The sequence below is a fragment of the Dreissena polymorpha genome, chromosome 9 (assembly GCF_020536995.1).
Source record: "Dreissena polymorpha isolate Duluth1 chromosome 9, UMN_Dpol_1.0, whole genome shotgun sequence".
Taxonomy (NCBI): domain Eukaryota; kingdom Metazoa; phylum Mollusca; class Bivalvia; order Myida; family Dreissenidae; genus Dreissena; species Dreissena polymorpha.
In genome coordinates this window covers 106,425,087-106,497,175 of record NC_068363.1, presented here as the reverse complement: position 1 = coordinate 106,497,175, position 72,089 = coordinate 106,425,087, and the positions used below count along the sequence as shown (strand labels likewise).

The following is a 72,089-nucleotide window of genomic DNA, read 5'->3' as shown; positions in this document are numbered from 1 at the left end:
TTACCAAACCGTGAAAAGATGCCTTTAAGATATATAGGTGAATATATTACTTGCCTTTGCAAAAGTAAATACTCGAGAATGGGAAAGTAAGTCGTGCGCACATGAAAGCAATACGTCTGCACGTGTATTGAACACATACTTCCGATGTACCCTCAACTGTATTCTACCGTACAATTAAGGGTGACTCCACAAATGTTAGTTACACATCACTAACTAACGGAGCAAACATTAACAAGCGTATTTTATTCGAATTTCCTTTTTGTGTACCTTTACTTTTGCATTAACACCAGTTGCGGACAGTGGGGTTACTATGCTCACCTGTTATGAAATTAGCGGTTAATTTCGATGCATTTAATATATTGCGAGTGCCTGCTGAAAGCATACTGGCGTTTAGGTTAACAATAATGGTTCTTGAGTCCATCTTTCCACGAAGACTGCTGAGAAAACCGTATTTACACCGAGGTTAAACTGATAACAGTAGATAATCCTGTGCGAAAGAATAATGTCAAATAAGTATGGTAAATGTACAAAGCTTTCAAAAGTGCAGACGAAACATCGAAACATCAGCCGTTGGTCGCCATTTTGAACACAAGTTAATATGTTCTCACTTACGCCACATCATTTACTTTCGTGTGCTCTACCCCCTGATTCAGCTGTTAAGAAGATTTGGTTTGAACTTTTCGCAGAATTACGCAACTTAACGTAGCGATTCATACATTACTATTGTAAATGTTCGTTCTTGTCAAGTTTCATCAAAATTAGTCACATGAAAAAGAAGTTGCCGTTTAAAGACAGTGACTAAATAACGACGTAAACGTAAGACTAGCATATGCCAATCACAGTTCACCTACATTGAAACATCGGATAAAAGTTTGTGTTAAACAATGTAATTTATACTGTTGTAAACGCTGTTTTTATACTTTGTCATTTACCTGCATAAACGGCGCCCACGTGGAACTCGATGTATGTAAAAGTGACATTGTAAGGGAACCACTGTCTCCACCAGGGATATCCCAACTCATGTTTTGCATCCTGTGTGGAGCTGCACGTGTTATTGTCAGAGTCAACTGCCAAATAGGCGAATTGGAAATGTGGATACGGTAGGTTTGATGAATGTCGTTTCGTTTTTCGGTACTCGTGGGCAATATCGACTGTAAATACAGATATTGCCGCGTAAGTATTTGTTAGTTAATGCTAAGAAAAAAATAATTATGATATTGATTTACAATAATTTATTTAGGAACTACTCTCATTAAACATTTTATACATTATAAGTGTTATTGTATTCATATTTACGTGACATACGTATTTAATAAGGAAAAGCGCATGCATTCATACACGTATGAACGCAATTTAATCACTGTCGTATCAATATATATGTGTTCATTTAAATGGAAATTATATATTTGACTGTCTTATTTTGTTAATTTTTTATGAGTATTTTAATGTCTATACATAAACATTTGATTCCGCATAGATGCAACTGCAATATAGTACACTGTAGTGTGTACTGACGTTGCGTTTTCGTATGTAGGCGTCACAAAACAGATGGTTTGGAATATGTATGGTGGCGCCACAAGACAGATAGTTTGAAATATGTATGGTGGCTCCACACGACATATAGTTTGAAATATGTATGGTGGCGCCACAAGACATATAGTTTGTTATATGTATGGTAGCGCCACAAGACAGATAGTTTGAAATATGTATGGTTGCGCCAAAAGACAGATAGTTTGAAATATGTATGGTGGCGCCACAAGACCGATAATTTGAAATATATATGGTGTCGCCACAAGACAGATAGTTTGAAATATATATGGTGGGGCCACAAGACAGAGAGTTGGAAATATGTATGGTGGCTCCACAAGACAAATAGTTTGAAATAGTATGGTGGGGATCATAAGACAGATAGTTTGAGATATGTATGGTGGCGCCACTAGACAGATAGTTTGAAATAGTATGGTGGGCATCACAAGACAGATAGTTTGAAATATGTATGGTGGCGCCACAAGACCGATAATTTGAAAAATGTCATAATTGCCGTTTTGCGACCTATTTGTCCTATTTGTGGGTTAACTGATCGTTCTTTCGTGTTGGCGTGTTTGAAGGTCAACCGAAAAGACAAATATAACTAAAAAAAGAAATATGCATGCCAGAAAGATAAAAAAAACAACACATGTCGTAATTGCCATGGTGTCATGTATATTTATCGTTCTTTTGTGTAGGCGTCGTGGCGGATGTGAAGATCGCCGATACGACAACACGCCAGCAGCCCGAACGAAACAAATGGCGATTTTTTAAATTAAAATCGTATCGGCGGGCTTTTCGTCGTTCATGGGAGCATAATTAACATTATTTCGTGTGGCCTGTTTGCGGACTTCTTCAACACCGCCAATACGGCAGAACGACATGGCAGAAATCAGCAAACATAAATACGGCAAGTTCACTAGTGGTGATCTCATCTGCGGACGGTTTTCTATTTCCTCGCCGAGTTTAATTTTCTTTTTCGATGGTTTTACGATGAAACATCAAAATCAAGAGCTACCGTGCTGATTATGGAAATGCATTTAATAGTTGCATCGTTTTGCTAAATAAAACACACGATTTTATGGCACGATCAGTTTAACTGTATGGAAATAATATGTGTGCTTATTACTGGCAGAATGCTTCTAGAAGTCATGGGTCTATGCACTGTGAAGCATTGTAAGTAATGCAGCATGATTGTGCTGCTTGTTGGCTGAACCGACCGAAATAGCTATTCTTCTTAATGGCATAGACCTTAACGTTTGCATATGACTTTATCATCGAAGTTGTTAGTTTTGTGTCGTATGAATATACATGCACTTAATAACACACATTTCATGCGGCGAATGTGCGACTAACAAGTGAAAAAACAGCAACAACATTTTAACAATTGTTTTCAATTTGATAATGTAAAAACGTATTTTTAATAACTTAATTTCAAAGTCAGGATGTACGCCGAATATCTTTTATATCCCCCGCCAAAGGCGGAGGGATAATGTTTTGGCGTTGTCAGTCCGTCCGTCTTTCCGTCCGTCCGTCCGGCACTTTTGTGTCCGGAGCCATATTTTGGAAGTGCTTTGGCGGATTTAATTGAAACTTGGTATGGGTATATATATGGATAAGAGGATGATGCACGCCAAGTGGCATTGTACACTATCTGTTAATAACGGAGTTATGGCCTTTTGTATCTTAAAAAAATGCTTTTTAGTGTCAAATATAACACTTTTGTGTCCAGAAGCATATTGGCGGGGGATATCAATTCAACGAATTTGCTTGTTTACAGATATTGCTTCTTTAAATTAAATGTTTTTAAATTTTTAAATATTATTAACTAAAAAACCCGCTTAATAATATTTTGTTTTGCATTTGCCTAGAATCAAGCACGTGACCATTGGAAGTATATATAGATATATATATATATATAACGCGCTACCAATGGGATATTAATAGGTTTATAGAACTAAGGCGTTTTTCCACACACTTATAGTAACACGCGTATTTTCCTATTTTCGATTTTGCTATACAAACGCTGTATAATTGGATCTAATATAATTATTTAGATTTACGAGTGTCCATAAACGAAAAGATGCTTTTTATACAAAGGCTTAATAAATGATTTCAGTAAATTTTTTTTAGATTCAAGAATATCCATAAACAAAAAGATACTTTTAATATGTTTCTTAGAAATGAATGTAATATTGCTAATTTATTAATACAAATATGTGCTTCTTATAGAAACATATAATGATTGTTTTGGAAATTGTAATTTTCTTGGATTGTTTCCTTGTTTAACCGAGACTTATATAGGCTACTTCTCCCAAAAGATTTTTATAATTATGAAATTGTCCCCACATTTTAATATTAATTTGAACTATATCTTCTCATTTGCTCAATACTTATTTTCACAAAATGGACGACTTTGCCATTTTTCCAAACCTAGAAGAAAAGCCCTTGATAGCCAAATATTTCTTAAAAGTTGTAAGAACGTATAACTGATTATCATGCAACAAATAGTTAAAAACCTCCATAAGAAGACAGATTTACCATACTGACATCCTGGTCCGAACATTCCATCTGCGCACCCGTTTTGGCAAGTCCCTTTCTGACCGCATTCCTCGTTGTTCCGGCAATGGCACATTCGTGAGCAGTTGTCCCCGAACCTGTGGATGCCAACATCGTCCACGTGGCATGGCCAACCTGTGAAGAGTGCGACGCAAATATTTCAGAATCAATTATTTGTAATAAAAACAAAAAACTCCGGCTTCATGAGCATGTGAATGCTCTCAGTATCGACACGATGGTTTAGATTTACCGATTGCTTATACTTTTTTTTGAAACGGAAGACATCAAGCGTGTATTTTGTTGTGTTTATGCCCGTAGTGATTATAGAGTAAAGAGTATGTAAGTTCATTTCTAAGCTGGAAAGTTAATTCACAGCCGAAAAGCAAGGACACAAAACCATGAATTTCTATATATGTAAGTACATTTTTATTGACTTATTAATTATGATTGGAAACCTACTAAGCGAAATTTAAATTATTAGTAACATGTTACGTGTTATTTTAATGTCGAATGAAAGTGGATAAAATTAGTATCAACCGGAAAATTGAAATAACATGTTTCAAATGTGTATCCTAAGTTACAAGTATAATTCTTCAATACCTGTAAGATGATATTGTTGATGCGATTTGAAAGTATTTTTATACCTAGAACTAAACAGTAACAGCTAAACTGGGCGTCTAATGTATATTCATTAAAGAAACATGCAGGTTTGGGATGTAAAGTATTAACAGTAACATAAACACCATTAAAAGGGATTGATAATTATAATACATATTCGAAGTGTAACTCTTGTTTGAGACAAACAAAGAAAACTGACCACGAAGAAACACTGTAAACTAGAACACGACACATTACTTGTTTTCGAGACAAAGTTTTTAATTTGTTTTGAGTTTTGTATTTATTGAATGTCATTATAGTTGAACAAAAGATTTGGTGATCACAAGATTATGCTTACTTTTGATGTGTTGCTTAGTTTTTTTATCCTACATGAACTGTAGCAAACTCGTTTAAATACCATTCGGATAAAGAGTGTGTTCACAAATTTGTATTCCATTTTGGTAATCCGTTTCGAACCTTTCCCAAATGTATTTAAACCCACATCCGGGTAAAGGTCAAGATAACACGGCTTCGTATACCGCCGACGTACGTTTTTTTTCGTTTTTTTTTCTTGCAATAAAAATTCTATTATATATCATGAACATTTTTAAGCAAATATAGCTATTGCAATTTGAAAATATTCCAAAATCTGTTAACAATTCCCTTAAAACGTGGATGGGAACGAAATTTTGATTAAATTAACGTAGTTCCACTTGTTTCATGTATGTCATCATTCCAATAAATATGTTTCTAACATTTTTTGCTATTTGTTTGCATACTCAGTCATGTGCTGTTTTTCAAAGTGAATCTATTCTTATTTGATTTTGAGATAAAATACTTTTTCAATGTATTTATAAATGGGGTACGTTACTCTAAATAGTTTAAACCGATAAATAATTGTCTTGTTTTTGCAGAATGCTTTCGAGGTTTTTCAGGGCTGTAAACTTTGTGACGGCAAACATTTACTTTGCGATTTTGGACGGCAAGAGAGGGGGTCAAATTACAGTATTTTGATATTGATCTGCAAATTATTTTGCATATTATTTGAAATTATTTTAATAATTTGAATAAGGATTAAATACTGCAGTGCGTGTTTTCAAGAATATATTGTACATGTAATATTTTGCGTATGTAACGAAATCGGTAAATATAACAATAAAAACAACACACAAAAAAGAATTGTTCCTTTCTGATTAAATGAAAAAGAAGCGATCGTAGCAATATAATCATTAATAAATTAATAGTAACACAACAAGAAAAACAAAGATATGACTTTGACCTTAGCTTCCGAATTAAAAGGTCGTTCAGTCTCGTAGATAGTAATGATGTAATGATAACGTTAATTAAAACATGAGCATAAATAAACGTCTAGCCAATCATCCGGGCATTTACTTGCTCGCAAAATACCAAGCGCTTTTGATACATATTTTTTATTTTCCGATTTATATAGGATGGTTTGCAATATTTCACCACTTCTTTTTTTTATTTATATGTACTTATTCTTAAAAAAAAAAATCTTTTTTATACCCATTTAGATTTTCATTCAGTCATCTTAACATTTACTTGAGCGGAAACTTCCCGGTATCTTGCCAAAGGACTTTCAACGCCGTCGGCGCTCTCGTTTAATAATACATTTTTCAAAAACGTTTCATGAATGTCATTCTACAAAATTGGTCTGTTTTGACCCAAAACGTTTTTTCTTTAATTTGCGAAATTGACCTAGTTCTTAACCCATCGTGACAAGAGTCTTTATCGACGTAGATATAATAAGAGCAACTACTGTGGGTTAGTTTCATGGCGATGTGCAAAATTATATATTTAATTACGAGTGTTCTGAAGTATGTTGTAAAATCTTAACTAGTTACATAGATTGTGACATCCCGTGAACCTTCGGGAAAGGTTTCGTGAATTTATTTACAAAGAACGTATATTACCAATGGCGACAAAAGATGCTAAATTCAATGGTTCAGTATTTTGCACTAAGACATAATGCCTAAAATAAAACATAGATTATCAACCAAAGCCGATCTGATGGTGTACGCAAGTGACATTGATTTTGAACAGACAAATATTAAAAAAACTAACAACAAATATTCAAGATTTGAGAGAAAATAAATGTATTATTTGTGATACGAGATGGGGGACACATCAATTATAGAAATTGTCATCAATTGAGTTTACACAAGTTGTTATTATCCTTCTCATTATTTTAAGCATTTACAACCAATTCGTCTTACTATATTATTGTTTATTTTGTTCAAATTCACTTATTCATAATATATGGGTAAACAATACATCAACAGATCAGTGTATTTTAAAATCAAATAATAAAAAGGTAAAATAATATACGCATTCAATGGAATATTGCATTGCTGTTAGAATCAGAAACAGTAATAGTTTTGGCATGTTATTTTGGGGTTGTCGACATCATGGTAAAATTGTGTAATTGATTAGATTTTTTATCCGCATTATATTGTAAATGTATGTGTTTTGTATATTACAATGTCTAAAATATTTTCAAAATATGTTGAGGATTTAGCATCATATTTAGGGAATATCATACGTACACATGTTGAACCTATGGAAGTATGCCACTATTGCAGTTAGCAAAGAAACCATATGTTAAGCAAAGTTTTCGTTGGTTTTAAATGGACTTGGTCACAGGTTTTCGTTTTTTTTTAAATGTCATTAAATATGTTGACTAACAAATCTATTATCTTTTCAATAGTATTAACTTATTATAACTTATTATAATAACAAGAAATAAGTCTTATATACAAGATTGCCGTCCTCGGGTCCTCTAAAAAGAAAAGCTCATGGACTACCACTGCTTCACTCAGCCGCTCATGTTGGTTAGTGAAACATAATCGCTATAAATAATAAATAATAACTAAAGAATTTATTCTCTTATCAATTCATTGAACACGTACTTTCAATAAATTGAAGTCAATATCTAAATCAAACATTTAACTAAATTTAAATCGCAACAATAAAATACGGTTAGCTTGTACACCGCCACATGACCGGAAAAGGGCGAAAGTCGAGTTGATTTTTCAAATAATCCGTGAACATAAAAATAACGGTTATACTGCCAAGAGATGCATATGTCCCGAGTGGAAGGATTGTCAGTATTGATCAAAACCCTATTTGAATAAGTCGAAGTCCAAAAGTAGGTAAATGTCAGGTCAGAATGAGGCCAGGTGATGTGGATGTGTTGAGGGTGTGCAAGGATAACATCCATGCATGTATCAAAGCTTCGTAGCACGCTGATTAAACGAAATGCGTAAGTTTTGATAAACCAACAATTTGGACCATATAAAAAGTCTAATTTTCAAAGGACTTCATTGTCAAGGTTAAAATGAGGTCACGTGATGTGCGTGAGTTGAGGGTTATAAATATTCATCATATTATCCGTGCACGTATCAAAGCTTTGTAGAAAACATTATTGGTTTAAGACGAATCGCGCAATTTTGGGTTAACCAAGAATTAAAACGTTTTGTATTAGTCTTAGTCCAAACGTATTCAATTGCAATGTCGATATTGGGTCAGGTGATGCGGGTGTGTTGATATGTAGTGTTCAAAGACATCATCTATTCAAGTATAAAAGCTTCGCAGTAAGTATGATTGATATTACAACCTTTGACTGACAGAAAAACGAACGAACGAACGGATATGCCTATTGCTCTATGCCTGCTTGTTCCAACAACGTAGATAATATGTGCTGTAAAACGAAAATCGCACGTGAAATGTAAGCGGTTCTGCGCAAAGATTCGTTTTATATATTAATAAAAAACGAGCAATAACCCTTTAACAAATAAGCAAGCGCAACAGTTCTCCCAAATCCACCAAGTGATGTTATTAACGATATAAAATCAGCAATATTCAAATTCATATGGGACGGTAAGCCTGATAAAATAAAAAGAACTCAGTTAATTCAATCTGTAGACAAGGGACAAAATTGTCACAAAACCAGGTTTTCATTGTGAAAAAAAATCTGATAAAGGGAGACAACTCAAACTGAACTTTTGAAATGAACAAACAAAATTAACCCCCTTTGTAAGTTTGTTTTAAAATAAATCTATTTTTAGTCGTGGCGACCTTGACATTGGAGATATTGACGTGATTCTTTGGTGCGACACACCGTCCCATGATGGTGAACAAATGTGCCAAATGATTTAAAAATCTCATACTGAATGACATAGTTATAGCCCAGAAAAGCTCATTTATGGCTATTTTTTACCTTGGAACTCAAAGTGTGACCTTGACCTTGGAGATATAGACGTAATTTTTTCGCGCGACACACCGTCTAATGATGGTTAACAAATGTGCCAAATGATTTTAAAATCTCACAATGAACGACAAAGTTATGGCCCGGACAAGCTTGTTCCGCTCGCCCGCCAGCCCGCCAGCCAGCCCGCCAGCCCGCCAGCCCGACAGCCAGCCAGCCAGCCAGCCAGCCCGCCCGCATTCGCCAATCTAATAACCAGTTTTTTCCTTCGGAAAACCTGGTTAAAAATGGAGGTATCCAATTAACGAACATTGACTCATTCTTGAATGCAATCAAATGCAGCTGGGTTAAACGATACCTAGATAATACCAATACGAGTAAATGGAAATTATTCTACCAGAAAATCCTAAAAAAATATGGTGACTCCTTACTCTTTGAATGTAACATCAGCAATACTATCTTACATATAATTGCAAACGAAAACATATTTCTGTCTGATGTTCTATCAGCGTGGAGTGATGTCACTCATAACTTAGAGACCCAAACCAGCAGTAAAACAATTTTATGGAACAATAAAGACATAACTTCAAACAATAAAACGTTTTTCTATAAAGACTGGTTTGAACGAAGCATTAAATATGTCGACCTATATGATATATATATGATATATGATATATGACTACAGAATTAAGGATTTCTACTCTTTTGATAATATATGCTACATATACGGAATACCTTCAAATAATTTTTTGAAGTACTACACACTAATCAAAAGCATACCCATACATATTAAATCTGAAACCAATACAAATAATACACCATGTACTCAAACAACATTTGTAGAAAACATACTTGGAAGAAAAAAAAAAAAAAAATAAAATATTTTACACACTACAAATTAAAAACCCTACAGAAAACTCAAAAATCCAAAACAAATGGCAAGTCCTTTTTGGAGAAAATGAACTTAATTGGAAACACATATTTACCATGCCATATAAAGCAACTGTTGAGCACACTTAGAAATTTTCAATATAAATACATCCATAGAATTATAGCTACAAATAAATATCTCTTTAAATGTAAATTATCTAACTCAAATCTGTGTGACTTCTGCAGTGAAAACATTGAAACTATAGAACATCTTTTTTTGGGAGTGCAAACACATCCAGCCTATTTGGAATCAATTAATATCTTTTCTTGAACAACATCAACTAAACGTTAAACTATCTCTCTTAAATGTAAGTTTCGGAATTAACTCATTGAAATCAATAGACTGTAATAATATTGTGAATTTTATGGTTATATTGATGAAATATTTTATCTTAAACATGAAGTACAAAAAACAAGTACCAAATTTTAATTGTTTTGTCCATAGTCTTAAACTTAAAAATTAAGATTGAGAAAGAAATAGCCCTCAGTAATGACACATTACACATCTTTGAACAAAAATGGAATCGGATTAAATTCTCATAATGTTTTGTCCACTTATATACATTTCACTCTAATGTTATATTATCTCTCTAAAATAGTTTTGTTTATTTTTTTTTATTCTTATTTTTTCAATCAGACAAGATCATTGTGAATATACAACAAAACACACAAGTCCAGTATGTTTTCTTTCAACTTTATACAATTCATCATATTTCATAACTATTCCTCTGTTGTTCTTTTCTTTTCTCTCTAAAAAAAATTATATATTAGCATATCTTGTATAACATGTCTGAACTATATTGATTTGTACAATCACTATGTTGTATGATCATATACATGTTTACATTGTATGTATGATATTGAATAAAAAATAAATAAAACACGTGTATTTTTTATAAGATATTTATGTGATGTAAGAAATTTTAATTAACGTTGTCACCACGTTGCATCCATTAATTTCAATAAAAATGTCCAATTGGATGAAAATGGATTTTAAAATGTCTACATAAAATAAAGCTTTATTATATTTATTACCGTAATTACTCTAAGTTTTCGGGCACCCCCTTTTTTTTAGCAAAAATAATTTTTTTTCGTGACTTAATTTTCGGACACACGAGTTTTTGTCCATAATTAATGTCTCTAATTTTTCGGACAGTATTTTTTACAGCGCTATTTTACCAAATTTCGGTCCTGTTTTCGATATCTAATGACACTTCGATCATGGGGTTTTACAACCAGATTAACATCAAACAGGTATTAAACAATGGTTTCGCCCGATAGCATAAGCGTTATGAAAATTACCAGCGGTAGTGCCAATTAACAGTTCAATTGTCTACCGCAATGGTACTACCCCTTCTCAGTAAAATAACTGTGACAAATACTATACGCTTCAAAGTGTGATGCACCCTATTGCAAGTTTTATGAACAATGGAAGGTGTTAGACAACAGCTATCGGAAATGAACAAATAAAGAATTCATAGTCTGCTTTATTGCGTTAGTTACAGGTTCATACTAGCGAGTATCGGTACATCACATGCTCATCTTCGAACTCGTTGGTCAAAGTACATCCTTATTGTAACTTTCTGTCAAATAAATTAAGCATTTAAAATTATTTAAAATACAGTGCAAACATATATACTGTAATTTATACTATACGGCATGGTGTTTTACAAGCGCGTGCTATTACCGGTAGTCGTTGATACAACTGACGCTTTTTTCGGACGCTTCAATTTTCGACTCTAAGTTCGGACACCTGTATTTTGTGAATAATTTTCGTATCGAAGTTTTCGGACACGAAAGAAAATAATTATTTTATAGTGTCCGAAAACATAGAGTAATTACGGTAACCTGACTGAACAAATTGGCAGCCGCCGAACTGTTCCGTTCGTGCCGGAACCCGGGATTGAACCGGGGGCCTTTAGATGACTGTTGCGTAAACAACTTCAGTCTAACACTCTCACAATTGAGCTATTCCGGCTGACATTCATTTATGTACTGCTATTTGGTGAAGTTGTGTACGCCGATCGTTATTATATGTCTATTAATAAACTAATACATTGTACGTTTTCGTACCAATACGCCTTCCAATAAACTTGCTTGCGCGATAGGTCGTCAAATATCGTACTACATTGATTCTCGACTAAATAAGCAAATAAGAAAAACCACAAAATTAATATATATTTTGATTATGTTTAATTTTAATACAAAACATCATTTGTTTTTATACAAAACCAGAAAGAGTTGCGTATTTGCCAAGTCCCTGTGATTTTTCCCCTGTGATCAGTTGTGGATCAGTTATTATAATAATTAAAACAATGAGCTTTACAATATTGGCAATAAATGTTGTAATAATTGTAATAGGAACAAATGCAGTACTTATTTACACTAATTTACACAAAAAATCACCACTATGCAAGATATTCTTAAAACAAAAATATATACATTGATCCGTAAAATAAATTCTCCTCCCATAAGCGAAAAAACAAATGCATTACCTACTAGTCGCCGCCCTCCAGGGCGACGCCAATGACATAAAATGTGCAGTCATTATAGAGTCGAGAACTTTTGGAATCAAATCATTTCTCTACATCGAGTTTAAGACAAAGGGAACAAACATAAGATTCCCAAGTAAAGTATCGAGCTTTTTATAAAGAATATTTTTGTATAATGTTGCACCGTTATAGAGTAAAGGAATAAAAAGAAACATTCCCATCCCTTCAACAATATCTATTTTTTATCAGACGTACGTTGTTATAATTCAATAAACAATGAAAGTTTACAAAGAAATGTTATTAGTATTTAAGTATCTTAGAATTGCAATCACAATTCGTGTGAGTAATGCCCACACAAAATGATGCACAAATAGTTGCATTTTATCCTCATGGGCTCCTCGTGTCTTTATACAACTTATGTGGTATTAAACATGAAAAAACTTTTTTATGTGTGACCTAAACTTTTGTATGCGTGCAATAAGTACACCGCTTTGAATGTCTACTGCTGTAAACGCCTTCTATATTGTAAGGGAAGTTATTCAAAACTGGGACTGATTAAAAGGAAGCCCTGACTTGTCTCCCGTTTATTGGTTGTGGAGGCCGGAAGTTGTCCTGCATTGGATTGCCGTCTGAATCAATGAGACTCCGAAGAGCGTCCAACTGAAAGACAGATTAAAGAGTGTTTTCTCTAGAGAAAAACAGTAAATTAAATGACTCTCTTTAATGTTGGAAAAGCAATGCATATACATGTTTGATGTGACCATTTGTGTATTATAACAATGTGAAGTACAAGTTGCAGATACCATCTGGTATTGATCCTTTCAATTTTAAAACTTAGAGATTATATCAGAAACGAATTTTTGAATGTTTCAGTACATGGGAGTTTATTTAAAGAAAAACCGACTACCCCAGTCAGATCGTATTTTAATATGTATATATGTGTAAATGGACCAAAACAGGAGATGACAGTTTGCGAAATCTATGCAACTTGATACCTTATTTGAAAGCGACTCTTGAACCCGGTTTGTACACTGTGATCAAATCGAAAAATTCTTAAGTTCTTGTAAATTTCAGGGTAATGTTCCATCGGTCTGCTATAACCTTTACAACGGCGTTTTTCGCTATCCGTAATAGCTTTAGATGTGATTTTATTTTTATTTATGTTTATGTTATGTTTTGGAGGACCTGAGGCTGCATTATTTGAGGACACGGGTCGTGCAAGCACTTCTACATACACAAGTATTACCCTACTCCAACTATCTTTGAAACCAACTTTTAAATAATTCTTTCAAATACAGCTATATATCAATACTTGGCTGGGAGAGAATTCTACGGGTTCATGGAAGACAATCCATTGGACACTTTCAAAAAAGGGCGGGGTTGTGAGAGAGCCCTCGTGCGTCCAGTAGGCGCTGATGTCACCTACAATAGCGACGTAACGTCACGTGTGAGAAACAACGTAATTTTATTATGACGGACGTACACCGCACAGATCATACTACCGATATTTATTTATTTTTCCAATTATATCAATGTTTGAACAGCCAGTAATAGGAGCTGAAATATGATGTTAAACACAAAAACGATTATAATAATAATAAAATAGGAACACAATATTTCTGCTACATGACAATGAAGGCAAGGGATGGGAGTAAGAAAAGAAAACGAAGACAAATAAGACAGGATAAAGGCGATGCATATGCAAAAGAACTATTGCGTACAGATGGAAGACGACGAATAGGAAAGAGAATATAGAATAAAATAGTAAAAATTAAGGTATGAAAGAAACAAAAACAGAGAAGAGGTAAAAAACATCATGTGGTGAACACATCCTATGTTTAAAACGCCTGATACTTGCGTCGTCTGCTCACCTGGCAGCAGGTCGGTAGGGTCCAGGGAGCTGGGGATAGTGTTCTCGCTATGAGCTTGGATCAACCCGCCTAAGTTGTCCGACACGACGGAGAAGAAGGGATTCTCTACGCCGGACTGTTATAACGAGGAGAAAGCTTCAATTAACAGCGGCATGCTATAAAAATGTGTTAATTTTCGAAAACCGCATGAAACTTAATTACACAATCAATACAATTCTACGTTTTATCATTTTTGGGGAAATAACTTTATTTATAAATACACAAAACAAACACACAAGTATATCGAATTTTTGTCGGGTGTGTCCCGGTTTATGGAATGCAATATTTTACATCCCTAGCAAAGTTATTGTTCTTACAAATGACACAGCATGAGTAAGGTAACTATTGTAATCAAATATACACTTGCCAACTGAATTCACAAATAAAAACGCGCTTTAAATTCCGGCAACTACACCGGCTTATCGTGCGCTATGTGCTACCTTGATTATAACCCCGAGAACGGCAACTCCGTCACTCTTGTCAACAGCCTCCGCGAAGCTGTCATAGTTAGTGTTCCAGTGGACGAGGTGAAGCTGCAATGGAGAACAGGAGGATTGACGGACATAGTGTGTGATCGCATATTTTACGAGAAACATGCAAACTCCATGAAACTATGATTTCCCGTTTAAGTTAACACTTTAATCAAATATTTGTGCAATTCCAAGCCAGGTCCGAATATAAGCTAAACACAGAATCAATTTCAGCGTAATGTATCAAAACTAAAAACATTTTTTTTAAATAACCGTGACCCTGTCCTTGTCCCAACTGAATATAAATGCATCCAGAAGCTAAATCTGGAAGTAAGTTACAAAAACACAAAATTTTAAAACAATAATCAGCTTTCATCTTAATCAATTAAAAAAAGCAACAACAACAAACCCACCTCAATTCATTAAGCGGAAACCTTAACATTTTTATTCATTCAAGCTGCATACGTTTCAGCTCTTGCTAAGTAGAAACCGCTTTTCTAATTTTAGTAAAAGTGACTTTGACAATAGCGAGACTCGCCCAAAATTAACTCCCTGCATATATATGAATGTAAACCTGGCACATATAAACAAATTTCAAAGTTTATGACTCCATTTTAACTAACCTTATTCAGCGGATATTTCTATTTTATTTTGAGTTATAATGGCATTGACTTTGACTGTAAATGTCCATGCAGATATTTGACTGGAAACCGCATGTTTTCATGTTCTTTTATTTTTTGTAACAGTGACATTTGACCTTAAACAAACTTGTCCTAAATACAATTATGAGATATTTCGTTAGGTTAGGTTGCTCAAAATTAAATTTCATTAAAATTGGTCTACGAAATTACAGTTATTGACCGCAACTCGACTAATTGACGACATTAACCAATCGAAAAAACACCTTGCTAAAATATCACGCAACTGTCAATAAGCATGATTATACAAACAGGGAAAAAGGAAAATCATTTTAATGTAGTATAATCCACGAAAAGCATACAGAGAGTAATTAAACAAAACAATTGCTGGTTTATTTTTCGTATGATAACAGTAGTTTTTTTTTTAAAGTTTCAATCTAAATAATGTTTCAAGAGTCGTGCACGAGATATGTGGGCGAATACATAAATACTGATTTTAATTCTTTTTCTATGTTGTTTATTAACATAGTCATGTTTTTGAGTTATTATGCATATTGTAACATCACAGTAATATGTTTTGTTTTCAAATATGCTTTATCATGTTACATATATTTTTATTTCTTATACGTTTATATCGAAGATTGATCAAAACAACCGGTTTCACATGTGTACCTCGGCTGCGAACTGCTCCCAGTCAATCGTATGCTCCGATCCCCGGGTGTCGTCTGATCCCCAGTGCAGGTGGAACTGCTCCAGCCTGAACTGCTGGTTGCCAAGGGGACCGCCGGTCAAATCTGGGGTAAGAAGGTAGGGCAATTAGAAATATCAATAGGGTACAAATGATATCAAAATTCGCGTTGTGCATATAACACTTCATGCGTGTCATGTAATAATATAACATGTGTATTTAAATACGCATATATGTACACCTATCAAAAACCAAAAAAGAAACGACTCCACTGAAATTTAGTTAAGCATTCGCCATATAAGATGGACACGTTAAACATGGCTACGCACTTACATCCAAGCTGGGTGATTTGACACTGTAAGTTGTGACCGTTGTTCTTCAGCGTGACCTCGTCTTCCGCTTGGTAGGAGACCTCAAGGTTCATGTCCATGAGAGCATCGTCGTACTCCGCCTCAAACGAAACGATATTGATCGGCGATTGTCTGATGCCAGTTCGGGCGATCAGAAAATGCTTGTACCAGGTATAGGGCCCTGAGTTAAAATGTTTATTGGAGATTGAATGATTTAATATGTAGAATTCCACGAACATGTGCTGCAAGATTAAAAGTAACATCTATTTTGCAGGAAGAAATATTCGGTAACGGGACGTTTTATATGACAATTAAATCACATGCAAGTCAGATTGATATCATTTTAAAGAATATTGTGTACACACTCAAACGATATACACATGTAAAGAGGGCATTAACAACTTAAGAAAACATACACTGTGTGTATTACACAGATCATACAGTCACATGCATCGTGTTTTTAAGACATTAATCAGAAAACATACCATTTTCCTCTGTGTATCCCCATTCTGAAATCATAGTAAGATTAAGATTAAGTTTCAATCTCGAGAAACAATAAACCGTTGTGCAATTCCCATCGTTGACTTACGGATACAATAATAATACAATATATTGATGTTTGATCAGTCCAATATAAGTCAGACATCTATATCCGAAAAGCGTTCACCTGCTGTGTACTGAAGTTTAGAGACTTCAATGTCAGAACTGCATCTACATAACACGCTATTCATCAGAGCAGAAAAAAATTAATCCGTGCGCCATAATATCACCGTATACAATATTTCGTAAAATATGGAAGTTCAGAACGACCACCATTATTGTAATACGATACAGACTTTTTTTAAAGAGCTTTTTGAACGAGTACAGTATTCACTTGAGTTTTCATGTTTCATGCGCTAAACATTTTAGGTAATTAAATGTTTGACAAACACATACAAATAGTACCCACTTATAAGGTAATATATTCTCGTCCATTTGAACCATTCTTGAAAACTATTTTAATTGGATTTAGTAATACAGTTAATATAATAAATGTGCATTTCTTCCTAACAACGAAAGAGTTAACCTCTTAAAAAGAATTTAAGTAAACACGATTGACTTACCTTGGTGAAATCTATATATGTGGATAAAAGTAGATAATATTACTTACCTAGAAGCATATATATCACGTGAGAACATTACAGGGCTGTGCTAATCACTCCATAACCAGGTTGATACGATTAAATACGTATATAATATTTATATCACCTCTGTTCTATTGCAAAAAGAACGAACGCTATCAAAGTCCCTATGTTCTGACTACAGAATCAAATACACATACAAATTGAAGAGCCGTTGCAGCGCCACGAAAACTGCTGTGGTTTGTACACGTGCTTTTCGCCTAGGCGATCCGGGTTCAAATCCCGTTCCCGGCGCATGTGAGTTTGGTTTGATGTCGCCATATCGGGAAGGTGAGGTTTCTCCAGGGTACTCCGGTTTTCCCCCAACAGCACAAGATCACACAGAAAATGAATATCTTACAGTAAAACACTAAATTGTAACTTTAATTCAACATCCCACGATACCAGATGTTCTACATTTTAAAACTTAAGTTTATCAAAGTTAAGTTAATAAGTTTGCAATCCCAAGCTTGATCTTCATATAAGATACGTACAAACACAATTTCAGTGCAATACCTTTAAAACTGTTATCGATAGAAAACAACTTAGAATTGTTGAAGACATGTACCAAAAGGTTCAATCTTGTGGTAAGGAATGCTCTTCTTATTCTGATTATTTCAATTACACTATTGATTTACGATAAGGGAGGTGATGTCACCTATTGTGTTTTCATTATTTGTTGAAGATCTAGAGCGGAATTTGTAGTGTAAAATGTATGCAGGCTTTAGTATCGATTATTTAATTTTGAGGTTGTTGTTGATTGCTGATTATGTGGCTATCATAAGTAAAACTCTGAAGAAACTCTGCAGCATTCAGATCTTTTATTTTCATATTGCTGTATATGAGGTCTAGCTGTAAATACATCAAAAACTAAAATAATGGTTTTCCGGAAACATAAGGCGTTGTGAGCAAACGAAAATTAACCTCTTATAGCCATACAATTGAAGAATTCGATGATTTTGAAATAACTAGACCCTTTTTTTAATTACAATGGGAATTAAAAAACACATATCTTAATGGAAAGGCCTTAAAATATTTAATGAACAGAACAGAACAGAAAAGACAGTTTATTAAGACTTATACATAGGTACATCGTCTTTAATGCATATAATTATAAAAAAAAGTAATGTTACGTATCAGTATACTATAGTAAGGAACCAAATCAATATAATCATGTATATATGTTGTCACGTAATCGTTCATAGTTCATGGACGACACATAATTACTAGCAATGTTCATTTCTCTTACATTACCGGGGTATAGCCTATCATTCGATATCTCGTCATGCGCGAATTGCCAAGATGACGAGATTTGCATTTACTACCATTTTCTCGCGTCACGCATGGGACAAGTCGGTCCCTCTCTTTTATGTTGGTTTCTCTGCATAATGTAGGATAAAATATTCAACAACACCATGTATCAGTTTCTAGTCCAATTTAATGTCTGACTTAACTAATATATCGGTTATACAAATACGTTGTGATTGCTACATGATTGTGTCTTTTTCCAACTATCCACCTCTAGGTCTAAACGCTAACTGCCTGTTTCCCTCTAACATCTGCCCCGTGAAACTCAGTTATGAATCCCATTGGTCAGTGTTCTTTGTGTGTTTATTTCTGATTGGCTGAATTACAACCTATGACTGGAAAAGTCACTATTCAAGTATGCACCCGCTAATCAGCATTGTGATACCAATAAATAATGCAAATACAGCCCAAGGCTTGTGTTAACAGCATCGTAACACCTTTGTTGTTAAACATACACCAGATCCAAATATTTAATCTTTTTGATATACTTGTCAATATTTCGTACATAAAGAAAACCCAAATATTTCACCCAATTTCTCATCATTATTTGACACAACTTATCCTCTCAATTTGATTTTTATGTATTTTAGGATACAGAAAAATCTTTAAGAATGTAAATATGGAAGTAAACGAAAACATATTAATACATACGATGTAGAAAATCAAACTCGCAAACATGAAAACATCAGTGACTAAAACATATATATGATGAAAATCTGCAAATTATTAATGAAATTTTTAACGAATGTTTCTGCTGAAATAATAAAACGTCGGAATATTTAAATAGTCAATGTCAATCACAATGAAGTGGAATGTGTCACTGGTTTGGGAAATCCAATACGAATAGTGTCCATTTTTGACATCTTTGCTGGAGGCGATGTGGCGTCTAGGTGAAGAGATGAGACGTCCGGTTGGAGAGTATGTGACATCTGGTTGTAGATGGTAACATGCAGTCGATTGAAGACGGCGGCTTCCGATTGAAGACGATGATTGTCAGTCGGAGAAGCTGTTGGTCCTCGGTTGTCGCACGATTTAGAATACTTCAAACGTTTATTATATAGAGTTCTGAAGAATGACTGCGCTCATGACTGTAGCATCATAATAATTGTTTATGTACACGTAATTAAGGTAACACATATATATATATAAGTTCATAGACGATAAAATGTTCACCTAATATATGTACAACGTACGCGCGTTTTTTTATCATCAAGTCTCATATCATCGTATCTTTAAAAATCATTTTCGACGACGCGTGAAATGTCCATTAACAGTCCACTCGTTGTATGGTACTGATGCTGGTTCAAAATTTAGATCAATGTCGACAATGTTGATCCTAATTGAAGTCGTCTATTACGTCATCTTATCTCGACAGATACATCGTCGTCGAAGATATCTGTATGTCGATGACATATTCTTCTTCTGTGTCGGGGCGTTAAGATCTGATCACGATCTCAAATGCGTTATGAACGCATGTTGCTGCAGGCAAACCACGCCAACGATGTCAGGAGCGCTGCTTTTCTCCTTAACTTATATCGCATTGGCAAATCTTATAGGGTCAATTACATGAAATGATAAACGGGTCTTTTATTTACATATTAATTGAATTTGCTATATACGCACTCAGATTTACTTATCACACCTATGATAAGATATACCCAAATAAAATGAATGTGCTAAAGGAACGTGATTCTCATGACACAAATTTATTATGTTTTATTTAAACTATACGCATTTGTCTATTCAATAAAATGCATTGTGCTTTATTATGTTTTATTAACTTAGAGAACAAAATTTTACAAACAAAATCCCTTGTCTTAATGTAGTTATTCTTATAAAGAAAGGAAAAAACTATATATACGATCCGTATCAAAAATTTAATGAATCATAGCAATATAGTTGTATCTTTTACATTATACTAATAACAGGTATAGTGCGTTGCTTTTAAGGATATTAACAAACTGTATTAAAATGTTATCTACGCTTAAAATGGTGTTTACTTGAGCGCTGTAGGGCATAAGCTAGCGTTGGTTAATGTCGTTGTCAAGTGCGTTGTCATAAACTAGTCTGATACGATACTAAAGCGTCGGTCCATACGATTAGATCGATAAACGATACAGGTATTTTGCGTCGTTTGGAATGATACCTAACACGTCTATAATCAAGTATGCAGACCCCGATATACATTAAATCCGAACTTGTATCGTTATTTACCTTGGGAAATTGGAATTACACTTATCTAATCAATTATTTAAATTTCATTATATACCATATCTGAAATGGGACTCGTTATGTATTGGTTTGAAGTAATACGAACTAAATTGTTGATCAAGGACTAATACAAATCAACACGTTTTCCCGATAATTGAACTACATTGGTGAAATGAAACCATATTTCCATAATCAATTATTCAAACTTCATTATATCTCTTCCGAACTGACTTCTGTTATGTTAATTCCTAAATTACCCGCAACATACAGCTACGTTTCAAGCTATTCGTTATTCGAGCACGGGTAATTGGCATTTCACCCGTATACTTAAATATGACATTTTCATTTCATTCTAAACCCGTAAATCAACGCTAATGACGATACATTATCAAAATCGGACGATACCGTCCTCTATAATCATCTTTTTACATATTTACTACATATACATTCAAAACATATTTCTCTATATACAAAAATCTGGGGTCTTAAAGTCTCGACATCTATCTCGCCTTATTTTGTAGTCTATTCACATGTGTTCAGCCATTCTCTGAAGGCACGTGAAAATTGCTTTCTTCATGGCGTTATTTGAACGTGAAGTCTTTTTTGTCAATTTTCGTTTTTTGTGTTTTAACGCTACTGCGTCAATGTGCATCTGATCATCCGAAGAATCATTTTCAAACCTACGTACAGGTGAGTGTTGTGAATTACTGTTATCGGAATGCATCGTATCTGATTCACTGGAGCTTGACTGTATATCCGTGAATTGTTTGTTTCGTAAATGTTTTTGCAATTCTGCAAGCGGAATGTTTTCCTCGTTATCCGTGTTATCTCTAATCTGTCGGGTCTGTTGCGTAATTACAGGTAACCCATGTACTGACGTATTTGAGTCGCTATCAGAAGATAATGTGTCGTCTGCAAAGGCTAAATTTGCTTTTCTAATCGGGCGCGCGAAAGGTTGATTTATCACTGACCATTGATTGATATTAGCGTGTCTAATCTGGTCTGCATGCTATTTAAGAGTTGAGTTGTCTAATTGGTTCTTTATTACGTATGTTAACGGCGACTTTTGTTCGATTATACGATAATATGGCCTCCATTTACTGTCTAATTTATTCGTACGTTGAAAGTTTTTTGTAGTAAACGGGGTCATTGATTTCGAACTTAATATCTTTCGAATTTTTTTTCGCATAATCAGCTTGTCTTCGTTTCGATTTTTGAATTTGGGCACATACCTTTTTAAATGATTTGTGTTGTTCTTCTAATATTATTTTATGATAATCTTCACCGTGATATTTACGTCTAGGCTTTAACAAGTTGTCTATTGGAAGAATAGGGTCTCTATTAAAAAGTAAGAAGAACGGTGTGTGCTTCGAAGTTTCGGATGTACTAAATCTCATTGCCGCTAAAGACATGTTTAAATGTACGTCCCATTGTTGTACATTTTCTTGAACCCGTTTTGATAGTATATTGTTCATAGTACCATGTGAACGTTCGTTCATGCCATTAGCTGCGGGATGATATATTGTCGTCTTTACGTGGTCAATGTTCATTGATTTTAATGTTTCAGTGAAAGCTGTGCTAGTGAATTCTTTTCCGTTATCAGTTATAATTCTTATAGGACAACTATGACGACAATAAATCTCGTTCATTAACAGGTGTATTACGCTATCAGAAGATTTATCCGGCGAGGGTAATGCCTCTTTGTATCCTGAGTATTGATCTACGAAACATATTATATATCTTCTATTTCCGGAAAGCGTTTTCGGATATGGCCCGCATATATCTATGGAAACAACTGAAAACCGAAACGGCGGTATTGAGGTATCCGACGATATGGGAGCTTTAATTGCTTTTAAGTTTCTACTTTGACATATAATGCACTTTGATACATAATCATTTAATTCTTTGAACATTTTAGGCCAGTAATATTTCTCTTTTAGTGTCTGAAAAAGCCTTTGAGACCCAGGATGCCCGTTTTCATCATGACATTGCTTGACAACTGAAATAGTCAGGTGTTTAGGTACAAAAAGCCTGAGATTAGGTTCCTCATCTACGTTTGATATGTAGTACAGTATTGCATCTACCGTAATATATCTATCATCTTCACTCTTGTTCTGTTTTCCTAATCTTAATCTCGATTTAATCACAGATATATGAGGGTCTTTTTCTTGTTCTATTTGCATATTAAGCACTGATATATTATCGTTCGACGCTGTGTCGTCGACTGGGAGTGGCTGCGGGGTAATAATATTATCAATTATTTGCTTGTGGTCAATGTTTGTGGAGTCGATTACATTAATTTCGCGTGTTTGGTCTTGTTCATTTATTTGCGAATTAATCGTAAAATGTTTATCGTTAATAACTTATTCTATTTCTGTTTGATCGCATTGATTATTCTTTATTTTGGTTTTTGGAGGTCGGCTTAGAAAGTCGGCAATAATATTCTTTTTTCCCGGTATATATTTAATTTTGAAGTTGTAACCCGCTATACTTAAGGCTCATAATTGTATTTTCTTGTTTTGCATCGGACTTTCCAAAAGAAATTCCAACGGCCTATGATCCGTCTTGATAACAAATTCGGCGTTGTGTAAATAATGGTGTAATTTACTTAGACTGTAAAATATGCTGTAACATTCTTTTTCAATGGTACTATATTTGCATTGCGTGGGGCTTAATCTGTGCGATATGAAAAATATCGGCTTTTCGCCGACATAATCCCCGGTCTCGTTATTGTCGCATTTTTGAGTCAAACAGGCTCCGACACATTTATCAGATGCATCAGTATACAGAAAATAACCTTTTTTGGATCAGGGTATGAAAGATAAGGGATTTGCGTAAATGAGTCTTTTAATTGTAGGAAACTATCTTCGCATTGTTTTGACCATTTAAATGGGACACTCTTTCTCGTGAGATTAATGAGAGGCTCGACTACTTCTGAATACGACGGATAGAATCTCCTATAAAATCCTGCAGCACCTAAGATAGATCGTACATCGCGCACGCACTTTGGCCTAGGGAATTGTCGGATCGCTTCCACTTTTAACGGATCCGGCCTTATACCGTTTTGATCTATGATGAAGCCAATGTATCTAGTCTCTTTTTGTAAGAATTGACATTTTGATAGTTTAAGCTTAAGGTTATGTTTACTGAGACTCTGTAGTACTGTATTTACGTGCGCTAAATGAGATTGCATATAGCACCGGCAGAGGAGGCACCGAAGGGCATAACATTAAATTGAAATAGACCCCTAAATCCCGAAGCAAAAGCCGTTTTTTCTCTGTCCTCTTCTTTTATAGGTATTTGCCAATATCCCGATATCAAATCTAAACTGGTGAAATATTTACTTTTACCTAATAACGCTAACATATCATCTATTAATGGTAACGGATAGGCAATTGGTTTTGTAATTTTGTTTAATTGTCTAAAATCAACGCAAAACCTTTTCTCATCTTTATTATCTTTATTTGAATCATGGTTATTTTTCTTTTTATCTACTAAAACAATAGGGAAGCTCCACGGACTTCTTGATGGACTTATTATGTTTGCGGCTAGCATTTCGTCGATGGCTTTATCTATGAATACCTTATTGTTTAATGGTGTTCGATACGGTTTCAATTTAATGGGCGAATGTTCCCCTGTATCTATGGTAAATTCTATCGCTGAAGTTTGTGTTAATTCTAAATTATTTCTTGCGAAGAGAGTTCTGTGTTTTAAGAGTACCGGGAGAATATTTTCTTTTTTATCTTCATCTACACGTAAATCTGATAAGATTTCATCTTTAGATAAGCCTGATTTCGGCTGATTATTTTTGATAACTTCTTGTACTGAGCATATTTCATTATCATTTACCGATTTTATTCGCCCTATGGCAAAGTGTCGTCTAAGCCTTATTGTTTTGTGCGTATTGTTTAAAATTAAAATGGGAAATTGTCTATCACGCGTTGTCTTGACTACTGAATTAACAATTGTTAAACCAGGTTCATTATCAAAGAAAGAATTGCTTATTCCATTGAATTCATAATTTGTATTTGAACGAATGCAGTTTCTTTTAGCTTGAGCAAAGAGTCTATATGCAGTTTGTGGTTTTAACACAGTATGTCTAGTTAATCTCGCTATCGTTGAAAGGTGTACATCTTCTTCTAGAGTTACATAACAGTTATCAATCCTCAAACATCCTAAATCAAAGTATAAACGGACACCATTATCTTGTAAAAAGTCTCTTCCTAAAATAACATTTCTATTTATGTTACTTACTACAAAAAACATGTGCTCTTTATATATGCTCCCTATTTTGAATCTCAATTTTACACTTCCGTGGACATGTAATGAATTTCCATTTACCGACTTAAGATTTACTTTTTTAATTATCAGTGCTGGTTTTTGTTTTAACATATCATAAGTACGTTTACTCACGATGCTAACTTCAGCACCGGAGTCTATCAGACTCCTAAATTGAAACCCACCTGTTGAAATAACACAAGAATTTGGACTACCACACAAAGCGATATTATATGTCTCAACTTTTTCATTCTTACCATAGACCCCTTTTTGGTAAGAATTTCCTAGTTTTTTCGATTAATGTACGTTTTTTTTGAGTACATTCTCTACTTAAGTGTCCTAATTTACCACAATTCCAACAATCAATTTTATCTTTCCAATTTTTGTCATATTCGTTCTTGCGCCTGTTATCGTTTTGATCTATCGTATGACCGTTCCGCCCTACCGTATATGCACTTATCTCGCGTTGCCTACGGCGACAGATTTCAATAGAATGACCGTGTTTCTTGCAATATGTGCAAACAATAGATGACCTAATATAATCGATATCTGTCTGAATCTTATCGGTCGTAATGTTATCAAGTCTATTTACCTGTGATCGCAACTCAAATCTAGCTCTGACACTTTGCTCTTGAATTGCGCTTTTTAAAGCATGTGATAGGGTTGCATGATTTTCGCGCATTAATTTAAGTCTCAAATAATCGTGCGATAATCCGTCGATAAAAATTTCTACTAACTGTTTTTCTTTATAGTCTAAATTTCCTTCAATATTTTCGTATGAATCAGTCGCAAGAGATAAAAGTCGCTCAGCGTATATTTGAACATTCTCGTCGGTCTTTTGTTTAGTCGTCTTTAATAATGAGAAAGCGTATTGTGGGTCTTGAATTTCCGCAAATCTTAATTTAAGCTGTTCCTTTAAATCTGTCCATGTCCCTGTCGGATCATCAGTCGAAAAACGATGTATGTAATCACTAACAAGCCCTTTACTAGATTGGTAAGCAACAAATTTTAATTTATTCTCATCTAAATTGGTAAGCGTTTTATATTTTTCTACATTTGTAATCCAATTTTTTAATTCGTTTGAATTTCCATCAAATGATTGTACAACCTGTGAAATAGTCTGAGTGCTTATGGCCGTTTTAACATCTTTAATTTGTTCATTCAAATTTTGAAATAATTCAGGGAATATTTGATTTGCCATTTTGATACAAGCGTTAGGAAATAAAACAGTCACTCACCGGAAGTTGCAGAATATGTGCGGTCTGATGTCGTTGTTCCCGGCTCACGGTCGTTGCTACTGGTTACAGAAGTTACCGAAACGGAGTTTCTTCGCGTTGTTTTTCATGGCTTCGTAATCGTAAGTGGAAGTATTTCTTTGTTCGAATCCTGGTCACGGCACCATTTAACGTCCTGTGTCACGTAATCGTTCATAGTTCATGGACGACACATAATTACTAGCAATGTTCATTACTCTTAAATTACCGGTGTTTAGCCTATCATTCGATATCACGTCATGCGCGAATTGCCAAGATGACGAGATTTGCATTTAATACCATTTTCTCGCGTCACGCATGGGACAAGACGGTCCCTCTCTTTTATGTTGGTTTCTCTGCATAATGTAGGATAAAATATTCTACAACACCATGTATCAGTTTCTAGTCCAATTTAATGTCTGACTTAACTAATATATCGGTTATACAAATACGTTGTGATTGCTACATGATTGTGTCTTTTTCCAACTATCCACCTCTAGGTCTAAACGCTAACTGCCTGTTTCCCTCTAACATCTGCCCCGTGAAACTCAGTTATGAATCCCATTGGTCAGTGTTCTTTGTGTGTTTATTTCTGATTGGCTGAATTACAACCTATGACTGTAAAAGTCACTATTCAAGTATGCACCCGCTAATCAGCATTGTGATACCAATAAATAATGCAAATACAGCCCAAGGCTTGTGTTAACAGCATCGTAACCCCTTTGTTGTTAAACATACACCAGATCCAAATATTTAATCTTTTTGATATACTTGTCAATATTTCGTACATAAAGAAAACCCAAATATTTCACCCAATTTCTCATCATTATTTGACAATGTTAATAAGTTAAATGAAACTTCAGAACTAAATTCAATGAAATTAATTTAATGCCACGACTTTGATCTTCCGCCAAAAAAAATTTGTCAACTATTCGATACATTTATGGAACACCTATACTTAACTATTCGTGCGAAGTTTGGGGTTATACCAAATCAAAAGATCTAGAAATCTTACACATTTGTAAAATATTTATAAGAATAAGAAGCAAAGCGTGTTGTGCTGCAGTTAATGGTGAACTGGGCTGATATCCATTTTATATCCACATATACATTTGAATAATTATATATTGCTTAACAATTAAATAAAAAAATGTACAACGGACTTATATTTGCTCCCATTCGGAATCTATGAAATGGATGCAACATATGTATGATATCTCTTACTATATCATACATGTAACGCATGGTATACGCACGATACTCATTTTTTAAGTTTAGTGTATTTCCATTTATATATTCGACATGATAGCCACCCTGATACCTACATATTTTTTAATGCGAGTTTTTTTCCAAACTACTGTCATGTATTACGTTAGATTGTATGTACAGTGCGTATTACTGTATGATCACTTTCTCTTCAAATGACCTTTTGATATGTGTATTATCACATTGTTAATATTGCCGATGTTCTATGTGCAGGTCAAGTACGTATTACTGTATGATCACTTCCTCTTCATATAACCTTTTGATGTGTTTTATAACATGGTTAAGACTGAAGATGTTCTAAGTACACGTCTTAATAAATTTCTGTTCTGTTATGTTCATAAAGAACCCAACTTTTGTCGTGTTGATACTATTTATTATATCTTGAACACACAATAACAAGCCACAAATGGCATCCAACATATTTAAATTTTAGGTTTTCGCCTTAAAGAACTTAACATTATTTTTAATAAAACGAGTTCTGAGAATCGTGCAAGATTGTGTTTATCAGACACAAGGGTGAAAGAAGGATTGAGTCGGTGAACATACATCTTTTTCGAAGTGGCTTATTTAAGAACAGCTCAGATAATCACTGTTAATGTTTACGTCTGTCCAACTTAAAAATAAACTTTCTATTTCATCCGTTATTATAACCGATAGTATTTTATCAATTATGAAAAGGTAAGCCTGGTCGATCCAATATCGTGCTTATAGCTGTGGACGTGGTTCACAGAGGAAGCAAAAACCCTCGCTACTATTGCTATGGAACTATGAATATTCATTTCCGCAATTGTCTCCATTTGTCTGCGTTTTTTACCCGTCGATGCTGATGTGCCACGCACCGCCAGAACGGCAATTACGAAAACAGCGCACAGCATGGTTACTAAAAACAAATGACATTTCTTATACGAGTAATCTCTTTATTTAAAAACTTAACGTAAACAAGAGGAATAATAAATAATTGTAAATATTAAAATATGTTTATTGATTTCATTATAATTCGAATGTATAATTACGCTAAACAACACTGATTTTAAATCAAGCTCAAAGAACAAAATCACTATTCGAAACTGGATCACCGTCAGAATTTGACCTTCAGTGGATGTATATACTGTAACTGCATGGATTTAGACCAGTAGATCATATGTTTTTACGTGTACTGTGCTGGTCGAAAGCATGCGAATAAATAATGTATGACATTTAAATTTTCATAAATCAAAATAAATGTCTTATTATTTATATTAATAAACCTATATTGAGTCTTGCCAAATAGTAGTTAAATTCGGTTTGCATTAATTGGTTTAATCGTTTTAGGGCCGTCTATTATCACTTATTAATGCATTGGAACTTAAAATAATAGTGTATAACATATTATGTTTAATGTATACTATATAATTTTTACACACATACAAACGCGCGCGTGCACGCAAGCACATATACACATTGATCCAATCAATAGCCTTATTGATACGTCTAACAGACAATCATTGAAATGAAATAATAAAATGGATAAAAATGGATTTTAAACGCATTAAACTATTTAAATCATTTGACTCGAATCAATTGTGTAAATCGAGTTCATAAAAATAATTCCAATGTATAAATACGATAAACCAAACTGATTTTAAATCAAGCTCGAACTAAATCACTATCGCCAACTGGATCACCGTCAGAATTCGACCTTCAGTGGATGTATATACATGTACTGTAACTGCATGGATGCAGACAAGTAGATCATATGTTTTAACGTGTTTTGTGCTGGACGAAAGCATGCGGTTAAATAATTTATGACATTTACAGTTTTTGAAATCGGACCAAAATAAATACATTTTATTTATATTAATTAACCTAAACGGAATCTTGCCCATAAGAACTTGAACTCGGTTTGCATGAATCAGTTCGATAACGAGTGTGTATTCTCACGGAACCAACACCATGACCACTCTGGATCAGCAGACGGTTTATTGATTAAATCTGCTTACGGAGGATTCCGGAGATAGTCGCTGTATCACGATTGCACCATGACGCTTAACGATATTTTAATGTAAACATGTCGACTTCAATAGAATTTCGTTATGTGAACAGAAACAAGATCACACGCATGTGATTTACAAAAAGGAAAAGAATGCATTTTAACGAAAAATGATAGAAACTGACAGTTTAAAAACAAACAAACAATGGAATGTGGAAATATTTTAAATCTTAAAACAAAATTAATGACAATGCAATATCAAGCGATTCAATAAGAGGGTTATTTTTAAGTTTTTAATTATACAACTTCTTATGAAATCATTAATATAAATTATAGTTTAGTTCACTCTTGCTTCGTGAGTTTATTCCAGTGTAGGGAGTTATATATTTTATATAAAAAAAGATTATTTGTTGCCATCAATTTTGTTTATATTATATTACTTATATGTACGTTGTAATCGTCGTACCGATAAACTTACATTTGAATTACCAAAAAATAATTTAATGTTGTCTTTTGTATAACCTGGAAATACAATATTTACAATATTTTTTAAATTGAATTTTTGTATCATATTCATTTGTAAAATAAGATTGCGCGGATCGTTTTGTGAGGTATTTTATCATGGGGTCTCATTAATTTAAATTATTGTTATTTTGATATAAGGATTAACTCGTATCTTTAATAGTATCTACGGTTAATTACATACTTTCTTAACGGTTGAGTGTATATCCCAAAATTGAATCTCGATTACATTTGTATATAAACTTTTTTTTTTATTTCCCTTTTCTCTCCTACATTTATTTAAAGTTAGTACCGAAACTTTAACACATCAAATTAAGAAATTGACTGAATAACTTCCCAATAAAAATGTAACAGGTTTCTTTAAATAAAGATACGATGTTAATACTTGAGAACTGTAAATTGTAAAAGCTTGAAACAAGGGAAGAAAAACAAAGATTCGAGTATTCCGAAACCGGCCGAATATTCGGTTTTAAATTCCGGTTTGATTATTATATTTGTTTATATCAATATAATTGAGATTATACATAAAATGGAAGATAGAACAACTTCATAATAAATTTGTGCTGACGAATAAATTGCGTTAGTCAATAATTTGATGAAGCTTTCTTAATTGTTTAGATAATTTCAAAGACCTATAGAATACACAGATTGGACGCTGTCGTCTTCGCTATAGCGATATGCGATAATATCTAACGGCGGACGCGAGTCACGTGACATTGATTTTGGAGATGCCGGTGTACCAGTAGATTCTTCTCTGTTCCAGCTACTGTCGGCCATTTTGTTTTAAAGCAATCAATTATGGGCAAAGTCGGTCGCCGCAGACAGACATATTGAATATTTTTTTGTGTAAATAAAAATAAGTTTTTATTTTCTTTGTTGATAATGCTTCAGGTTTTGGTAGTTATTAATCTTATGTATTATAATTTATCGGAATTTGAAAGAGAACAATTGATTTGTTCATTTTCGATAATTTTTGAAAAATTGAAAGGCCCAAACGATTTTTTTTTAAACTTCTTCATTTCTCATCACAGATTGATTAAGTAAAATGGTTATGCTAGGTGAGATGTTAATCTAGGTCTGATTTATAAAAAGTAGACGAAAATAAGGCATTTTAAAGGATTTTGCCTTTGTACAATTTTATACTGTTATTTCATTCATTCATTTTCACACCTGTCGCCAAGGTGGTTTGTTTCTTTTGGAAAAACTTTTCTATTTCTCATCTCAAATCGTTGAAGTATGATTTATATGCTAGGAGAGATGTTAATCAAAGTATAAATTACAAAAACGTAGAAGAAAATGTTCAATTTAAAGGATTTGGCCTTATACAATGTTGGTACAATTTTAAGCTCTTTTCCTCTGTTGTACAAGATTGCTGTCAAACGTGTTTTTGTTCTTTTTGATAAACTTTTTCATTTTTCATCCCAAATAGATAAAGTCAGATTTTTATGCTTAATGATATGTTTATCTTGGTTTGAATTAAACAAACTGGAGGAAAATGTTCATTTTAAAGGATTTTGGCTTTGTACAAAGTTGGTACAATTTTTAGCTCTTATTCCCTATTGTACACACCTGTCGTCATACGTGCTTTGGTTCATTGTGAAAACCTGTGTCATTTTTCATACAAACATAACATCTTCTTCAGTTCGCTAATTGATCCGACAATTAACACGCGCGTGAAATGATTTTTTTTCTTTTCGCGAAATCCTAGCCCATGACACTTAGAGCTTTTATTAATTACCAATAGAAAAAAAAACTTGGTTACAAACACAACTTTAATAACATATGACTCATGAATAAGATCTAAATGAAAAATAAAGAATTAAAAAAATGAAAAAATCCACAGAATCGATATTTAAAATAGAATAACTGAAACCGTTTTTGGACCGAACGATCATAGCATTTATTATACTGTAATGTTGTTTTTATAAGAGACCTAGATCTATGTGTCCACATATATCTATCCGTTTTGAAATAATATTATTTTATAAGGTTTTAAATGTTTGAATTAAAAATGTATACAAGAACATTTTATCAGCAAAAGCCTTTCAAATAAATTATTCATCGGCATTCTCTCTGCGATTTGGAAATTCTTATAGCGCTATTACTTCAACGATCGCGGCATTATAAATTCTTTTTTTAGGTAAATAAAATCAAGATTTTGTAAAAGCACAAGTAATCATGTTTCTATGAAACTTTATTTTATAAAAATCGGATCATTATTGACCAAGTTACAGCCGCCTTTCTATAGCGCCGTAACATTTTCGCATAACTTTGCTCGATAATCGTAGCCGTTGCTATCTCATCGCAATCGTGATACATCGGCTATCTACGGACTCTTCCGATTGATTTATGGAATAAATCGTCTGCTGATCCTAAGTGTTCTTAGCAGTTTCTCGACCACGTGACCCCGCCGCGAGATAGCCCGATAAGGCGCAAAGTTTCCAATATGTGTATTCTATAGGTGTATTCTATAGGTCTTTGGTATCGTAATATAAAACGGTAATTAATACAGTGCATTAAAGACAATGTCGGACATCATCATGAAACCTTCATCTGTAAACAATTGTTACTTTCGAAAAGTTTTAGCAAATGCTGAGCCATTGAATGCTTTGGACGAGTAAATAACGAAAACAATCGCCTTTTACAAACTGTAAGCGGTCGCAATTTAATGCCAGTATATGTATTTTATCATGTCCGTTTATAAAACTGATTAACACCGTTTTTCTATAGCCACGTGATAATTGTTGCTGTTTAAGACCCTTCGTACGCATCTACCGGTTTCACCAATCACTACACATGCCCGCAATGTATTACTGGTGATTTGATAAGAGCGCGAAATTGTTTCTGTCGTCTGTCAAGGTCCACGCATTTGCAACATACCAGGTGCCGAAAATAAATAAAGACGAGCAACTCAGCACATGTAGAATTTTATAATGAAACATTTAAATCGGAATTAATGTACACTTTGAGAAATATTGAACCATTCAAACTATAGAAAAATACGTCGATTTAAGACTTATACATTGCAGTAGGTGGTACATTCGTTAAAAAATTGGTGACGGAAGGTTGGGTGGGGAAGAGGAGTTAACGTTATTGTCAATACATGAATATGAATAACAAGAATTGAAATAAATTAAATGAAGTATTTAATTGTAGGCTAAAAATATAAAATACTTTTTTAATGTGGTTTATCTTGAGAATTTAATACAAGACTCGCTGTTATCATTACTTGTTTTATTATAATTATGCTGTGGTTCATTCTTTGATAGACTCACGCAAGTAAGCAGGTACACTAATGCATAGAACAAATTAGCTTATTATTTTGGTCGTCAACGTGAGCGAAACAAGCTAAAAACACGCCCTAATTATATACCGTATAATAATCATTTGAAACATTTAGGTTAAACTCACCTGATTGTGTCATCAATTGTCTTTATCAGTTGTTTGACGTAATCATTGATTTGTGACTCGCCGTCTGCGTAGCTAAACGCGTCATCAAAGAAAATGTGAGCTGAAAACGCGTGAATAGATTATAAACTGTAACATTCACCAGCATTCCCTTAAACATAATGACTTGATTGTTCCCGAACAGTAGGTATGTTCGGCATCTGTGTTTGTGTTTCAAGCAATTACTCGATGTCTTAAGAGAAACATACAACCTAGTCGACATTTTTTATGTAGTATATCTAATAAAATGTTAACAAACTAAGACTCGTCCCGAAAACGTATTAATAAATAATGAGAAAACCCTACCCTCAAATTCGTAATAATCTGGATCCCGGATACCGAAAAGCCAATAAACAGTCTTCCGCGCGCCTTGGTCAGTATCCAGGCTTCCAAAAACAACAACCACAATAACGTATTAAATTGTCATACCCTTTAATTAAATCAAAATGCTATGCATGGTAAAAAGGTTTGATCATATTGCTTTATCAATATCTTACATAACTGTTAAAGACACATTCTACATCGTCGTTTCTTCAAAAAACAGCGTATTATGTCCGATCAATTAAATAATGATTGTCTGGATTGTGTTTTCAATTAAAACTTCCAGTACTGAACTACATGGTGTCAAAACGGAACATGATATAAGATGACGAAGTGCTTTATTGAATTGTCTGTAATAATGGCATTATGTAACTGTGGCCTACCTAGTATATTGCAATATTGGAATGCATGGGCAAGTATTTTTTTCAAATAATACATTTTTATGATTTTGCAATTTGTTAATAGAAAATACCAGTAGTTTTAAAAAAACGGGGATGGGAGGGGAAGGCTATACAGGACCCGCGCTCAAAATGAAACTGGCCCCAAAAGCTCAATTTTTGCTTCAATATTTACCGTCCAAAAAAAATTCGATCAGGTACCAATGGGTCAGATCGGTGACATACTTTTGAATAACCGATCACGACACATATCCACCTAATCCCATTGGTCAATCATAAAAAATAACAATAAACATGAAACGTATAACCGATAGATAGACTTCAGGAACTGGGTCATCTCGTTCTTGGTCTCGTGCCACATGGTGGCGCATAGGTAAATAAATGGTGTGTCGTCTTCTCTTAGAGGGCTCTGAGAGTCTTTCCATAGCAACTCGTTCTCCGTAGTTTCCAATACAGACATCTCGAACTGGTTTATCTATGAAATGGATTAAACAACACTTGTAAATGACGCAATTGTTTACCTAATATATATTTAAATTAAAAAAAAACGTCAAAAGATAGTCTTCTATATGTATATCATGATTATTCACTACCCCGGAAGTGTTGAGCCAATTGATTGTTTTCATTACGTTTTTTTCCATTGAGCATGACGTATATTTTTTTATAAATGTCGACATATCTGAAATTAAAACAATAATAGGTTAACCCCACTCTACCGCGACGCTATAAAAGCTAGCTCAAATAGCAAGGCAGTATAGGTTCTCCCTATACCGAATCTTGCTTTACACACCCATTCAAATTTTAAAATTCCTCCACGAGTTTCTTACTGCCATGGCATGTGTGGAACGTCGGAAAAACAAAATCATACGTTGGATTTATGTGAAGTTTTACGTTTGGCGCCAATGTAACCCCGTCATAAAAATCTCCGATTAGAATTGGGATTGAACCCAAGACCTTTCGATTCAAAATCAGGCAGGTACTCCACCGCTAGCTCATAAAGCAAGGTAGTATAAGTTCTCTTTGTACCCAACTCGGAAACATAACCACGCGTACACATAGATAATTGAGTATATGAAAATTATCTGATACGTTTCTGATTTGAATACCTTGACGTCGGTTTCCTGAGTGTCCCACTCTTTCCGTCTATTAAGGAACATCGACTGCTCCAATAGAACACCGCAGTACATCGACTGAACAAATATTCTTCACCAAAAGAATAAAATTGTCCTTATATTCACTAAATATCGACGCTGACCAATTGTTAACAGATTTTTCATAATTAAAATGGAAATGTTATATTCTTAAACAAGAGATTGCCAAGCAATATGGTCCCCTACCGGTGAAACTCAACCATGGTCAGTATTTTTTATATATAATTGTTGCCCTTGCAACAAGAATTCTTGACGTAGGAACACAATGAAATGACCAGCATAATCTCCATATTACCATCTATCCATATTTAAAGTTTCATGAAAAAATATGAAGAACTTTTAAAGTTATCGCAGGATCCAGAAAAGAGTGACGCAGACAGACTGATAGACAGACTGACAGAAAGACAGACAGAGCGCAAACCATAAGTCCCCTCCGGTTTCACCGGTATGGGACAAAAATATGTTGGCATTGCAACTGCAGTTTACATCGATACAAAGCTAAGGAGATTCTACAGTTTAGGATACGCAATGAGATTGGCCCATATAACCCAATTGACAGTAAACGTGTTTTAAAACATATTCAACTTGTCGTAATTTGTCTTGTTGTCAAGTACATCACGGTATAGTTAATCAAACTTAAAACCAAAGCAAAGCCGTATAATTACCGATTTGTAGGTTTCATGCGCTCCTTTGTCTGCCGCCAAACGTACGAAGTCACCATTATAAATGTCATATACCCCATTATGCTCGCTACGATCATTGACCATTCGTAGGCGAGTCCGTCTGTCCATTTTTCGAAATCGGAGGTAACAAACAGTGGTCATGGATAGCTTCTAGTAAAGTAAATTTTAAATTACTTAATTATAGTTTTAAGTAAATTTATTTTAAGCACTGTTTTTGCATAACATGACAATATAAGCAAACACATAAAAAGCATCGGTAGATACATTAATGAAGGTGCGACAAATAATACAGCAACCTTTTTTCATTGAAATTGAAAGCATAGTTACAAGTTAGACGATACAAACGAACAATGTATAAACATTTGAGCACAGGGAAAACAGACGATATTTAAATGTATAGAGAAACAATTACGAAAAACATATACATTTAAAATATTTCCAAACTTCCTTTCCAAACCTGTCATTATGATTATCGATGGACATGAGCGATTTAATTAATTATTTAATTTGGTCTCGTGCAACTTTGTGTTATCGATCTTACGTGTTTTTATATATTTAAATATAATTCATCGCCAATATAATTATTAAAGTAACATTACAAGCACATTCTTTGGTTCGATTCTATTACACGCAAACTTTCAGTTTCGACAGGTAACATGTTATTTCTTGTATAATGTGTTGTTAAAATTTATATGGAGATTAAACAAGGTAAGATTCGAACCCAAGTGTATAGTCTATAATTATTGCATTTACTATAACTATTTAAATGTAAGTACCAATCATTAATACACAGATCTGTTTCATTCTTTGAATGAGCCAGGCGAAATTAGGAAATGAATGAGATAGACACATATTCATCATTTCGCACTTAACAAAAATTATTTGTATACACTCTGTCAAGTCAAAAATTTCGTACTTATTTTTAAAGCGAGATTTCAGCATTTACACATAGCTTTTGTTGTTTGAACGGCCAGATTCTTTTTTCTGGGGAAAAATGCACTATTGAATAAAATACCGAGGTATATATCATTTAAAACAATTTCAATAGCATGATCTTTACAGTAAAATTCATTAATAACTGAACTACCTTTTCTAAAAATAACAATTTTGGTCTTTTCCGTGTTAACAGTAAGTTTCCATATGTCACCATATTGCGACACACATTTTAACGATTGTAATTATACTTTGCTGACCCTGCTACAATACAAGTGTCGTCAGCGTACAACAAAATAAACGGTTTTAAAAAGTTCAACGCTGTAATTTGACTGAGTATGGAATTTTAATCCATCAAAATATCTTATATTTTCTAAATGTCAATATAGATCATTAAACTCAAACTAAAATAGTAATATGGTAATATTTTCTCCTCGCCTTACTCCAACTGAACATGACAAATAGTTTGATCTTTTGCCATTACACATGCTACATGATTAAGGGTTATTGTACATATTTGTTTTACAATATTGAAGAACAATCCGCTTATACTGTAGTTGCCTATATTATACGACAATAATGACCTATTGGTCGTATGAAATGCAGCTTTTAAATCGAAAAATTAACCGAATAATTCTTTGTTATGAGTGCTGAGATTATTAATTAGCGCGTGTAAGACAAACATTTTGTCAGCTGTTGAAAGATGTTTATGGAAAATTATAGTTTCTTAATCATAATGTGCATACAACTTCTTTAAGGCACATTTTACAATTACTATGTGATTATTAGATTGTTCGAACTGTTTCCAATCAAATTCTTTATTTTAGCTAACAATTGCACCATGTAACGGTTTCATCGCTACTCTAAGCCTGGAGGTACTAAACTATCGATACTGTTGACATTGTATTTATCCTTCACCCTGTCAGCACAGTATTACTGCTCTATCACTACTGAGTCAATGTTTTTGCTTTATTATCAACTCTTGAGCATAGCTGTATTATTGATACTGTTTATCGTATTATTACTCATAACCGCAATACGCAAATTATAGGCTCGTTTGATTTTATTGTAGGCTGTATGTTAAATATGGGATCTTCATGGTGATCGCATAGTTATCACGATCTAATATGATACTTACAATTATCTATGATAGGTACATAAAATGGGTCGTCGTTCATTGTACCTACGTATACGTCGGCTCTTTCAAAGTATAACACACTCAGAGATATGTCACGTATCACAACATATGCTTATCGGGCGAGCTGACATCTCTCGAGATCTAGCAAGTCATAATGTGTCAATCACATCTTATTATACGGATACCGTTGTAAGTGATATTACAATGTTATTACTGAAATCTTATCTTATCATAAGGTACACATACGATTGTACTGATAAATGGTCTGGGTCTACTCCTGGGGCAACTTCTTCTCCACCCAGATATTCTGGCATAGATCTGTCATTGCTTCAATTGTTGCCTCTGCTTCGTGTGTAATCAGCTTGGACATCTGCCTTCAGTCTGCTCACTGCATCCCCCTTCAACCGTTAATATGGACGGACTTTCGTCCTCAGATTGTATGGGATCATTCTAAAAGAGACTGGAGTCTGGTTGAAGCGGGTATTGATATATATTTCGCTGCTTTATTTGGTCCGCATGTTTAGGACTTCGCAACCTGTCGGCAAGGTGGTTACCGTCAGCGCCTTCTATAACACTGGCATTGGCCTTGATATTATTGCCTGGTGTCATTTCTTTGTTAATTTTGATTCATTGACATCTTGAATTACCACTTAAAACAAAACAATTAGGCATGTTTATGATAATATCCAGTCGTCATATGTAATATAATTATGTCTTCAGATAAAATAAGCATTTGCAACTTATTTTTTTATTTATAATTAAATCATTTTTTTCCAGAAAGGCGGTGAATAGTAAAAACGAACAAGAACTTTGACTATATTTAGTATGTGCTAATTTTATTGAATGTATCCATTATCCTCTGTGTCCTTATTCGGGAATCAATTGTAAAATAATATATGCATTCTACTTTTTTTAAACATGCTCTATCTTTCTTTACATTTTATTTAATATCACAATTTCAGTTTTTAAAGCAAAGTTACATTACTCTACATTCTTACAATTTCTTGCAAGCATTTTTATTTTGTTGAAATTTGTTTTTATCATCTAGTTCGTGCTGATTGTCGATGGAATTTTCACTTGCAAGTGATTTCCGTGGACTTTTTGAGTCTGAACTTGGTAAACCGAAATAATTTCTGTGATTGAGTATTGCGGCTGAAAATGATTTGACTGTTTGCAAATCCCATCGGCGGGGTTCTAGTTTATAAAAGGAATGGTATGCGGTGTTCCCAACACTGATTTTCAGCCTTTTCCGTGTTATGAATCGGAGTCTATGTGTATCGTATGCTTGCTTTTTTGTCCAATAAAATTGGTAATAGTAACTTAAACTAAGTAAAGGGCTGTGTAGCAACTATGAGAATGATCACCTGTAAGTACAAACTGGAGTTTATAAGTTTGTTTATATTTACTCCTAAATTCTATTTTACAGTCAAGTATAAGTGTTTCATCTTAAACATAAATGCTATTGTTTTATTGATACTAGAGTAAAGAATACTTGTTTTCATAGGATGATAAATTAATATTATAAAATATTTTAATATTTTATGTAAATAATATATTTGCTTTTATTAAATGTTAAAGGCTTGTAATATTTTATTGGTGTTAAAAAATAATATGTGTATTATAGACTTGTATAATCGAAGTGTGCTAATTTCAATGACTTTAACTTTATAAGCAAACGTTTACAGGTAAAATTTCTCAAACCACTCTAATTGGACCTCAGTATTATTAAGCTTCAGGAAGCAGTCTGGTAATTCTAGAAAACATTACATAGTTATTCCTCTAAAAGTCGACAAAGCAAAACCATTTACCGCCTTCCCAGAATAATATCGCGCACACACGACGCTGTTGTGCAGCATGCTGGATCTTACAGATCGAACATTCCGTTGGTCTTGGGAAGGATTCGAAACCGGTAGATTCTAATACTTTTGAAAATGCTACTGACAGTGATGAACTAAAATGGACATTTTTTCTATAAATATTACGACCGCGGGCCCCAGTTTTCTTTCGGGCAATGAGAACTGATTTAAAGACCAGACTGATAGCATGGTGTCTGCTTGCAAACATACTTTGTTGTCAATAGGGCTTACGAACTTTATCATGGCATTATTGGGAAATGCGTATAAGATTGACATTAACGAGGATAGTGATGATGTTGAAAGGATTACAGCTATTAACCATAATACAAATATCCCAAATGAAATGACGACAACTTGTTACTCTAGAGCGACCAGGTTTGTCAGAACAATTACAAAAATGTGAGTACAGTGGCAAGTTAAATAATGCAGGAGACATTACACAACGAATACGAGGATGAATTTTCGGAGATAATGCATTTTCCCCGATAGAGCACAGCACGTCAATCGGTCGGCTTTCAACGATAAAATTGATTCCGAAACAGTCGATTGCAATTTGAGCAAATTTTTGTGACATGCATGCTGGTTAAATATTAACTTATTTAAGCACAATTAATCTTTTCCTCTTTGTGTATGACATGTTTGTGATTCATCGTTTTTCCTATTCTCAGTCTGATATGTTTTGCTGATTCTTCTCTTTATCATTTGCTCTGAGTCACGGGAATATCATCATAATTTATTTTCAGTGTGCGAAATATTTTATTAAATTGTATGTTTCCTTATTTGTTGGCCCGCTGACGAAGCTATGATTTACTTTTGAATAGAATTTTGAGTCCAACCGTTTTCGTCTTATCTTGATTTGAACGGAAAGATTATTTTGATAAGATCAGATGTTCTTAAAGTTTCTAGCGATTCGCACACTATACCTATATTGGTTAAAGTCTGTGATCGTTTGAGATTTGTATTGAAGTCTAATTTTAATGTGTGTGTTTTTGATTCAAAAAGTATATTAAAGTAAACACGTGTGTGAAGAACATGCTTTGATTGTATAATGATTGATTGTTTGCTTGTGTTGTTGTAGTTTTGACGGTGTTGACAGCATTTCAGACATATCACAGCGGAAAATGTACCAACTCACACTTAACCTTGGGTGTCTGAGTTACCAATACTTATTGCATATACTAGTACCAGTAACTGACACGTGCTAAACTTGAATAAGGGGTACGGAAACAATGGTCGTATACGATTTAAAGGCAAATCCCCACACAATTTACATGACCGAGTCGGGGATCGAACACGCTATCCTTAGAATTTTAGTTTAGCGCTATACCAACCTAGCTTACCGGCCCATCTTTGTGTAAGTGTTGTGTTAAACTAAACAAACTATGTATCCTTATATATTTAATTATAATGATTAATTTTACATTCAACATTGAGCATGCGTTATTTTAAACAATTTTTTAAGAAACGTATCTAACAGTATTCTGTGTAAATGAAACACGAAATTACCTTCGATTGCGAATGCGTTATTTCCCAAACTTCCTAATCAACTTCCGTCAACCTTTTCCATGGCTGTTTGTATGAAGATTGTGGCTTTTGTTTGCGAATAAAAGGTCGAATGTTTGTTTTAAAAAAATCTTATGAATATATTCAAACACTGTTAGTATATCATATGTTATTGGATGAATGAATGAATAATATCAATGTCAAACGAAATAGAGTCGATAAAGTAATTGCTAACAGGGCAATAACAAACAATTGAAGAAATTGAGTTCGAAAATCTAGTACCATTGTAAAACTAATATATGTTTATTGTTTTCACAATATAGTATTTATTAATTGTCTACAGGTGAACGTCATGTATAACAAAGTCACAAAACGCGGTGTCTTATGAACATGAAGTAAGAACAATACTGCTAATTCGATGCAATTTAGCAATTCAGATAAAGATGAGAATCTATACAGCTTAACAACAAATATATTATGTGTTTCTACACATAGAACTGAGACAATTCAAAGTTAAAATACCAATTTATTCACACTTTTTACAAGATAAAAGCAATAGATATTTCTAGCTTCGTCTCAGCCCCTCGTCTGCACGAGTTCCACCTGCATCGTCTGATGTCACCACCGGTACGCACTAAAACCCGCACCACTGGTCTAATCTACGTCCCGTCTTCTCTCGACTCGGTACGGATCGGGAGCAAAGTCACAACACTCCCCCCAACTTTATCGACGAAGGCCGCTGGACAGGATAAGGTGACTAGAAACCAGAAGCTGCCGGTATACTACAACAGACGATTATTTTCAAACATTCAGGCATTCGATACAAAATTAATACCATTTAGGACAGAAAGCCCCAAGTACAACGTTTAGACTGAAAAGCCCCATTACTTTATTTTAACAATTCTTAAAAAATAAAATAAAACTTATTGGGACCGGATAAGCCCCAGTATAAGTTAAATTGAAGCTTTATAGTAAAAAAGAAACTTATCAGGACCCGAAAAGCCCCAGTATAAGTTATTTTCACTGCTGAGATCAACAAACCCCACTCTTCATTCTTCATTTTCACTGCTGGGATCAATAAACCCCACTTTTCCTTCTTTATTACCACCTGGATCCTAGACCTTGCTCTGTGTTCCACCAAAATCTAACTCCTTGGGGCATAAAAACCCCAATCTAAAGTTATTTTCAGTGCCGGGATCTATAAACCCAAATTTTCTTCTGTTCCTCCTGGATCCCAAATTTTCCTGTCTGTTTCACCCTTCAGCCCTGCGCAGTTGTCCATCGATGACTCCCGACATAATTCATCTCCATCTGCTGCGTCTCCATTGTGCAACTGGTCTAGATTAGGCACTAAAATTGCACTCCCTGCAACCGTTTTTTTAACACGTATGTTGGTCAAACTACCTGTTGCAAGAGAAACTGCTTCGTCCACTTCTTCAATGAACTGACCCCACTGCTTTTCCGCCCTGGTGCAATAAAGACATCCTCCACAGGGTAAGTCACTTAGCTTTATCCCGGATAGATACGAAGAAAACGGCGATAACCCATCTGGAACCCGCGAAAGTGCATCCGCATTCCCATGTTTCGCCCCAGGTCTATGCTGAACCATCATATGGTACTGCGATATTTCTTCTATCCACCTAGCTATCTGTCCATGAGGATCTTCAAAACGCAGCAACCAGGTAAGGTTTGAGTAGTCTGTTCTCACCGTGAACACTCTTCCAAGTAGGTAGTATTTATACTGTCTTGTAAAACGGACTATTGCCAATAGTTCTTTACGAGTGGTGCAATATTTTCTCTGTTCGGGAGTCAAAGTAAAGCTGCTGTAGGAAATTACTTTCTACTTCCCTTCCTGCACTTGACTTAGAACTCCTCCTATTCCTGTATCAGACGCATCTGTATCAAGAATAAAGTGTTCAATGCCATTTAGAAGTGACAGTACCGGAGGTTGCGTCAGCGCCTCTTTCAATGCGTCAAATGCCAACTGATGCTCTACATTCCATTTGAATGTATTCTTCCCGGTAAGGTTGTACAAAGGTTGAGCCAGGTCTGCAAAACCCTTCACGAATGATCGATGGTAATTGACAAATCCCAAAAAGCGCTCTACATCTATTGAACATGTCGGTGTCGCCCAATTTGCAACAACTTCATTGTCCTTCGACGCCATACAGAGTGTGTTACCAGTGACAAATCTGCACAGGAACTCTATCTCTTCTTGAAAGAAGATACATTTCTTTGGTTTCAATTTCAAACCATGTTTTCTTAATCGGTCAAGAACTTCTCTTAGATGTGTATGATGTTCAAGGAATGACTTTCCCATCACCAGAATGTCGTCAAGGAACGCCAGTACAGTTTTCCAGGTCAACCCTCTCAATACTAAGTTTACAGCTCTTGAAAATGTTGCGGGGGCGTTCGTTAAGCCAAAACCCATCCTCACATGTTCAAAGAGACCATACTTGGTAATTAAAGCGGTTTTCTTCTGATCTTCTGCTTTAACCTTTACTTGCCAGTATGGTAAATTTGCATCAAGCTTCGAAAACCAGATGTTTCCCGAGAGCGTGTCCAGACAATCTTCAACCAATGGCAACGGAAAGGTATCCTTGACTGTGACGTTGTTCAATTCCCTTTAATCAATACACCACCTTACAGTTCCATCACGCTTCCGTATTAAAACAGGTGCAGATGCCCATTCTGATGTAGACTCGTGTATCACGCCTGCGTCGAGCATCTTGAAGATGTGCCTCCTCCTCCCCTGCAAAACATGCTGGAGTCCTGCGTATTCTTTGCTTCACAGGCTTAGCATCACCAGTGTCAATAGTGTGCTCGATTTCTGTGAAATTTCCCAAGTCGAATTCATTCGTTGCAAAAACATCTTGGTACTCAATCAATAGATCTGCAAGTTGTTTCTTTTTCTTTAATGTTCAGCTTGGAAATGGACGCCTGATACACATCTTTCAAGTGATCCGGAACTTATGGTGCACTATCTGTTTTTTCATGTGACTGGCTTACCTTGGGATTATCAACCACATTCTCTGGTAATCCGTCAACACTGGGATTGTAAACCCCATTCTTCGGTAATCTGTCAACGCTGAGATTGTAAACCCCATTCTTCTGTAATCTGTCAACGCTGAGATTGTAAACCCCATTCTTCTGTAATCTCTCAACACTGGGATTATAAACCCCATTCTTTTCTCCAAGGTCTTCTTCAACAACACAACACTCAAAAACATTGCCAATGATTTTGCCTTTCTTGAGTGTCTGATAATGTTCTGAAGGATTTAAAAGACAGATGACTGGTTCTTGTCCCTTTGATCGAACCACCCTAGGTGCTAAAAGTTCCAACTCCTCGTTCTTTTGAAAGTAAAAGTCTGCATTCATTTCTGATGATTAGGTGCATTTAACTCTCAGTACTGAATTAGGTGGTATTACAGTTCTTCGAGGAATGATTACCCTGGCAACCTTTGGTGAACTTTACTTAAAAGAAGTAATAACTGTTATACGTTCAGAGTATCAGAAGCCATGTCATGAAGAATTCCCAAATGATGTAAAATATCATGGCCTAGCAGCATATCATCATTAATTGGAGCTTCATAGACACGTTCTTTAAAAGTCTGATTTCCTAATGTAAGTCCAATTGGTTTGATTATTAAACCTTTTAAGATTGAATCCTTATCAGCCAATTGCATTTGAACATCTTTGACTTTGGATGGTTTTCTTACTAATTTGTCATACACATTGGTTGATATAATAGTTATTTCAGCACCAGAGTCTATTTTTGCCAAAACCGGAATGTTACCAACTATTATTTTTACTGCAGATGACCCTCCTGTTACTATACGAATGAAACCTTCGATTATTTCTGATGGTGTATCCTGTTGTAAAGGAGTGACACACGCAGCATCTGATGTTTGTGTAGTTTTTATGACTTCACTTTCATGTACATGTTCAATTTCATTCATTTGGATTGTATTTGATGGTGTTTCCATACTTTGGTTTGAACATTGTGAGCCTTGATCTACTTTTGGCAGGGTGGCTGGCTCGATACATCCTGCCCCTTAAAGTTTAAGTCTGTTGGCGGGTTGGCTGGTTCGATGCCTCCTGCCTCTTCCAGTTGAAGTTCTGTGGGCCTCTTTCTTTAGGAACATTTAATTTTCCTTCTTTTCCAGCTCGTGCTTGTTCTTGTTTAAAGTGAATGCACTCGCGCTGCATGTGCCCTCGTTTGTTGCAGAAAAAGCAAAAACCTCTGAATCCTTCTTAAGGTTTTGAGCTGTTAGATGGTTCTTCTTTAACCATTTTTTCCATCAAAAGGTCCAATTTCTTTTCCAATCTTGAAATCTTGTCTTCTGAACTGCTAACTGCATTCACGGAGTTATTTTTATGGCGCGACACCTTACCGTCAACTGCTGTACTGATGTACTGATGGTGGCAAACCAGGTCTATGGCCCCTTTCATCGATTTAGGTCCATTTAAGCACGCATGTTTCACTCCTTCTTTATCCAGACATCCCTGGCAGAATCTTGAAATAACCTCTTCCGTACAATATTGTTCTGGAAGGTCACGAAAGGCTGGCATTGCCAAGGAGAGGACTCTATCTGCCCAGTCTTCCAATGATTCGTTTTGATACTGGGTTGCCTGTTGAAATTTGGCTTTGCTCGTTTCTGGTAACTCTTTAGCCCCAAAACGGCACTCAAGCTTGGCCATCATGTCAATGAAGGAAATGTTTGGTCCTTGCTGCCGATGAATGGAGAAGAAGTCCAATGCTTTTCCTTCTAAGCACCAGTTCAAGTAGTCTAAACTTTCACTGGCTGACCATTTGTTTACAGTGCGATAGCTCTCAAATTTCTGTCTGAATGATAGCCATCTGGTGAAACCATCGTACTTGAGGTTTTTGGGCAAGTCTTTAGGATTACCTCTCCTCACTGGGCTTCTTTCATTTGATGGAGATCGATCCTTTCTTCTATGTGAAAGTTCCGTGATATGCCCATGACTAGGTAAGCCCCGTTTTCTGTCATATGTAGACTGGTTAGGACAGTACGCCCCAGTGAATTCTTGTTTGGGATGATACACCCCAATTGTATCCATTGGAACCGGCCCATAGCTATGTGAATATTCGTATACACCATCATCCATTTCTCGTTTGGGACGATACGCCCCAGGATATATTTCTTGGTTTAGACGATACGCCCTAGCATCGACATCTTGTTTGGGATGGTACAACCCCGCATCGACGACTTCTTGTTTGGGACAATACACCCCAGGGTATACTTCTCGGTCGTGATTCGCCTCAGCATAGACTCCTGGTTTGGGACAATACGCCCCAGCATAGACTTCTTGTTTGGGACGATACGCCCCAGTATTGAATTCTGGTTTGGAGCGATACGCCCCAGTATAGAATTCTTGTTTGGGACAATACGCCCCAGTATTGACTTCTGGTTTGGAGCGATACGCCCCAGTATTGATTTCTGGTTTGGAAACAGCATCGACTGCTGGTTTGGGGCGATACGCCCCAGTATCTACTTCTTGATAGGGACGTCTTTTTCTATAGGTTATGAAGTCTATATCTTCATCTTCTGACTTCGGACTAGAGGTTCTAAACCTTGTAGGCCCTTCAAACTGCAACCTTACCGCAGGGTTTGAAACACTGATTGCTGTTTTGAATCCATCAACATCTGGTCTACCCCTCTTGATTGACGGAGTGAGTACTGGTCTTCTCAACCCACTTGATATAACATCAGTAATGCGTGAAATCTCAAGGTCGAGTTCTTCCTGCTGGCGATCCAACTGCGTCCTCCAGGCACTCAAATCAGCATCAGTGGGTCTTCTCATTGTTGTTCTTGCGTACAGTTCTGCCTGCTGGCAATCCAATTGTTTCACCCAGGCGCTCAACTCAGCCCCAGTCGGACTTCTCATTGTTTTTTGTGAAGCTGTTGAGGATGCCCTTTTCCTACTGTCCGTTGGGTCAAGATGTTCCTTTGTGTCAAACTGAAATGCTCAATATAGTAAGAATTAGATTTAATTCAATTAATGAAAAACTTAAACAAATGAGTCAATTATGTGTACAAAAATATTTACGAAATCCCTAAATGTTTTATAAATGAATGAATTAATTCTAAATTATGAAAGATTTTTACTAAAAAGATTTGTCAGCACACAAAAAATTATTCAAAATAATTCAAAACAAACTTAAATTAAAGTTTGAATAATTCTAAATGCATCTACAAAAAAATGCCAATAATTATATGACACAAATCGCCCACCATAGATTTGTAAGTCTTTATATAACATCAACAGCCCACCATAGATTTGAAAAATCTTATGTTGACAACAATAACCCACCATAGATTTGTAAAGTCTCGCTATGACTTTAATTGCCCACCATATAGTTGTAAAGTCTTATGATGACTTCAATAGCCCACCATAGATTTGTTAAGTCTCACTATGACTTTAATTGCCCACCATAGAGTTGTAAAGTCTTATGATAACATCAATAGCCCACCATAGATTTGTAAAGTCTTCTATGGTCTCAATGGTCCACCATAAAGATGTTAAGTATCAATATGGGATTAATTGCCCACCATAAGTTTGCAAAGTCTTACTATGGTCTCAATGACCCACCATAGATTTGTCAAGTCTTATATGGTCTCGATGGCCCACCATAGAGATGTTAAGTATCAATATGGCATTAATTGCCCACCATAGGTTTGCAAAGTCTTACTTTGGTATCAATAGCCCACCATAGATTTGTAAAGTCTTATGATGACATCAATAGACTTTACAACTCTATGGTGGGCAATTAAATACAAAGTGAGACTTTACAAATCTATGGTGGGCTATTGAAGTCATCATAAGACTTTACAACTCTAATCCATTGGGGTTTCCCCGCGTGAGTTCGAATCTCATCCTCGTCGCCAATAATGTGTTTCTACACATATAACTGAGACAATTCAAAGTTAAAATATCAATTTATTCACACTATTTACAAGATTAAAGCAATAGATGTTTCTAGCTTCGTCTCAGCCCCTCGTCTGCACGAGTTCCACCTGCATCGTCTGATGTCACCACCGGTACGCACTTAAACCCGCACCACTGCTCTAATCTACGTCCCGTCTTCTCTCGACTCGGTACGGAGCGGGAGCAAAGTCACAACATATTCATGCACTTATTCACAATATGCATGCCCCAAATCAAAGAGTATAAAGTTCAATGACATTATTATCGGTTGGGTTGTTTTTGCTGACTACGCACCAAAAACCCCATCACTTTAACTGATTAGGCGCGTAGGGATGGACAGGTAAGAATAAAATATTTATTGAAAAAGAGAAAGAATATAATTTGAAAGAAATATATTTATCAACTTTAAATTGTATAACAAACACGTACGGTGTACATGTTTCGATCGTGCTCTTAAATATTCAAATACATTTGCTGCATTGTGAGTACTCTATGTGTATATAGTAACAAACATTTCAAATGGTTACCATAAAATTTTATTTATATGCAGGCACACAAAGAGAAAAATTACCTTAACTTACATTTTGCTTTTGGTTGAATCTTTGATTCTCAATTTGATTTAGTTACCAGACAATATATAAATACTTTCTTGTAACTGGATCCAATTGATAATTAAAACTTTTATCAAAAGCAAAATTTATTTATGGTTATTTTGCCTAATTAAAGGAACATTGTGAACGGAACATTTACGTTTCCATTAAAACATCGTTATACACTTCATTTAGTTATTGTATGTTAATGTTTTGAAAAACTGTTTTACTGCATACAACTAAAGGTATTTACTTTTTGAAGTCAATTTAATTTATGATATGAGGAGTATTGTAACTGTAGCCATGTCTATTTAGGAAGAAGGTTAAAATGGCAAAACGTTATTTTCCTACAGTGCAGGTCATTGTTTGCATGTTTCTGACGCATATTCAGAACATAGGGAATGTAACATGATAGTAGTATTAGGGCGGGCTGTATTGCACGAAATGTTCGAGTGTTGTTGTATATCACGAGCACACGCGGCTAGCAGAGTATGATTGCACACAATCAACGAGTGAGATACAACCCACCGGAAATGTCATGTAGTAGTTCATTTATAATATTTTCTCAGACAATAAACACGTATCAATACTACCATTCGTATACATCTTTTGAAATCATTACATTATAATGATAACAAGACATGGGTCAATTACACAACCTCTTCAAAACACTTCGGTAACATTGACACCGATAACGATAGGACAACGGTCTGAAATTTCAAGATAATGCATTTCACCTGGCAGTACATCGGGGTTGATTTTTCAAACAATTCGTAAGCGTGTTTAAACATGATTTTCTTACGCTCACTATTAAATATTTCAAATGAGTGAAACAAACTTTTTAAAAGCATTTCAATCTTTGATTGAATTGAACTTAACTGCTAAACAGTCAATAATAGAGATGTGTTTTCACATATTTTAGTATTCAACTCTAGATATAGTTCGATAATTCTTATTTATAGTTAATAACCGATGTTTAAGCCCGGTAGATAAAGCGTAAGACTAGCATCTTTGGTTCAATCAGGTGAGAAAAATCATTGTTCTCATTTACTTTGTCTTCTGGTTTTAAGTTAGTCCTTTAAACTGATTAAATGGTCTTCAATGAGATTATTGATCTAAATGGTTTCCATATTGGGAGGGGACGTATACATTAAAACATATTAATAGTTGCTGAAAAACTTTAAAAATTTTCAAAGTTATATGTGCGGTTGATTAAAGCGTATATTTATTAGTATCTCCTAATTTGAGTGGTCATTCCTGTTCGAGTCTTTATATTCAGTTCTTTTTGTACAAATAATTATATTTATAACAGCATCTTTAAAAGTGTGACAAAATACATCCTTTACTTATTCTCAAAATAATAAACAGAACATTCCGTATTATGGTATTTTCCAATGCCGTTATACTGTACTAGCGGATTTCTTCATAGATTTTTTTTACAAACTCACTAAGCTTTGTACAGTTGGAGCTTAACTATAAAGGATGTTATTTTTGTTAATAGTTTTAATAGCTTGTATCAGTCTCCGCCTCTCGTGCTTTTCGGCATAACACTAATCACTCGACCTATAAATTGTATTGGAACAAATAATTAGCATAATAATCCGTGGGTTTCAGACAATATCTTTCACAGTGAAAGTATTTTCTGTCAGGTATGTTATCTGGTTCTTACATACACTTTTCTATTTAGTTGCTTTTCTCTTGCCTTTCGTTCTAAAATTGCGTTATTAAATGGCATTCTGATGAGTTATGCAAAATAATGAAAACATCGATAGGATGCTAAATATTTCACTAAAATTGTCGATATTTCCGCGTAGCCGCACTCTCAATAAACGTGTAAAATATATTAAATATAAGGCCTACTTCATTTAATTAGTTAATTCTTCGCTTGGATTTGAATTTTGTTACAATCGGGCATGTATGTCGAAGTATAATTCTTGTTATTATTCGTTTAGTGTTAAAAACGTGTTATTTCATTAGTATTAAAAGCGTGGGGATATTGCATTGATCTCCGCTTTCTGTACGTCCGTTCGGCCAATATCTTATCCTACACTATTAGCACTAGAACCTTGAAACTTACACACATGGTAGCTATGAGCATATGTGCGACGGTGACGGCAACGGTATTTTGATCTGACCCCTGGGTCAAAACGTTTGGGTAAATAAATGGGTAAATAACTCATTTTACTAACAACATGCGACGCACATGATAATAACTTTTGACCCAGGGGTCAAATCAAAATTTCAAATAGTGAACCGTCGCACATATGCTCATAGTTACTATGTGTGTAAGTTTCAAGGTTTTAGTGCTAATAGTGTAGGAGAAGATAGTAGAGAACCACGCCCATCCAAAATATTGTTCCAGCATTACTCCTTCATTTATTTACCAAATGACTTCAAATTAAGACTGAACATCTCTTATTACAACACGGTCTATCTCGACCATCCATGTCCACATTAACAACCCCAGGGCCACTGATAAAGGTAAAGGCAGCTTGGTTCCCGTCCTCTTTCAAATTAATCAAAAGGGGTCCACGGGTACTACTTCCCCGTACACAAATTTGTTTTTCGTACCCAAAATTTTTCGTACTCAATTTTTTCATACCCAAATAGTTTTTCGTTCCCAAAGTTTTTCGTTTCCGAATTTTGTTTCGTACCCCAATTGTTTTTCTTTCCAAAATCATTTTTCGTGCCCAATTTTTTTGTACCCAAATTTGTTTTCTTATCCAAATTTTTTGTTCATCCCCAATTTTTTTTCGTACCCAAATTTGTTTTCGTTCCCACAATTTTTTTTCGTACCCACAATTTTTTTCGTACCCAATTTTTGGTTCGTACCCAAATTTTGTTTCGTACCCAAATTTTTCTTTTTGCCTAAATGTTTTTGTACCTAATCTTTTTCGTACAAGTTTTTTTCGTACACATTTTTTTCTGTTTTAACATAACTTCTTCACCATTTTTGGGCATAATGTTTTTTCGTACACAAATTGTTTTCCGTACCCAAATGTTTTTCGTACACAATGTTTTCCGTTTTAATATAACCTCTTCATTTATTCACCAATTGACTTCAAATTAATAATGAACATCTCTTATGACAACACGGTCTATCTCGACCACCCATGTCCACATTACTCAACCCGGTGCCCCACCAACATAGGCCTTGCCCACCCAAAATTGCCTTTTAATATACCATCTATGCGGCGTGGGGAAACGCGTCGGCCTCTTCTGCGCCATTTTTCTAGTTATATGAATAATTTGATGTGATATTTGCATTATACTTTGTATAGCTGTTAACCGTATTTGTTAAGTTTGCATTTACGATGCCTTTGTGTGTATTTCAATCGGAGTTTATAGTTTCAAGATCACTGAAGGTAAACATAGTGGAACAAAAAACATTGAGTTTTTCTATTTTTATATGACACAAAGAAGAAATTATTTGTCCATGTGTAACGTTCAAATTCTCTGTCAACTCCAAATTTCAAATTCCATCTTACATCAAGAATGCCTCGTACAAAGCTTGAATAATTGCATTGATGATGATTTTCAAAACCGTGACCGTAGCTCATTTAGACCCTTAAATAAATCGTTTTGAGACTTATTAAGAAGGTTCATATTCTTTGTAAATTGACATGTTTCGTCTAACGTCAATACACTTTTCTACAGAGCATTATACTCTATTGATGTTATCGATGAATACTCTTAAAACGAATTGCATCACTGAAACACATTTTTTACCTTGACCTGAACCTATCTTTTTGGGGCGTAGATACATTAAGACCGTCAAACTTCTTGGTTAACCCACATGACAGTTTGATACACACCAAATACTAACAAAATGGTGGTGATGCTAATATCATGATGACGAGAAAGGCAATGATGTATCAGAGTATTAGAAAACACCACAGTATACACCGATCTATAATTATAATAATACACATAAATATATTAGAGCGTTGTGTTTTCTTTTAAATACGTTTAAATTATGGTGCTTGTATTCAAATCCAAATAGATACACCACAAGTTGCCGACATTTACAAACAAACTATCAACATTCAGCGCGGTTAAAAAGTCTTCAGAGCATTGTAAACTTCGCCATTTTCAAAATCACGTAGGGTGTTCGTGCACATCTGCATTAAATGGTGAAATTTGTTTGTCAGTCTTCGAGAAAAAAAAATTTGAACAATACCTACGCCGGTAATCCGGATATTTCGATGTACGGATTGCACATTGATAGGAAATAAAAAAACAAAATCCATGTGCGAGAGATGACTTCTTCAGAGATTTTGGAATTGCTGTTCTTTTCATTGGGTATTAAGACGCGGAACAAAGTTTTACTGATAAATGATATAGCGCTAACTGGATGATCAGTAGATATTTGAACAAAATAAAAATACATAGATATACATCAAGAACGTGTTTACTATTCAAATAAAAAAATCACTATGTCTATTCATATGATAACGTGTTACATTTCTAGTTTACTAATTTTTTTATAAAATGCCAAATTTTTAAAGAGTAGGATGCCACATTCTTATGGAAACTTTTTCACCAATAATATCAATAACAGTGGAACATCTGGTCCCGATTAAGCGCCACTTTTAGCACATCTAGCAATCTCTACTAAATGAATCATAAATGCGAATTCGCAGTGAAATACAGTTATAGTAACAAACGTTGGCACAAACAGTTAATACATTGCAGAGAGTTGTGAATGGTGAAGTGTCCAAACAAAGCCAACTTTCGTTGTTTGATGGTTGCCAGATGGGGTTCTTGTGGGGCTACAAGCGTTGAAGTCATGTTCCTGACGTACTCGTTGGTCTTGTGCTTTGTTTAGGATCAGTCTTCGTAGACACGTGTGTTCAAAAGCCTGTATCCTGCGTTCTGTTTCTGCGTTTAGTGTCCAAGCTCCGAGAGACTAGTAAAGCCTGTGCTGATGGAGTTGCTTGTCCACCACCTGTTCAGCCTGACCTTTGCTACGGTCGCCATGGCAAGTCTTATTCGGAACACAGGAGCTGTTACTGGTACCATGCTTGGACTGGGTTGCTCCCAAGTATTTGACACTTTGTGCCATCCATGGTTATGTCAGAAATTGTGTTGCTCGTGCTGTTCACCATGCTCTCCAAATTATCCTTTCTTCGGCTTGCATGTTACTGCTTTTTCATGGCGTATGATGGTGAGTTCTTGAAGTTAATTGCTGGTGCCACCCATGAGGTGAATTTCATTAGAGAATCTCAAGGTGGAGATTGGTCTGCCACTGATGGCGATGGAGGTGTGCTGATATTTAAAGGTCTCCTGCATTATCTGCTCAAGGAAAACGTTTAAAAGAACGTAAAAGAGCAGAGATTTCCTGATGGACGCTCACTGATGTCCTGAGAAAGTAACAATTTTTCCATTAAGAAGAACAGCGCTGCTGGCGTGTCCGTAGAGTTGTTTAATAACTTCCATCAGCCCATCGTCAAAGTTAAATATTTTCAGAACCTGCCATAGGCCATCATGCAACACGCGGTAGAACGCTTTTGTTCGATAAAGTTTTTGGAGAGTTCATTAAAGGTGTTGCAGTTGAAGATTTGTTCCACTGCGCTCCGTCCAGCTCTAAATCCAGCCTGCTCTTCCGCCAGTATTTCAGTGGCTTTACATTTTTTAATCGGTGGAGGATGATGCGTACAATGACTTTGCTGGGATGCTGATTTCGTCCTCAGTTTCTGGTATGAAATCATTTTGAAAGAGACTGGGCCTGGTTGAAGCATGTATTTATAAAGTTTGCTGCTTTATTCGGTCCGCCTGTTTAGGACTGCCGCACTTTTCGGCAAGGGTGTTCCTGTAAGCGCCTGCAATAACACTGGTATTTTGCTGAGTTAGTATTTAGAGTGTGCTGCAGACCTTTTTGCTATTGCCTGTGGTCATATCTTTGTAAATTTTGACCCATCGTAAACTTGAATTACCACTTAAAACAAATCAAGTTTGGCATGTTTATAATAATTTCCAGTCGACATGTTCAATATATTTCTTTAAAAATAAGCATTTTAACTTATTTTTTAATTTGTAATTTACACATTCTTTTCCAGATAGATGATGAATAGTAATGCGATTTTGAAAACGAACAAAAACTTGACTATATTATATATATATTTTTGATTAATTTACGCATATTTTTTCCTTGTGATGCGCTAGACTATGAAAATGGATTCGAACGTCAAAGAAATCGGAAATAATAGTTATAATATAAATTAATGCATTTAAGCTAGCAGATAAAACTCGTATATCAGAGTGCGAATTTCGTTCAAAGTCTACGTTATCTGATGTGTCCTAATTTGGGAATCAACGTGTCAAACATGCATGCATACGCCCTATTTAATCATGCTCTATCTTTCTTTATATTTTATGTAATAACACAATTAAAGTTTTTGAAGCAAATTTAAATTACTCTACATTAAAACACTTTCTTGCAAGTATTTTTATTTTATTGAAATGTGTTCTGATCTTCTATTTCGTGCTGTTTATCGATGGAATTTTTACTTTTTATTTGCAAAAATAAACTTTTTTTCGTAAACTTCTTTCTTAACAATACAACAGAATAAACCGTTTAACAATTAAACCTTTGTCACGCTGGGTATGCGGATACTTTGATAACAGATGGCACTTCGATACTAGATAACAACAAAAGCCACGCCCGAGAGGTTAGTTCCTCAGTTTTTTTTTTAATTATATTATAAAGATAAGTTTTTTAGAGAAGGCGCATGGTCGAGTTTATAAATGATATATCCTTTTTATCTTTGAACGAAAAAAATCATGTAAAAATGGTCGATTTTTCCCCAAAAAATAGACCATTCGGTCAGAAACAGCATAAACTGGATAAACAGTTAACATTTCAACAACATTAAACTACTTAGAAATATTGCACGAAATTGTTTGATATTCCAGCATGTAGAGTAATGACTGTGCTTCAAATACTGAAATTTTGATAGTATTCAATGAAATATAAACGAAGTTAGAGAATGTTTTAATACGTGGTATTCATGAAATTGCGGATACTTTGATTCCCGATATAGGGCACTCCGGATACCAGAGACTTAAAAAAAATTGGGCACTCTTATAACCGAGTTTTATCTTCTACATGAAATGCATTTATGTATATTATGGTTATTCTAAACAAACATTTTGAAGTACGAATCAATTTGAATTGTTAAGCGCGACACATTGGGAATCTATGCATAACGTAATTACATACACATGTGAAATATAACCATTGGCGTTGTTCGTTTTCAAAAATTGTATAACTATTAATTTATATAAGTTATATTATAAGTGCAAATTTTAAATAAGATTCAAATGCTAATTTCTGGTTATATAATTATGTCACGTATATCCAATTTTGTATGCAGAATGTGTTTATATAAATAACAACGACGAGTATGCACAACTTTGACACCACTATCGTGTGATTAAATCGACCGCCTGTACCATTATTGCTATTTTTTATCTATTGACATTGAGTCAAAACAATCTTATAGAATGCAGGACCTGCACCTGAAAGTTAGCTCTTAGCAGTTTTAGCAGAATGATGTTTCAAGACACGCTATCTAGTATATAAGTAAATGGCCTTAGTGCCTGCACTGGTCTATTTGGATCTAAATTATATCTTTGGCGAATACACGGGCAGCCGGGGTAAATTTGACCTACTTTGGCTCAAAATTAATCTTTCTCTCTTCAAAGGTCACAGAGGCAGGTCCAGCCAAAATGACACCGTGAAGGGGCGCATATGGATCTGTAAATAAACTATGAAAAACAACAACACATTCATTAGGACATAATTGTACATGCTTAAGATCAGTCGTTTCGCTACAGAGACTTTAATTTAAAATTACATAGTACTATGGTTAAACAATTTTAAAATAACATCTTCGATATGGCTGATGAGTTACATTTTAAATGTAATTTCAAATTGTTTAAGCTCGTGTACTATACGAAGCTCCAGCTGTTGGGTGACTCGAAAACAGGAAAATAATGGTCATATAGACTGTGCTCATTAGGTATATCAAATTATTTGCACGTGTGTCTATCACATTAATACGAAATCGTTATCATATTCCAAAGGGATAAGAACATGTTTCGGTAATTCGTTTTAAATTTACATCAGTTCATACATTTTAATGTATTGCCTGCTAACTATAACAGTATTCCACAGCAAAGTCCTCATTTCAGATTCACTTTATAGAGTGTGTTGTATCTGGTAAAAAGTGTCGAGTAATCTGGAAACGAAGTGCCATTGTTTTTTTTAGATGATCGGTAAAACAAGTGTCCATGAAAATTTGGCATCCGACTCTTAAAACATTTGAATCTCCTCAAATACGTTAGTTAACTAAAATTTAAAATGTTGTAACATTAAAAGACATATTGATCTTTTATTTCGATTTGTTGGCACGCTCTTGCTTTATTTCCAAGTATTTTTATTTTGTTAAACTACTTAATGATCATCGAATTCATGATAATTATCGATGGAATTTTATCTTTTTTATTATAATGCACTGTTTTTTTTTCACGAATTGTTTGCTCCGCAATACGAAGTACTATACCATTAATCGACAAAACAATGTTACGTGTCTGAAAACCAAATGAACAGAACATAACTGCAAAAAAGATGAAGAACTCTATTCTCGCGCGTGGCTGGTATCGATCGAAGTGTCATCTGTTATCAATGTATCCGCATACCCGGCGTGTTTGTCTCATTCTTCAAAATCTAATATTTAGGCTATAAATGAAACAAAACCTTAGGTTACTAACCTTTCGCGCATTGCTTTTTTATTGCATCGTAGTATCCGTATCGCCAGCGTGATTCACGAAAGTAACGCACACTACATGATACTTATTTGAAGAACGTTTTATATTCAAGAAGTGTTTTGAACTACTCAAATGAGTCGACGATGAACCGTAGCAAAGGTCAAACTTTTAAAGTTATACCATGTAACAAATATGCGAGCTTTAATAAAACCTTAAATTCCGAATGATTTACACAGACTGTACAAAATGGTTATTATTTAGTGCTTTTAAATATTAATGTCGATCTTTCTTTTTCGATATATTAGTGTGTTTTGACTTTATAAAGCGATCATGAAAAAGTCAGGTAAAAATCCACTAAACGCAACAAAGAATCGTCACTAAATAAACTAAATTGCTAGCATAACTGCTACACACAAATCTGATAAAAGGGTAAGTTATTTATTAGTTTTTAAAAAAACGTTATTTACACCCTACGAGATATAAATATTTATTAATATTATCTTCAGGCAAAATGATTTTGGAATCTTACGATTAGAGTATGTTAAAAGATTTTATACGACGAACCCCAAAAACGTTCAAGCAAGAAGGGATGAACAATGTTAAAATATCTTTTCGCTCTTCATATTTCTGACACGTTGTTATTTTACCAAGAAAGCGCAATTTACGATCGATTTTCCCTCATTTCAATTGTTAGGATTAAAAAATGAGATCTAAAACTACAAATAAACTATAGTTATAACCAATGCAATCTGCACTATCTACATTTTTTACATTCCTTCATATCTTTATTTTTTTATAATACATCAAATTTCCCTACCGTATTAGCCTGCGCGTAGTACAAAGGTTAACATTGGACGAAATTTTCGAACGATCCTTAAACTCAGAAATTCTAAGGCAAATTGTTCATGTTTGAACCTGTCCACTTTTGAAATCTATTTGACAAATAGAAAAAAGAAAGTTAGCAGGGATATCTCATGTTAATATTAGTTTAGGTGGACGAGTTAACCAGTTTATACCTACTACAAATCTCCAACTGTCAAGCACTTGGATCATCGATGTATTTGTTACCGATAACGATAATACAAAAATTACCAGTGTGATGTTAGAGTAGAGTGTGTTTATTTTATGCTTCCCTGTTATTTATAGAGAAATATATGTGAAATGAAACTGATATTTAATTGTTTCACGCTGAAAAACAGTGAAAATTATCGATAATTGTATAGTTTTACCGGAACTATTTTAGATAACATTAGTTTCCCCATTGCGACCCCAAATTTAAGGCAATTTCACCAAGGGGGACTACTTTGCATTGATGTTTATAACAACATACGGATGAGCTTCCTTTAAATTAAATTCGGGGGAGGGGCGCCCAACGTGGAATTATAGTGTCCGGAATTTTAAACATACAAAAATACTCGTTTTTAAGCATAACATAAAAAGAAAATATTTGTTGGATTTGATGGAATATCGATTTTAATTATTCACTCGCTCGTGATCATAGAAACAATATATTTTCACTCTTGGCTGCGCCACTCGTGAAAATATCAAGTTCTATGATCACACGTGTATCAAAATCGATATTCCACCAAATCCAACACATATTCGCTATATACGTTGTTTACAGGCCAATAAGGTCACAGCCAATTAATTAGACGTTCGTCGGATTTATCGCACAAACATTAACTTATAAAATATTATTTCATTGCCCCTGCACTTATCCATTTTCCACGCATCAGACTTAAAAAAATACTATTCATTTTTGTGTGGTTATAATTTCAAAGAAAAAGACTATATGTTCCATATTCAAGCAACATATCATGGCACAATCCTTTCCAAATTGTATAAAGTAGCTGGGTATAAAGCTTTGATTGCGTTTATTATTCCGCGCTTTATGATAGCTAGCATTTTTTAATTGTTCAGAGGCCACATTTATTCAAACAACTGATCAATGTACTGTATCCTGAAGGGCAAGTTATTTAATGTCGATTGCAACCTTCATTTCATAGAAATATGACGATTATTATAAGTATAACAAATCAAATGTTATGACCGATTATATAATGTTCCGTTCATTATCACAGTTTCTATTCAAAGAATCAATAGAGCATGAGTCAGCAATACACAAACGAGGCTTACCAGACGTATCCGGAAGACGAAGAGTATAACATATGCAGAAGTGACGACAACGATGACGTCAGCAGTGATGACAGTTGCAGCGATGTTCCGACGAATGAGACGATTCGGAAGACATCACATGACTCCAAAAGCACAGGAATAAGCGATATTAGGCTAAGACGTAAAACGACAAAGAAAACGACAAAGAAAATACGGTAATTGTGTTGAGTACTTATCATTCATCCGAATATCTTTTAAAAAGTGGGAAAAATAGCCTAAACATAGAAAAAAACTAACAAACCCTACAACAATTACAACAATATAAACAAAAAACAATGACAACTAACAACACAGCCGTACCCGACTTTTAATCATAAACTTCACCATAATAAACCCGATCTATTTCAATGAAACGAATATCAAGTAGTCGTGTGAATTAGTATTTCTAAGATTATGAGGTCTTTTCCGAGCCAGATGCTACATTATGTGTGGACCCGGAGGGGGCTCCATCGCTGCTTCCTAATAAACTTCCAAGACTCACGAACTGTGGGGCGTTTTTTATTATAACTTCAATTTCCAGCTATTTCGTTGTTACTGAAACGTTTTTAAATTTTGGTGTGGTCTTGTGTTGTGGGGAAAAGCCGGAGTACTTGGGGGAAATTCCACCTGTTCGGTATGGTGACCAGAAGCCAAACTCACATGTTGACTGGAATGGGAATCGAACCCGTTCCCCTAGGTGAAAAGCGAATGTACCAACCACTTCGCTAGCCGAACAGATAAGTTAAAGATTCGGATACTGCATTCATATAGGAGTAAATAAGATATAATATATCTTATAAGTTATAAGATAACATTATTTGTTTATGTGATGTCGTGTCTGGTGTAAAGTTTGGTAAGCAGTCTTTAGGGATTCAAACCAGCGACCACTGGATTGCGAAACTAATGCGTTAAGTGCGACCTTTGTGAGAAGGTCACAACCGATGGTAGACAGTGGCACTAACAATATCAATTTTATTAAATATGTTATTCTTTATCAAAATTTCAAATTATGACTAAGGCTCATTGGATTCATTATAGTCCCCGTAACGAATTCCAATAAAATATTTATTTTTAATAAATTTCCTATCAGCGAATCCAGCATGTGGGACGTCTTTCGGGAGACATCGAAAGATAACGTGACGTCAAGTGACCTTGACTTCTGGAAGATGACTTTTAAGGTCACCAAGGTCGTTTTCGCCGGCGTCCTATTTGTCTTAGTGCTCGGAACCGCCATCATCTCTAAGGGATCGCTGTTCCTTCTTGTTTCCAACATTTTCCCGCCAACAGCTCCTCAGAACTCGAGCCTGAAAACGGTGAACGGGCACTTCCAATACCAATCCAAAGGTAGGGTGGGTGTCTAATTGTTATCAGACCTGGTAACGAGAGTGTTAACAAGTTTAAATAATATAACTATATAGCTTAGTTGGTGGATCGTTGCAGTAAAAATCTAAATATCGCGGATAATTTCCATAGCCTTGTCACATTAAACGTGTAAAGACATTTCCATCGAACACATTTCTACGGTCATTATCCTCTTCTTCTGACAGCAGTTGGTCATTAGTTAGTTACTGGCATAGGTGATTGCACTATGTATTGGTTCACCAGATTACCTAGGAAAAATGCTTCAATGTTTACTTTTTTCCGACGTGGTCTTGGTTAGAAAGCTCTCATCTTACATGAACATACGTTAAGGCTTTTTTAAATACTGTTTTGTATATTAATACACATAATAAGTAAATACTTAGTACTAAACTCTAATCAATCCTAAAGTATATATTTGTGTTTCTTACACTGTAATCACCAATAATGCCTTTCGTGAACGTATTTTAAGAAACTACAATAAGCCAAGATGTTACAATTTTCATCAATTCTGCCCTGTCCTTTATATTTCAGACAATGTAAATGGCTAAAACATAAAGATCTGTCATACAAATACAACCACGGTCGTTTGAACTGCATACACTGCAAATTGCATAAACATTAAGATCTGTCATAAAAATACAACCACCGTCGTTTGTATTGCAGACACTGTGAATATCTTGAACATATCAAACTTTCATTGGTATACATGTCTCGCCGTTTGTATTTCAGACACCGTGATAGGCTAACATTTATCATACGAAGACAACCCCCTTAGCTTAGTATTGTCAAAGAAATACAGATACACTAAAATACACGACCTATGTTAATATTTCAGATATTGCGATAAGTTTAGATTTGTTATGTGAATACAACAGCCTTCGTTTGTATTTCAGAAACTTCGATCTGGTATATCTGGTCCCTGGTTTTGATTCTCCTGGCTCCCTATGTCTTCACTATCATCTCATGCCTATGGCGAATCACCTTCAAGAAATCACGTCCGATAGAAATCAAGCCTTTGATTTTGGTGAACGTTGATCTATAGAATCTTTAGTATTTTAGCGTACATGACGCATCTAGCGTTACCTTTCAAGATAACATATTTTGGTCAGCCAATGTCCGTCGTCATAAGTATTGCATTTTCAACAAGTAGAGTGGGTACATGTCACAATACAGTTATGAAACATTCTTTATTAAACGTGATCAGAATAATTCACTCGACCATATCTAAACTACCTTATAATTTGAGCAAAGTGGGGAAAATCTAGAGAAAATGGTCACATCTTCGAAAACATATTGAAGACATGAACAACAAAATCTTGAAACCTAGAAGAAAATCTAAAATACTAATTTTTGATAATACTGGTCGGAATGTTTATCTTGACAAATACATCAGCCTTGTTTTGTTTGAGATGGTCTTTGGTAAAAATATGGTTTCCGGATGAAATCGAAGACAATATATTTAACCACTATAGAAGCCACATTTATAATTCTACTTAAATAAATCTATGACATAATTACGTCTTAACCACGTCAAGGCCAAGTTTTCATCGAGTCCATGGGGTGAAAACGAAGTCGCATGGTAACGAGATTGTAAACTACTGTTGTTTTTTAATTTTGATGACAATATTCAACCCGATACATTATTGTAGTTTGATGGGTTAAAAAAGAAGAAACAATGCAGTATCTTAGAAAAATTTTAAAGACATTTTAGATGTTTCATCTTTGATCTGATTCAGTGAATAAAACCTAGCCTCTTGGACAAAATAGTGTACCGTTTAGGTGATTGCTTTATGGCAATCATGACTATTTTGTTTTTATAATTGAAATTGTATTAGGCATTTATTGGCTATAGATACTATTTTTAGTTTTTCTCCAATCGCTGTCAAATATTTGCTTTTGGTTTTTTGTCGTAAGGTGATTGCGTCTTTAGAACCTATCTACGTCGGATATACCATCACTCATACATTGTTCATGTAAATGAAGTTTTTAATTGCGTCATTGTGTGCAAGATTAAGCCATACAAATTATTTCTTGACATTTTCTATTCCATGTTTATTTTTACTAAATGGCTTTAAATATCAGCTGTATACTATAAATTTCTTTTAATGCATCTTCCTTTAGATGCTCGTGACGGAGACTGTGCACTCAGTCGGCCTTAGTCTCTTCCTGTTTGGCCTGCTGCCAAATCTAGATCCGGTTTCCGGTTCCGCTTTTTGCTTGAGCACAGCTCTTATTCCCGCCATACTTAATCTCGTATATCCAGGTAAAGTTTTTGTTTGTTTCAATCATACTTCAAAATTTATTAACATTGTTGCAAGTGATAAACAATCCTTTTTTCTCATATATTATATATTTGTAGTAAAATTTAGGGCACGTGTACGATAATTTTTCGATCACAAAAGAACAAATTGTTAGTTGTGTATATTCCTTATTTATAAAAATAGTTTTTGCTAAAATAATTTTAAGTAAGGAATTATCCAAACAACATATTTTCGAAGCTATACATTTTCAACAAATGCATAATTTTTATTAGTCGTTTTGAGTAATTGTTGTCTTTTGCGTTTGTTCAGAGTGGTAGTGTTTTCAATATGTTTTTATCATATTAACATTTGTTGTACTACCGTAAAATTACGATCAAATAAGTTATGTGTTCCCCGCCCCCCATATCACTGAAAACAAATCAACATTTCTAAACTTGCACAATTTCAGAAAGTTCACACAACAAATCATACAACTCGAAATGGAAACTCGTGCGCCGCGTGGTTTCATTGGTCACCAGCGTTCTATCCATATCGTTCTGGGCAGTGAACGTTCATACGATGGAGGAGGCGTGGAAGAAGCATACCCCCGGTCTACTCATATTGTTTATACTCGCTCCAATTTGTGTGTCAATCACATGGTGGGCCAATTTCGTACCAAAGGTGAGTTAAGCGTTGGTGGCAAATTAGTAAAATTAGTTAAATAATGGTCGTTTGGTGTCTTGGTGTCTTAGCAATACCAAAAGTATTCTCAATATATTTAACCAATAAGTATCGTCTCCAATTAGATTATTGTTGTATGTGTAAACAAACCAAGCGCTTTTATAAGCGACGTAAAAGTTTTAGACGCTGGTTTGGTTTGCACTTACATGTAATTACGGAACAAGAGTAAGGTTCATCTCGCAATCCAACTGGTTAAAACCGCCATTTTTTTATTGAAAATTCCAGGGCGTTTATCCCAGCTATTATCTTATATGTTTTAATAGGTATTTTGTTATTGCGGCTGTGGATAAGAACACAAAATGCTCTCCTTTTAGACTTTCTTGATTTTTATTGTATTCTGCGCTATTTAAAACAAACAGTCCAACCGCAACGAAGGACGCATATGGCAATTACACATGTCTTCCAGGGAAACGATAAGTCCATCGGCTTAAAAAACATAAAGCGCCATCTCCACAACTGCAATACTAAGGTCTATTTGATCGTGTACACTTGGAAAATAGTCGTCACGATTGCCGTGGTAACTATCATCTACGGCGTCGACTGTGTCAACGGAAAAAACTGTCTCGAAACTATCTATGGCGCCAGACTCAACGCGACGCTGATGTCGGGGACATTTGGAAATACGTTGTTTGTCGAGAACGACGTGTATGATGCGTGTCCGACGTACCTACCGCTGCAGGTCGCCGTTGTGAATATAGTGTCTAGCTATGCATGCTACAGGTAGGTGGCCGTTATATTATTTAGAATCTGATTACTGTGTTCGTTATTCATTATGCTCATACGAAAACATTTTTAAGCTTCACACTTGCACAGTCGCGCATCTGATCACACGTTTTAAACTGCAAAAGTTGTAAAGATCATGGACAGTTTAACATTAAATCATGACAATTCCGTTGAGAATTTAAGTATAATACTCCATTAACATGATGATGAACATAAGTATTGGATAGAGCCTTCATAAGCCGTCCATTCTGCTAACAGACATATTAAACAATACCATTGGATGTGGTTGGAATCAGCGCTAAATATTCGTTAAATAATCGTATACAAATGTAACTGATTAATCAAATTAAAAATGACTAAATATTTGTAATTTAAGTATCAGTATAAATAGTTATTGCTATAATATTTTAGCATTTTAATATGTGTGTAATATATTTAATACACGTTCAAACGAGATTTGTTGAAAAAACAACAACACCTGTTCGGTTTTTTAAATCATGCAAGTGATATATTCGTGAGTTTAGAACGACACAACTCTGCATAATTTGGACGACAGAAAAAGGTTTTGGTATGTCCAAGACATGAACGATAATACGATCAGATATCATCATAAGCTAGCATTTATAGTTGTTTGAAATAACAGCATGCACATGATAATATATTTGTACCAATAGTCATACAAATATTAGCGTTAATTTCCAATTGAAATTTGAATTCAATGAAATGAAAAACAGACAAATTGTATATCGGTCAAGCGGGGTTGTTAAATGATAAACAATACACTGAATTGGTTTTAACCGAAATAATTTTGAACTCTATCAACAACTAGAAATCGATTAACTTCTAATCGATATAAACGTAAAGAGATGGATAAAATAGCCTATTGCGTTAAGGCATACAAACTTGTTTGTTTCCACAAAATCCACCGACCCTACATTTTGTGTCCACACTTAGCTGTTATTTACTCCAGGCTAAATTTTAAATCATTTTTTAGCTTTTTTAAATCACATTTGTAAAACAAATGTGTGAAGAATCACTCACAACATTGTTGTCCTCACGATGCAAATAAAAATATTGCTGTAATTGTAAACAAACGGCTTTTGCAACAGTTTTATAATTAATTACAAAAAATGTGTATGATGAACTTTAAGTTCGGCATAACGTTTTCTAGTCACACATCTGCATTTACGTCATCAATATTCTCCAAAAATGGAGTTCAATAATTTATTTTGAAAATATTGAGAAACACCCCTGGTTTACGGGCGTTTTATTCAAATAAAAGGTCATCCACATTGTTTAAGAACGTAGACTTGTTGATTGATAAATGTTTTAGCGCTACCTCCCATCCACCAAAAGACATAAATATCTTCGTTTTAGTCACCCCATATATATATATGCAGCACAAAAATAAATGCTAACAAAATTTAATTAAGGACATGCTTATTGAGATTGTTAAAAGTTTACCAAAAACTGTAATTTACTTGTCTAGAATTCAAATGAACGAAGGTGTTTCAATTATCACTTTCGAAAGCTTTAAGCATATTCACAACATTTTCTCTACAGATGAAAAATTAAACACGTTTACTCGCATTTATTGCGAAATCAAAACGGTCAACCAAAACGATGACAAGGTTATGTTAAGTTGAGGTGCAAACACAAACGTCACATCACTGAATTAGCTCCTTATAAGGTTACGTTTACTAAAATGTTCCTTCTTCACGTTTCAATCATTTTAAAGATCTAACTCGCTTTGAGCCAAAACTTTTAAAATACATCATACGACGCTATAATCCCTAATGCGCTCAAAACATCCATGATTTCAAGAACGAATAAAGAAATAACAGAGTTTAAATAGAAATATTGTAACCGACTTATTGCAATTAGCAATGAGAAAGCATTTAAGTAGCGAAAAATGCCGTATGAAATGCGAATGTAGTACGCTGTATTCCCGATTACGGTCAACATTGTGCAAGTTAAATTTTATTAAGGCTACATTCAACACAATAATTTTGTAGTGTTCCTCAGTGCATTGTATTTCGATATGTAACTGACGTATCTATGTATTCTGTGATGACTTCGCTGCAGGAGTAATGGATTTTCTGTTCATGCAGTTTTTATAAGGAGAAATATCTTTACATTTATTAACGAGTTGAATATATTGAAATTAAGAAAAGCTAGATAAGTTAATGACAAGTTGACCGTTTTATAAAAGTTGTTTTTTAAATGCAGGTTCTGTGTCGCAGCCAACAAGATCCTCACTCAGATTCCGAGTTTCTCGCTGCCTCTTGTTCTGGTCACGCCCATTTCGATTACAATCATAGCCGCCGGGTTCTCGCGAAACGTGAGTTCGCTTATGGTTGTTTTGTTAAGCGGCATTAGTTGTTAATCGAAACTCTGTGTCGACGTACGAATGTATTTGTGACTCAAGACCATTTATCAGCATATAACTGCTCGTATCATATAAGAGCGTGGTTAGTATGCGATTACTATGAAGATCCCATATGTCACAAACAGCATACAATGCAATCAAACGAGCTTATAATTTGCGTATTTCGGATATGAGTAATAACACGATAACAGTTTAAATAATACAACCATGCTCAAGTATTGATAATAAAGCAAACAATTGGCGCAGTTGTGATGTAGCAGTAAAATTGTGATAGCAGGACGAAGAATAAATATAACAATCTCCAAAGTAGAGATCATTTAGTACCCCTCGTTGTTAGAGTAGCGATGAAACCTTGACATGGTGCAAAGGTTAGCGCAAATGAAGAATTTGCATGGAAACAGTTCGAACAATCTAATCATATCACATCGTAATAGTAAAAATAGTAAGAGGTAAATGAATGATATGATTGAGTAACTATATTTTCTATAAACATCTTTTAACAGCTGACAACATGTTTGTCTTAAACCCGCTTATTAATATTCGACGATCTCAGTGCAAATAATTTTTGTGTCCATTTTTTTATTTAAAAGCTGCATTTGATACGATCAATAGGTCTTTATTGTCGTATACTTTAGGCATGTACAGTTTAAGCAGAAAGTTTGCAATATTGTAAAACAAATGTATACAGTAACCCTTTATTATAAATCACGTGTAATGTCGAAGATCAAACTAGTTCGCATGTTCAGTTTGAGTAAGGCAAGAAGAAAATATTACCATATTATTATTTTAATTTTTGTTTAATGATCTGTATTGATTTTAAGGAAATATCAGATATTTCGATGGATTAGAATTCCATAGTCAGTGAAATGACAACGTCCATCTTTTTCAATCCCTTTTTATTGTTGAACGCTGACGACACTTTTATCGTAGCAAAATTGTGACGTATGGAAACTTACTGTTAACATGGAAACGACCATAATTGTTATTGTTAGTAAAGGTAGATCAGTAATTAATGAATTTTTCTGTAAAGGTCATCCCCATGAAATTGTTTAAAATGATATATACCACGGTATTATATTTAATAGTGCCTTTTTCCACAGAAAAAAAGAATCTGGCCAAACATACATCAAAAGCTCTGTATAAATGCTTAAACTCGCTTAAATAATAGGTACGAACATTTTGACTGGGCATTATACACATCATTTTTGTTAAGTGCGAAATGATGAATATTTGGCTATCTCATGAATTTCCTAATTTCAACTGGCTCATTCAAAGTATAAAACAGATCTAGGTATAAATGACTGGTACTTTTATATAAATAAATATAGAAAATGCTATAGTTATAGACTGTTTTAAGATACACTTTGGTTTTAATCTTACCTTATTAAAACTCAATATAAATTTCGACAACACGTTATACAAGAACTAACAAATTACCAGTCGAAACTCAAAGTTTGCATGTAATAGAATCGAACCAAAAAGTGTGCTTTAATGTAGCTTGAATAATAATATTTGCGATGAACTATATCTTTGTTTTGAATGTAATGCCCTTAAACATATAAAAACACGTTTGATCGATAACAAAAAATTGCATGAGACTAAATAAAATAAAATTTTAATCGCTGAAGTCCTCGATAATATTAATAATATTATGTTCAGGAAACTAAGTATGTATGTTAAGAAAGTATGGAAACAATTTTAATGTATATTATGGTTTTCGTAATTGTTTCTTTATACATTTAAATATCGTCTGTTTTCCCCTATTGTTCGTATGTGTCGCCCAACTTGTAAATATGCTCACATTTTAAATGAAAACAAATGCCTTATTATTTGTTGCCCTGTCATAAATGTGTCTTCCATGCTTTTTTAAGTGTTTGCTTATATTTTCATGCTATGCATGAACAGTTACTTCAAACTATAAGTAAGTAATTTTAAATTTACTATTCTAGGAGCTATCCATGACCACTGGTTGTTACCTCCCTTTTCCAAAATGGACGGACGGACTCGCCTACAATTGGTCAATGATCGTGGCGAGCATAATGGGATATATGACAATTATAATGGTGACTACATATATTTGGCGGCAGACGAATGAGCGCATGAAAAATGAAGATCGGTAATTATACGGCTTTGCATTGGTTTTAAGTTGGATTAACACTACCGTGATGTACATGATCATCAAAGAATTACGACAAAGTGAATATGTTTTAAAAACACGTGTACTGTCAATTGGGTTAGATGTGCAATATTATTCAGGTTGCTATGAATCTCGATGCGTTTCCTAAACTGTAGAATCTCAGTAGCTTATTTGTATAGATGTGAACAGCAGTTTCAATGCCCAAATATTTTAAAGAACATAATATTACCCCTTTTATATTACAAAATGTGTGAACAATTGTTCAGCGTCGATATTTAGTGAATATAAGTGCATTTTTTTTTCTTTTGGTTAAGAATTTTCGTTCAACCGATGTACTGCGGTGTTCTATTGGAGCAGTCGATGCTCCTTAATATACGGAAAGAGTGGGACACTGAGGCGATGGACGCAAAGGTATTCAAACCAGAAACGTATAAGATCATTTTTATATACTCAATTATCTATGTGTAAGCGTGGTTTACATCAGAGTACGGTACAAGGAGAACTTATACTGCCTTGCTGTTTGGGCTAGCGGTAGAGTACCTGCCTGATTTTGAACCGGAAGGTCTCAGGTTCAGTCCAAATTTTGAACGGGGAATTTTTTAACGGGTTACATTGGCGCCCAACGTAAAAACCCACATAAATCCAACGTATGGTTGTGTTTTATCTGATGACCCACAAATGTTATGGCAGTAGTAAATTCGTGGAAGAATTTTAAAATTGGAGTGGGTGTGTGTAGCAAGGTTCGGTGTAGGGAGAACCTATAATGCCTTGCTATTTGAGCTAGCTTTTACGTCGCGGTAGAGTGGGGTTACACTACTATTGTTTTAATTTCAGATATGTCTACCTTGGAAATATATTGGTCATGTTCAATAGCAAGAAACGGAATAAATAAAATCAATTGTGTCAACACTTTCGGGGTAGTGAAAAATCATGATATATATATATATATATATATATATATATATATATATATATATATATATATATATATATATATATATATATATATATATATAGTAACTATCTTTCGACGCTTTTGTTGTTTTTTTAAATCTCTATTAGGGAAACAAAGGCACCATTTACAAGTGTTCTTTAATCCATTTCACAGATAAACAAGTTGGACATGTCTTCATCAGAAACCCCGAAGAACGGGTTCCTAGACTCTCAGAGCTCTCTGCGAAAAGACGACACACCCTTTATTTACCTATGCGCAACCATGTGGCACGAGACCGAGAAAGAGATGACCCAGATCCTGAAGTCTATCTATCGGTTATACGTTTCGTGTTTATTTTAATTTCGTTATTTTCAACAAATGGGGTCAGGTCGATATTTTGTCGTGATCGGTTATTCAAAAGTATGTCACCGATTTGACCAATTGATAGCGAATCGACATTTTTTGTAGACGGTTAATATTCAAGCGACTGAGCATTCGGGGCCAGTTTGATTTGGAGTGCGGGTCCTGTTTTGCCTTCCCCTTCCATCCGCCTTTTAAAAACGACAACTACATTTATTTTTTATTTTACAACTTGCAAAATAAAAAAAAATGTAATATCTAAAACAAAAGCTTGCATATGCATTTCAATGTAGCAAAAAACTAGGTACGTCGCCGTTACATAATGTATTTGTTACAGACAATTCAATAAATCACTTCGTCGTCTAATCTCATGTTCCGTTTTGACACCGTGTAGTTCAGTACTGGAAGTTTCCATTGAATACACAATCCAGACATATCGTTATTTCATTGATCGGACATAGTACGCTGTTTTTGAAACAAAAACGACGATGTATAATGTGTATTTAATGGGTATATAAGAAATTGATATAGCAATATGATTAAATCTTATTACCATGCACAGCATTTTGATTTAATTAAAGGCCTTGACAATTTAATACGTTGTTGTTGTTTTTTTGGAAGCCTGGATACTGACCAAGGCGAGCGGAGGAGTCTGCAGTTTTTAACCAATATCCCGGATCCGGATTATTATGAATTTGAGGGTAGGATTTTCTCATTATTAATTAATGAACACGTTATCGGGGCAAGTCTTAGTTTGTAAACATTCTATTAGATATACTACATAAAAATGTCGGCTATGTTGTATGTTTCTCTTAAGACACTAAGTAATAGCTTGAAACAGAAACACAGATGTCCGGATATACCTCCTGCTGTACGGGTTGACTTCTTCTCCATAATGCAATTAGTATGATAAGAACAACCAAATCATCGTGTTTAAGGGAATGCAGGTG

The 72,089-nt window shown here is 34.6% G+C and overlaps 2 protein-coding genes across 2 annotated transcripts in view; one reads left to right on the top strand and one right to left on the bottom strand.

Annotated features, from left to right (window-relative positions):
* Positions 1-12,644: 12,644 nt before the first annotated feature.
* Positions 12,645-35,709, bottom strand: LOC127846343 (carbonic anhydrase-like). Its single transcript, XM_052377512.1, has 10 exons — positions 35,629-35,709; positions 34,831-34,997; positions 34,110-34,189; positions 16,875-16,898; positions 16,373-16,570; positions 16,024-16,145; positions 14,684-14,776; positions 14,205-14,319; positions 13,646-13,755; positions 12,645-12,993 (listed from the first exon to the last, which is right to left on the bottom strand). The coding sequence occupies exons 1-10, from the start codon at positions 35,707-35,709 to the stop codon at positions 12,889-12,891; spliced, it is 1,095 nt and encodes a 364-aa protein (XP_052233472.1). The 3' UTR covers positions 12,645-12,888.
* A 28,725-nt stretch (positions 35,710-64,434) lies between these two features.
* LOC127846341 (chitin synthase chs-2-like) overlaps positions 64,435-72,089 on the top strand; it is a 30,838-nt gene continuing 23,183 nt past the window's right edge. Inside the window, exons 1-5 of the mRNA XM_052377511.1 lie at positions 64,435-64,536; positions 65,003-65,316; positions 67,549-67,660; positions 70,954-71,114; positions 71,761-71,840. Of these exons, the coding sequence (XP_052233471.1) occupies positions 64,435-64,536; positions 65,003-65,316; positions 67,549-67,660; positions 70,954-71,114; positions 71,761-71,840 (769 nt within the window). The remainder of the gene's footprint in view (positions 64,537-65,002; positions 65,317-67,548; positions 67,661-70,953; positions 71,115-71,760; positions 71,841-72,089) is intronic.

What these genes read in the sequence shown, in the direction of transcription:
- LOC127846343 (XM_052377512.1), bottom strand. Translation starts at nt 35,709, where the DNA reads ATGTACTGCGGTGTTCTATTGGAGCAGTCGATGTTCCTTAATAGACGG. An exon ending in CTCAGGAAACCGACGTCAAG is followed by an intron (nt 34,998 to 35,628) that starts GTATTCAAATCA and finishes TCCATTTCATAG; the next exon opens with ATAAACCAGTTCGAGATGTC. An exon ending in GGGATACACAGAGGAAAATG is followed by an intron (nt 16,571 to 16,874) that starts GTATGTTTTCTG and finishes ATTTTAACTCAG; the next exon opens with GGCCCTATACCTGGTACAAG.